This window comes from Stegostoma tigrinum, chromosome 32 (assembly GCF_030684315.1).
Source record: "Stegostoma tigrinum isolate sSteTig4 chromosome 32, sSteTig4.hap1, whole genome shotgun sequence".
NCBI lineage: Eukaryota > Metazoa > Chordata > Chondrichthyes > Orectolobiformes > Stegostomatidae > Stegostoma > Stegostoma tigrinum.
Window position 1 is genome coordinate 24085993 of NC_081385.1, and position 72089 is coordinate 24158081.

General features: G+C 39.6%; 2 protein-coding genes across 2 annotated transcripts; both read right to left on the bottom strand.

The window, feature by feature from the left end:
- Positions 1–352: 352 nt before the first annotated feature.
- bsx (brain-specific homeobox) lies at positions 353–5790 on the bottom strand. The gene is made up of 3 exons (XM_048562404.2): positions 5388–5790; positions 2331–2524; positions 353–765 (listed from the first exon to the last, which is right to left on the bottom strand). The coding sequence occupies exons 1-3, from the start codon at positions 5647–5649 to the stop codon at positions 508–510; spliced, it is 714 nt and encodes a 237-aa protein (XP_048418361.1). The 5' UTR covers positions 5650–5790; the 3' UTR covers positions 353–507.
- Positions 5791–20703: 14913 nt separating this feature from the next.
- lim2.1 (lens intrinsic membrane protein 2.1) lies at positions 20704–30730 on the bottom strand. Its single transcript, XM_048562403.2, has 4 exons — positions 30556–30730; positions 26131–26280; positions 25877–26011; positions 20704–20765 (listed from the first exon to the last, which is right to left on the bottom strand). The coding sequence occupies exons 1-4, from the start codon at positions 30728–30730 to the stop codon at positions 20704–20706; spliced, it is 522 nt and encodes a 173-aa protein (XP_048418360.1).
- Positions 30731–72089: the final 41359 nt, after the last annotated feature.

Genomic DNA, 72089 nt, shown 5'->3' on the forward strand with positions numbered 1-72089 from the left:
ACAAAAAATCTGATGGAGAACAGCAGGGTTTTAAACCTTGAAACTTAAACCCGAATATTCAGAATGTTGGCGAATTGTTTTTGAACGCCACGATTGAAGTTGACAGATTTTGACCTTTTTTTGCAAATTAATATTTTATTGACATGAATATAATTTTAAATCATCGACGAAAACGCAGACATTCTACAGTACAAGTGCTATAAAATGATCGAAAAAGCCTAACAGCTGTTAATATAGCATATACAACATCAGGCATCACTGCAACCGAATTTATTTGCAACAATAAACTGGAAATAAATATTAGATTTGCGTAAATTATCTATATACAGAGAAAAACATCAGATTTGTAGACTATTAGAAGTGCATGTTTCAGGGCTTCTCATTTTAGTTCAGTGTTGTAACCGCGTCCCCTTTCCACCCCAGCAGTGATGAACACATTTCCTAGGGGGCAATAGTTCTTTGCTGTGCGGTATTTATTTCGGTGATCTTGTATGTTTTAATGTTACTTTACATTATATGATCAGCAGAACAAATGTCATCATCTTCTATTATGTCCACATCATCTTCACGGTCCTCCAACAGGAAGGCGTTCTGGCTGCTTAAAGGCTTTATGTCTGAGGAACTTTTTTGGCTTAACACCGCCTCACTGACGCTGGACTCGAGACACCGTTCCCCAGCGGGGGAGCTTTTCGAACCGTGATCATCCCGAGTCTTTCTTAGCTGTTTTTTATGTTTCATCCGTCGGTTCTGAAACCACGTTTTGACCTGGAAAATGCACCGAGAAGAAGCTCAGGGAATTTCACAAGAAGAGACAAACCCGTTAGCGACCCATTGAGTTTACTTTATCTTAAGATGTGTATGCGGGGGCGACAAGTCTAAACAGATTGGACTGATTGATGGCCAGAAATGAGTAACGAACGAACCCGAGGAAAATTTCGAATGCAGGGACATTGGACGGATGATTCGTACTGAAATGCCTCTGGTTCCAGAACATAACATTTGCACAATCAAATCCAGTACTTTTAGAATGAATTCCCATGATTTATTTCTGTTAGAAGCATATAAATATGAACGCCGGTTTTTTACTTCATTTTTCACCCCACATGCTTAGGAACGCATTGTGTGGTCAATGACTGAAAGACTTATCCTACCTATTTATGAATTCACGCGAAAGTTAAGGCAACGTTTAGCAGCGTTTGTTTTTGGTGTGGATTTGGGAAAATAAATAAACCACCACGTTGGTTCAAAGAGAAAGCTCACTACCACCTTCTCAAGGGCAGCTTGAGATGGGCAATCAATGCTGGCCCATCCCGCGACTCCCACATCCCATAAATAAAGCAAAAGGATGCACCCTTGTATTTCAAAACTCCACATTCCCAACGTCAGATATTATTGGAAAACAAAATGAGTGTAAATTTGTCTCGTGTTTAATTTCAGAAGTGGCAGCTCTAATTCCAAATGCAATTTTGTTCGAGCTATGTAGTGAACGAACCGATATGGTTGAACATTTGCAAAATATTCCGATTGAGACAATGTCAAATATGGGCAATTGTCAGTCCACGTTCATTGTAGCCTTTTTAAAAAATCCATGTCAAGTACTTGCATTCAGTTCTGTGTTGACTAGCTTGTATGTTTATTGATTCTAAGTTCACTGTTTCCTGAGCGGTCGTTTCAGAAACTACAGTTGACACTTAAAATGTTTAATTCTGAGCACTGGGCTGAGTTCCTCGTTCCGGCACATTATTGGTGTCTGTGAAAGCGTGTGTTCCTCTGCTATTTCTAATTAAATTTCTTTGCGGGCGACAGGGAGAATTTTTTTAACGCTGGCATCAGTCTGTACAGAGGGTGAAAGATGTGTAACTGAATTGAAGTGGAGAACTGTTTGTATTTGTGAAGGAAAAAAGTTAATTGCGAGTTGTCAGAACTAACCTCAATCCTAAATTACGTTTTTCCTGCGATCGAGACTGTGTGATCGATCGAGACCTATTATTGGGTTTGGTGAAAAATCCAACCCCAAACTTGACCTGAAAATCGTTTTAAACACATTGAAATATCCAAGTGCTGACTTGTGAATCATCTAATTGTATAAAGATCAAGACATCTTTGCGATGATTTGTTCCCACGTTATATATCTCTTAGTTGATTTTCGTTTGAGAATCTCGCTTCTCAATTTATCAATGGAGTGGCAGGGCATGATGTTTCAAAATGTTAAGCCTGCTTATGTCTGAGCAATTGTAATTTTCGATCAATGGAGGACCGTTCGATTTCCTTTCATTTTTGCCCCCACCCGAATTCCGCCTCCCTCCTACCGCTTGCTTCTCCCGTTATACCTGGGTCTCCGAGAGACTGAGTGCCGATGCCAGCTCCACCCTCTCTGGGGTTGAGAGGTAACGCTGAATCTCGAAACGTTTCTCCAGGCCTGAGAGCTGTGAGTCCGAAAAGACGGTCCTGGCTTTCCGCCGCCTGCAGTGTTTGCCTGGAAGCTCCGGTGGATGTTGGAAAAGAGCTGGCATATGCATACCTACTGTTTACGAACAGACAATACTCCCAAAATGAATACCTTTCCCAAATCAGTATTCAGCATATCTTCAAACAAAAAAACTTGCTCAAATCTTAAATTAATTCACGATTTCGAAGGGATTTGTTTGGAGGTTTTCGATTAGCCCTGTTCTTAAAATTAGGCAGAACAAGTTAAAACAGAAGATGCCTGGCCGTCTTTTTCGGTATTTGCGCGCAAGTCCTACGCGTATCTTTGAAAGGTGGGCAATAAAACAACGAACTAGGCTTTTAAATCAAAGCTAATAAACGAGTTACTTCACCTGCCACCGACAACGTGCATGAGGCAATTTTGATCGTCCTTTTAAAAATCGGCGTGAATAACTTTTTCTCACAATCGATTGTAAATGTGTCATGACCGATTCTATAATACCATTTTTATTATTGCAAGTTATTCTATTAGAAACTTTTTTTTGTTTAATGAATTGCCCAGCCCATTTCCATAAAATCCTCAAAACCCGTTTTCCAAATATGCCGATTCATCGAACAAATTGACCATGAAGTGTCTGGTTTGGATACATCAACGCAATCAAACGTCCACTTTATTTATAAGGCCTGTCGTATCAGAGCTACAGAATAGGATTTTAAGGATATTTTTGCATCTGGTTGAAATTATTGCGATGTATTTATTGAGTTTCATTCAGGCTGTGAAACCAAGTATGGCACAATGCAATGACTCAGGCAGCTATCCATCCCGCCATCTGTAACGTTTTAGAGTTGAGAATAGTTTTTATACTGTTTTACGCAAACTGGTTTTGCGTCCACATAATAGCAGATCAGTTTATTTGTGACCGGCCTTACAAAAGCGAGTGGCAACATTTCTACCACTTATAATTATCTACGTGTCTTCCTTAGAATCGGATTAATTTGTTTGTTCTTTAAAGCAGTTTTCATCTAAAAATAGAATGCGATTGGGAGTCGATTGCAAGTAAATCCCTTTGAAACACACCAGATTCCGGGGTATTTTAATCTCTGTTTCACTTTAAAAGACTGGGAGTCAAAGTTTGGTAGCCGATTGCGAGTGTTCTTCTCGTTCATATTCACTCTTGGATTGGTTCCCGTGAATTAGAGTGCAAATCTGCCTCCAGTATTTGATTTCCAACTTTCTGAAAACGCCGCAGAAGTCTGGACTTTATTGCACTTCTTTTGAAGGATGGTTCATTTAAAGATACATCTATCAGTGCTTGCCTTGCGCAGGCTCACTGTTACTGAGTTAGCGTTACGACACAGTTTTCTTGAAACCCCTTCTGAAGTGTTTATGGCATGATTTGACAGTTCAGGTTCAAAAATATTCAGCAACAATGAAAAAAAGCTAAACTCTTGCTGATTTTGAATGTGACGCTAAAGTATAACGTAATGCGAGTTCAATCTGTGGTAACTTTATCAATTTAATGTAGATTTTAAGCTGATTCCCCCCCCCCCCTATTTTTGAATGGTAATGTTTTAACTATGATATCCTTCAAGTTGTGTTTCCAAAAATATGTTCCAAAAATACTTTATACAAAAGCGAACAGATTTCATCCTGAGACAAAGAGTTTTGCTTCAGACCGAAGTTTTGGAAAACGTTTTAGCTTTGAACCCGACCACCAAAGAATATAAGTTATCCAATGCCCACTTTACCCGAATGCAACAGGTTGGAAAGTTTAGAGAGCTCAAGGCAGAACATAGCAGGACTGAGTTTCCTTAACCCTAAAGTGAGACATCCCTTTATTAAATCCTTGATGTTAACATTGTCAAGGGATAAAGGGATAGCGAGGAAACCAAAATGGCGTTAGGGTGAATGATCGTTCATGGCCGAGTTAAATAGAGGGAACTGGTTTGAGGGTCCGAATGGCCAATGCCTCTTCCCAATTCATATGCTTCTAAATGCATCAAACAAATGGGCGCGGTGTTGAAATCTCGGTTATCATTGGAGTTTGCATTTACAGAACCGTCTGACGGCAGCTATAGAAACATCAATGTGCAATCTTATTAAAATAACTGCAAATGTTTTCGTTTGGTTTGAAATACATAATTAAAATAATTGCCTTAAGTACTACAGAGAAAAAATGTGTTCAGGTTTCTTCAGAAAAGAAAAGGGACTTTTAAAAGATGATGAAAATCTTGAAAACTTGATTTTTTAAAAATATTCAAAGTGAAGGATTATTTCAACCATCAATTATAGTTGTGTATCACTTGGGTATTGTTTTTGTCAAGAATCTGATTACTTTCAAATTATAAAACACTAACAAACCATTGCGACAAATCCATTTCGAAACCGATGCCCTCTTCAAAAGTAAGATATTTTGTCACATAGCTTAAAAGAAAAGTTTATATTTAAAGGTATAAATTACATGCCCTATTTTCTTAATTTTTTTACACGCATTTGCACAGAAAGGAAGGCAACCACAAAATCAGTATAAGACTGGGTCCGCAAAAACTCACTACCCCTTGATTCTGAATCTCAAAATATTGGAATCAATGGAATTCTTTGTGTTTTGTTACACGTTATGGAGCGCTGCCTAAAATGTTGATGAAATTGCATTGTTACCCAGTTTCAGATGCTTCACTAAATTGCGCGGCCGTAATGTGGTTCCTTGTGAACATCTGCGCAAATGTTAACAGCGTCATGCATTCCATTAAACCTTGGAGAACATTTAGTTTCGAAGAAAAAAAATACTCTGGAAGTGAGTGCCCCCGCTTAACGGAGCTGTCTCCTTATGCGCTGTGTCCATACAGAGGAATGCTGTTCAGCGCACAGAGTATACGTAGAAGTTAAAACAGCTCCAGCGCCTCGAAATATGTTCTACCATTATTCAGTTAGCAATGAGTAGTGAACAAGCAAGACTTACCAGGCGACGTGAGAAAGTAAGGGTGATGGTGCTCCGGTTTGTGCAGTGGGTGATGTGGATGAGGTGCCAGTATGGTCGGGGTTGGCACTATAGGGTATCCATACTCTAGTAAAGGGACGCGGGATGCCAAGGAACTGGCGAAGGAGACGGGAGGGGCTTCCCTCAATGGCTTGGGTTTGTGCAGTAAAATGTCTTCGATGAAGAAAGACGTTGGCCGTTGGGCAGAAACTTGTTGAATCGGGGATGTGAAATTCAGATTCATTTCTCCACTAAGTTGGCTGCTCTCAGTCCAAGGGGATTTTCTTTCGAGGTTTTGTTTTTGTGTGTTGCTTCTGTTAGTTTAGTTGCGGGTAAACTCCTCTGACAAGCTCAGCTCCTCTTTTTATTAGCGAGACTCGGGCGAAATGCCTTGCTTTGCATGCAACAGGTTTGCAGGAGGTTGGGAGAAAATTGACTGAAGTACGACCTGCTCTTCACCGGGAGTTAGGACTGCCCTCAGCCAATGGCGAAGCGGCAGGGCGGAGGATGCCAATCAATCGTCAGACCTGCTGCGGCACCCGGCTCAGAGAACGCTCGTTCACAAGGAGCTCGCCAGGGTGCTGAAAGGGCCCGGCTCAGTCAATTCACAGTTTAAACACTTTACTCGATTTTATTCTGACGATTCTTTTCCCGAACGAAAATGTCATTATCTTGCCAAATGATTCCCACCCTCCACACAAAATAACTCCCTTCTCCTCTATTAAACGGTCTCTGTGCCTCTAATAGGCTTCACGTAAGAGTTAACAATGATTGAGGATTGTATGAATCTTCGCGGCTGCCCAGCTCACGGCGATGCTATTTTCGACCTCAACTCCACTTTGCCACCAGCTCCCTATGCCCTAACTGTTCCTGAAGAGATCCAACAAGAAGCTATTAAATTCAGCCTTTAACATATTCAAAGCAATGATCGCTTGAAGTGCTGAAGCGTACAAAGTTATCGGCCAAATGCTGGAAATGGGTCTTCGGAAGATGTGTGTTTGATGAACCTACGCCGACACGATGGGCCGAAGCGCTTTTTTCGCGCTATAAAACTCGATGACTCGACGCCCACAACCTTCCAAGGTAAAGAAGACAATTGAGTCACCGAGTGAAAGCATTAAGCCCCTTTTCAATCCAAGCTAATCGATCATTACCCCTCCTTCCAATGTTGTGACACCTATGAGCTATGTTCCACAGCCAAAATACTTTAGGCCAGGACTCAAAGTTATGAATTTACACGTAGATCATTCAGCATCCGTGGTGGGGTCGAACTGTTAGGGTGATAAATGTCTACTCAAAGTATTAACTGTCCGTTCTCTCCCAGCATTCGCTGTTATTTGCTTTGTATCTGATTTGGAGAGGTGTTTGTCTTTGTTAAATTATCTTCCAATTGTATGCTTCGACTTCAAAAATATTTTGCAATCATTGCTGATATTTGGATGCATTGTATTAAATGATGCAAGCTTATAACAGATCTTAATGCGCAACTGATGCTAATGCCAGATTGTAACAACATTTACAAAATAATTATTTTAAATTGCAATTTAGCTGCTACTATTTGTACGCCAATTGTCTTCTGTACTTTTCAGAGAAGGTTATTGCTACCATTTGTAGGAATGACAGTTTCAACGTTTCTAGAAGCTGGTTGACGTTTACGAAATGCGGCTCAATAAGTTATCCAACTATTTACCTGTTAACGATTGTGGCGTGGCAACTGTGTGGGATACAATGCCAAATAAAACCATTCCCTGTGCTGTGTAGTTGGGATCTGGAACGCACTTTCCGGGAGTATGGTGGAGGCAGGGTCTATCAAGGCACTGGAGGGCATTGGAGAATTATTTGAGAAGTAATAATGGGGTTGTGCAAGAAAATGACACTGGCTAAATTACGCTTTCGCAGAATCGGCACGATAATGGCGGGCCGAATAGACTTCTTCTTCCCTGTAAGAATGTTAAGATTCAGTAATAAACATTCCATGAATGAAAGTGTTTCAGCACGAATTATTGTCACTTTTCACATGGTGAATGTGTGAGTGTCAGGGTGGAATCATGGACAGATTCAAAACTATCTTCAGAGGGTGTTGTCCTATCCGTAGATCAAAGCTCAGAAGAACTCTGTTTGTTCAGCCGCCCCACCGGTTATGACGATGTTTGGATCCTCGTTTTTTTATTCTTTTGCCCAGATTTATTCCTGTTCGAACCAGGTGTTGGAACGAAAGGTCGGAAAAACTGTTCCAATCTCAGAGCTACTAGAATCTAATCGATTGGCTGAGGCCACGCATAGAAGCGCAGCCCTTATCTAAAGCCATGTTCTGCCGTTATAAAGTCGATACAGGCATCTCCGATCGGTGATTACACATCTCCCGTATTCCTTGTTTCAAAACACATTCTCATGGATCGGCTTCGCTTGCCTGGAGGAGGCCAAGGAGCCAATTTCCAGAGATTTATTTCTTTATTAACTCAGTTTTCCTACATTTTATTATTTTTGCCTCTCCAATTGCCACAGGTGATAGCAGTGGTGTAGAGAGCGGGGTCGGATGGGATCTGCAATATATGTACCAGATAATGGTGCTCCAGGCATCAGTGGTGAAAAAGGTAACGTCTCTACAGTGTTACCAGACCGTGGAGCTGCACTGTCATTAGAGAGACACAACTGATCGTGGCAGTTTGACCTGACGGCCAGTACGCCTCAGGCAGGAGACTGAGAAAGAAAGTCTTTCATGAACTGGTGTGGGGATTGATACTCTGTATTGCAAACCAGGCAGCCAGCGAAATGAGCTAACCGATCCACCTACACGGCATGCTTGACGAATCAGCTAATTTTATTTTTCTGCCCATAGCTTTTGGGGTTTATATAGACCGTTGTAGTTGGAGTCAACGATCTCACCACACCACTCCAGCCCTATTTACTTCGTCACCACAGAAAAGGCATCAATTCAAAGTACATCGTGTGTCCGCAATTCCGATTACAAGTGACGCTAAGACTTTTGAGTAGGGAGCCTCGCTGTACTTAGACTTCAGGTGAGGGACAGTCTAAAGACAGTCTTTAGTCACTCTAAGCTGCAGTCCATCAGGTCGGTGAGCCATTTACATTCGAGTAAATTTAATACCTGAAGAAATCTTGCATCAGTTTGTAATTTCTAGCAACACTTAGAGAGAACCAGCTGAAGGAATGGACGACAACATAACTCCTTTGACACCCAAGCTCAGTGCCTTGTGCATAATTAGCAGTGAGGTGGCACATGTAGGCGCACTGATGGGGACTGAGGAGTGGGTGAAGTGGTCGTGCTAGTGACTGCTTGAGCCCTGGTGGGTAGAAGCACATTAGCAATCTGACTTGTTCACAAGTCTTCGCTCGCAATGTGCCTCTGAAACTGTGCCATCACAACTCAGCAACGACAGTAAAGGGATGGTCTAAGACATAATACGTCTTAAAACACGTACATCTTAATAGGCGTCATCATATTTCAAGTCAAAATTATTGTATTTGAGTAAATTATCCAAGTCCGTTTTCAACAATACTCGCAATGTGTCATCCTAGAACGAGGCAAAAGAATTCTGAAATTTAGCAGATTTTGAAAAAAAAACCAAATCTTTCCTCCAATGTTCTGAGTGGTGTTACATTGTTAAGTCTGTACATTTAACCTGAAGTGCTTGACTCTTTCCCAATATACTCACCCCGTCCTATTCATCTGATCTTGCTCCTTTTTTAAATTTCTCCGAATATGTGTTTCTACTGGTTATCCTGCATCTATTTAAATAGTCTGTATCTCCACGTAATTATACATAGTTTCCCTCGAAGCGATGAGAAAATTATGAATTGATATTTTCATCAAAAACTTAACCTTTAACCTCCCTGATTTATTTCCCTCGTCTCTCCCTCATCTTCCTTTCTTTTCCTGTTCCCTATCTCGCTCCTGCGCTCTCTTCCTGCACCGCAGGGCTCAGTCGAATGACAGTTAATTTCAGCTCATTTCCCATCAAATTGGTGTAATTATTGACATTAAACTCGGGAAAATTACAAGAAGGTACTTCTGGTCCATCTCCCAGTGCCCGCACTAATTTGTTGAAATCGAGTTGCCATCACAGTTCCAATCATTTTTTTATTAATGCGGAAAGTGGTTGAACGGAGGCAGAATTCTCGCAGCCCCATGCTATTAGGTAATTAAGGAAGATGTTAGACTGGGAAGTGCTAATCCTTGGGCACGGGGACAGCCTTTCCATCCGATCAGGCAGGTAGAGGAAATTAATTTCTGGATTCAATTAGCCTTAAAAGAACATTACTTCACCAAGTGGGAGTCACGTCTTCCATATGTATGAGGGGGAATGAATGTTTTAAGAGACCGCATTGCTGGTAAACAAGAATATTTGAATAAATACATGTTGAATTGTCAGCCAGTACTGCAAAAGCAACTTTTGGATGTTGACTTGGGTGAGGGGAATTTGGATTAGACCCATGCTCTGAAAATCACGAATAAATGCGGCGGAATAAATACATTATTGTTCCTGCCACATCTCATTTATATTAATTTCAAACTCTCACATGCACAGGCACATGCACATATAGGTGTTTAATGCTTCTGTCCGGTATGCACACAGGCAGATTTCAGCATGCACTCCATATGGTGAGGCTAATTAAAAACACACAACGCACTAACCAGTTGCTGTAAAGGCCAATTGGGGATGTGAATGAATTAATGGTGATGAAATTGTTCTAATGTACAGCTTGTCGATGCCGTCAGAGTAGAGAATAAGAGGTAAGCTGCTTTATTGTCTATCTCATCAAGAGGAACGCCTGTTGTTGAGCTTTCAGAGCACAGCATCCTCCCCCTAATCTAACTCCCTTTCTGTAAAGCGACACATCGCTTTGAAAGGAGTTTCTGCGATTAATCACAACTGCTTATCTGGGCCTATTCTAAACTCCAGTGCAACGGTAGCTGATTCCTTTATTGTTGTCATTGTGCTGTCACTTCATACTGGTTTAAATATAATGGTTACAGGAGGAGCTCTTGTGGCAAAGGGTGTAGTGTCCCTACCTCTGAGCCAGCAGATCCAGGTTCACATTCCAGTTGCTTACAGAAGTACGCAATTACAACTCCGAGCGGGTTGATTACATAATACCTAGAATCGTTGCATTTTTAAAAAATAGTTACAATTCAATGTCATTTACCTAAATGCCTAGAATTCAATTCGGATAGCAGTACCGCTATCAACGCTCTGATTAAGTTGCATTAACTTGAGTACTGCAGATGAAATAATCAGGCATACACAACCCTTTTAATTGCTGAATTAATCTGTTAATTTCTTATCACCGTCATTGCCCTAAAATATCCGATTCAGTGAACTTCTCTCCGAGGCGTTTTCGAAATGATGTCTGAACGCTTTAAGTTCACATTTTCTTTTGGTAGTCAACGTATCTCGACGCGTCCACAAAATGCCTTTAAACAATCCAGTTTACCGTTTGACAAAGTTTACGGGGCTCGCGAGAACTCAGCTCTTGTGTCCTTACTTTGCACGTCGATACTAATTGCAATGGATTTTGTAAAATCAAATCTCCAGCTCAATCGGACACCGCCCGGCCCAAAGCTATACGGGAGAGATCGTCACTCCACCTGGAGCTCAGAAAAGATGATTAGAAATAGAAGAGGAGGCGGCAACCGAACGGCGTTTACGCGTTGAATTTGAAGTTCCACAGAGCTCCATTTAACCTCTAAAGGGTGTGAAAGGTGAATTCTTCACTTGGGGTAAGCTGGGTGCTGTCAAGTATCGAAAGGTCAAGATTAAATTCTTTGCCAGAATGTGAACTAATAACTAATTGCTGATTGATACAGCTGCTATCTATATACTTGAAAGGAGAATGCAACATGCCAGTGACAAATCAAGAGCGAACCACTGGAGCACCTCCAGGGTTTGCTGAGTGCTGTATGCAGCGAGAGCAGCTGGGGCCTTTCTCATCGTTCATTCTTAGCCGGAGTAGTACGTTTGGAACATTGTTGCCGAGTGGGACATTTATATAACTAACATGTGTTTCGAATATGTTAGTAAACACCTTCTGAAATATGACTTTTTTTTATTGGAAGAAGTCACCATCGCAATAAGACCTTAACAAAAGAGCGAATCGTATTTCTGTCCTGCTCCAGTATAGATAATGTTTTTAAATCTTGTTAGTTAAAACCCAATCGGTTCTAAAGCTGAATACATTCACTACTAGAGAGTAATCTTCCCCAAGTTCTTGGAGTCTGAAAACTCGCAAATCTTCAGGAACATTTTCTGAAATAGTTGAGAAACATGAGTGGATCAGCTACGCAAATTAACAAGGGGGAATACCAAGCCTGGCTTCATGTTCCCTGTCATCACTTCTCAAGTTTTGGTGCAACTCAGGCGTCCCTGTCCACCATTCCAGCAGTACATCCAACATGAAACTGAGTTCGTTAAAAAGGCACCTAAACTACATATCGATTCTGCTTAGAATGGGGTTTTGTTACAAACGCACTTTAACTGGGAGAACGAGGCAGTGCCAGGAGCGTTGCAAATAGATGGCCAGGCACATGTCGGGGGAACACCAGGCGAAGGCGTCGAAATGATGATGAAAACAAAATTAAAGAATGATTCTTCTTTGAGATATATGAATTCAGATTATCGGGCAACGCTGCATTATTGCGGATCTGCAGAAACTCACCCAGTGCTCAGGCGGGTTTCTCACGCGGTCGGAAATATAAATTTGTTCCTGAATCGGAAAACTATATATCAGAATGTCACCATAGCAAGGCTGCAAAAAAATAAAATAAATTCAAGGCGACACAAACTGTACTTGGTCATTTTGCCCCGGTCAGTAAGCGCAAGTGCATTTTGAAGTTGCATTTGAAGCATAGCAACATTGCATGAAAATGATTCAAGATTGCAGATTAAATAAGAAGCAATGTGAAATTTTGCTTTTAAAATTGTTATTCTGCAAACATGGATTTTTAAAATTTAATCTACCACGAAAACAGCTCATTTTGTCATAGATTTTGTTAAAAAAAGTCACTAGTGTTGATCGAATTACCTTGATGTTATTGCTCTGCACTATTGAATTCACATAATTGTAGATTCTGTCGAGAATCGAGAAAACGAACTTGTTATGTCGACATGAATGTTCGTTTCCTTAACTTTCAATAATGGATACTTCGGATTAATCATCAGCTTCAATAATTTATCCACCAGCAATCTCTCGTGCATCATTTTAAAAGTTTATTTAGGTGTGACATCTGATCATAGTTTCTTATCAAAGTAAATAAAAATACGAGTAATTCACTTTACCTTGTTGGAATTTTACCTGAAACCGCCGGATTTCAGTTCATGTGAAATAGTTGTACATTTTTAGCAGACTTATTAAATACTAACCATCGTCTGACCTCGTTGTTACTGTCAACTAACCGCTTAAAACTAAGAATTTTAGCAAATATACGACTTTACTCAACCTCACTTCTTAGAATATGAATTTCAGCAAGGGCTTTACGACAAGGAGTATTCCCAGTCAGTCACCCTCACTGAGTCTTGTGTGTCACGCCGTGATAACAAACACATTTGTATTCTCCGTATATTCGGCCCTTATTTCAGCACCCCCTCCCTAATGTGGATGCTCAGTACCACCGGCCGGCCATAGGCAGGCCAAAAGAGATACTGATACTTCTCAGATTCAAAAGTCTGCCAAAAAATATCGTAGTGAAGGAAAACCAGACAGCACATTTTAAAGATGCTGCTTGGCCTGCTGTGTTCATCCAGCTCCACACTTCGTTAGCACATTTTACAACTTTTAACATTGTATGCTTTGTTGGTTGGGTGATATTGTTAAAAATACCATTAATAAGGCAGAAAATGAATGAAAATGTGAATTTAAATCGTTACAATAACCTCTGCAGTGAGCCAGAGTAGGGTACAAGCCAATATGAAGTATCTGAAGGTTGGGATGACTTTCGCTTTTACTGAAGCTATCACTGCCGACAATGGTAAATGAAAAACGCGGAGTGTGACAGACGTGTGCAGTAAGTGTGAGAAGGTCCAATTTAGTAAATTCCATATCAACAGCTCACATTAAGTTATTTTGTTTGATAAAATATAGAATATATTTAAAATAAAATATATTTAAAATAAAATATTTTAATTATCAAAATATTGAAAGCACAAATTTTAATATCAACAAATTAATTAGTAGAACGCCCCCTTGTCACAAATTTAATAGCCACATTTATCACAAACAGAATCTCTCTCCTGTTCCTCTCTACTGTTTCTTTGGTACAAAGAAGAGTTAATTTGAAGGTTCATCTTTCCCAAAATTATTCTATAAATGATTTATATTTGATTTATCACAATTAGTTGGAGAAAACTGATGAACTATAATTGTTTCAAATGTAGCTTCATTAATGAAGGAGGTGTCAGACAGAGGACAAAATGCAGAAGCACATAATGTGAGGTTTAAATCAAGAAATACAAACTTTACAGTGAAATACTGTAAAATGTTTACGTCTTACACTCGTCCGGGACAAATGCAATAATTCAAACTTCAGATGGTCCCAACATTGATTCTCAAGGAGAAGAAGGTGCTGATTAGATTGGCCATATGGTTTTTATTGGTCAAGCTGTTGCAGTGGAGAATGCAATTCAATACAAATATATCAGAGAGGTATTTCAAACTATAAACTACGAGGAGAAAGAAGTTACATATCTATTATCAGGATAACCATGAGCTAAACATATACGCATGGTTTTGAGTTCCTGAAAATTGGTGAAAACTGCAGTCCTCCTGTAATTCAATCACAAAGCTTTTGGGTTGTTAGAATAGTTCCACTTCTAAATAAAAAGGGGGTAATTTTTGGCCAGGCTGGTGGTGCATTGATAATGCAGCAACTTTGCACATATTAATGATGAAATTTGCTTGCACTGCGATAGCTGCACTTCTGAAGTACCTAATCATTGTGAAAATGATAAAATAAATAACAATGGCACTCCAGCATTATGTCCACATTCAATCCTTGATGTCATATTTACCAATAGATTAAAATTAATACAGTACTGAGGGTCAAGTATGACAGCACCAATGATCCATCACCAGAATCCAATATACTGAGCAGAGTTACCCTTCTGAGTTTAAAGATAACTCAGGCATTATTCTATCTCATTAACAGTGCAGGATTCAAATGCAGGCATCTGAAGTGAAAAAGGAATATACTAACATATTTTATCATGACATCCCTTGTTTTTTTGAAGTTCAACAGGTTTTATTATTGTGATAACGTAAATGCTGTGGCAAGTCTAGTTCAGTTTCTGGTCAATGGTAACTCCTTGGATGTTGATATCATGGAGTAAAACCATTAAATGTCTAGGGCTATTGGTTAGATGCTGCCTTGCTTGAGATCATCATTGAGTTGCACCTGTGTAATGTGAATGGCACTTGCCAAAATCCTGATATTGGCTGCATTTGGACATAGTTGCGAGTGGTACTGAATATTATGCAGTCATCAGCAAACATCCCCACTTCTGTCCTTTTGCTAGATGAAAGGTTATCGATGAAGCAACTGAAAATGGTTGGGCCTAGGCCACTCCCTCTGAAGCACTCCAGAACTGTCCTGGAGCTGAGATGACAGATCTCCAACAACTGCAGCCATCTCATTTTGTGCCAGGTATGACATCTATCATGGAGAATATTATCCTGATTCCTATTGTTTCTGATTTTGGTAGGGGTCCTTGATGCCACACTTGGTGAGAAATGGCTTTGATGTCAAAGTCAGTCACTATCACCTCACATTTGGAGTTCAGCTTTTTTTTCATTTCTGATAGAAGCTGTTAATGAAATGTGGAGTTGAGTGGCCCTCGTGGAATTCAATCTGAATGTAAGTGAAAAGATTATTGCCGAGCAGGTGCTGCTCGTAGCACTGTTGATGTCTCCTTCAATCATTTTACAGATGATAAGGAGTAAACTGATGGGATAGTAATTGGCTGGGTTAAATTTGTCTTGCCTTTTGTATCTAGGACATATCTGGGCAATTTGACATTGTCAGGAAGATGCCATCGATATCGCTGTACTGGAATGGCTTGGCTAGTGACCCAAATGGTTTTGGAGCAGAGACCTTCAGTACTATTGCCAGAATGTGTAGAACTTTACAGATTTTTGGGTGTTACTTGTTATTGCATCAAGAAAATTGAATTGGCTAAAGGTTGGCATCTGTGTTGTTGGACACCTGCAGAGGAAAGAGAGATTGAATGTTAACTTGAATCTTCTGGCTAAGATTTTTTGCAAATGCTTGGATTGAGGATTGGGATATTTGTGAAGTCTCCTCCTCCAGCGAGTTGTTTAATTGTCCACCAATATTCACACCTGGAAATGGTAGGTCTACATAACTTAGACCTAATCCTTTGGTGGTCGAGTCTATCAGTTGCTGCAAATGCTGTTTGGCACCCAAGTAATCCTGTGCTCTGCCTTCACCAAGTTTACATCTCATTTTTAGGTATGCCTGGTACTGCTCTTCACATGTCCTCCTGCACTTTTCACTGAGCTAGGATTGATCTCCAGCTCAATAATAATGGTAGAGTGGGGGATATACTGGGCCACAAAGTGCCTATATGTGTGAGAGTGCTGCTGCTGATGGCTCACAGGCATATAACACAGTGATACTGGAACAAATACAATGGTGAGTATATTCAATGTGACAGTGGGGATTTGTCTAAACAAGAACTCTGTAGTAGTCAGTTTGATAGCTAGAGTCATAGGTTAATGCATTTACAGTTTTCAGATTGGTCAAAATCAGGTCAAGTTTTTTTTTCCCTCTTTTTGGTTCCCTTACCACCAATCACAGAATCTGTCGAGCAGCTATGTCCTTTAGAATTCAACCAACTTTTTCAGTCATGTTTCTGTCAAGTCACCCTTGCCAATGGACATTGAGGCCCCCCACCCAGAATCCATTCTGTATAATGCTATCCTCCAGGCTTCCACCATATGATGTTCAACATGGAGGCAAATTGATTCATTAGTTACCCGTGTTTGACATGATGCCATGAGATTTTATGGGGTCCACAGTCAATGTTGAGGGCTCCGAGGGCAACCTTTAAATTTAGAGATAGTAAGAATTGTCGATGCTGGAGTCAGAGATAACACAGTGTGGAGGTGGAGGAACACAGCAGGCCAGGCAGTATCAGAGGAGCAGGAAAGCTGATGTTTCGGCTCGTGATCCTTTCCTGAAGAAGGGTTCTGACCCGAAATGTAGGCTTTCCTGTTCCTCTGATGTTGCCTGGCCTGTTGTGTTCCTCCAGCTCCACACTGTGTTATATTTAAATTTCGAGATACTGACACTTCTCAGGTTCGAAAGACCATGAAAATGTTGCAATGATTTTAAAACTTGAATATGTGCAATCTTATACATTTTGTTGGTGGGATGACGCAGTAAAAATGCCAGAAGTATTACATAAAATGAGGAAAAAGTGAATTCAAATCATGGCAATGATCCCAACAGTGAACATGAGTGAAGTACATGCCTATATTTTGAAGCAGCTGAAAGCTGTGTGGACTCTCACTTTTACAGAAGCTGTTACTGCATACACACTGTCAGTCTGACTATAAGAGAAACAGATAATGTTCTCGGGAACTCGGTCTGAATCCCATCATGGCAGATGGAGAAATTTGATTTCAATGAATATCTGTAATTAAGAGTCAAATGATGAGCATGAATCTATTGCTGATTGTTGGAAAAACCCATCTGGTTCACTAATGCCCTTTAGAGAAGGAAACTGCCATCCTTACCTGGTCTGGCCTACATGTGACTCCAGATCCACAGCAATGTGGTTGATTCTTAACTGCTCTCTGGGCAATTAGGGATGAGCAATTAATGCTGTCTAGCCAGTGATGGTTTCATCTCATAAATGATTAAAGAAAAAAACAAAAGCAAAACCCTCTATGCTGCCACCTTTTCAGGGCTTTTCCTGCCAGTATTTTCCATCATACGGTCTCTTGTGGCCAATAGTGCGAAATAGTATTCCGTTTTATGCTCTGATCCTTTGAAAATACAGGTGAGATAGCAGACTGATTGAGGACTACATCCCATAGTATTTGAAACATGGCTACTTAAGTGATGGACATAGAGTGTGTTTGCCATGTGGGCTGCTTGGACATGGTGCTGCTAGTGTTGAGTTGTCTTCTTGAACTACTGTAGGTGTGTGTGTGTGTGTGTGTGTGTGTGTGTGTGTGTGTGTGTGTGTGTGTGTGTGTGTGTGTGTGTGTGTGTGTGTGTGTGTGTGTGTGTTCCTCAAATGAGGATGATTCTTGTTCATGGCATGAACTTGTGCGTGGAGTCTTTTAACATGGGGAAGCAGTTATGCTGCCATGACCACATGATTATGAGTGACAAGGAATCTCTCTTGGACTTACTACCTGACATAAGCGCTCTATCAATATTTACAGTTTGATAATCAAAGGTTTGGCCCCATTATGACACAGTTGCTTTTCTAGTAACAGTTTCTCCTAGGATTTCTTTACATTCTGAAAATACCAGAGTCAGATTTTGAGGCAATAGACCTTCTGCCGTTTCTCACCAATAAGATGGTCTATGAGGAGAACCTATATGATTTACACAGAACAGTATTCTACTTTTTTGTTCCTTATAGCTGTAAATCCACTTCAAGCACTCTCTTTTTGAGCTGAATTCCAAACACAGCCCATGCTGTGTTGTATTGTATTGTAATAGCACAATGATTGTGTTAGAGCGTGCTACGTTCCAGTTGGTGCAATCAGTTTGGAATGTTGGCCTTTATGAGCATGCTAAATAAGCATGAAATAACCATAAAATCTAATGTTACAGCAAGAATTAACTGTACTCATCCTTACACATTTATTTCATGCTAGTCTATGTATATTTGTTAGCAGTGAACTGAGAATGAATAGTTTTTCATTACGTTCTATGTTATTAGCTGTTATTGGTATTATCATCATTGATTTCTGATTTCCCTGACATTAAAATGAATGAAAAAGTTATACAACAAGTCATGTTCAAAACCCATAGATGCTGGTTACTCAATATGAAGGAAAAGCAGGCAGATAATTCCAAAAATTGACTTGTGTTATCTTCAGAATCTCTGAACTTTACCTTTCATCAATTTATTGGAAAAATTGCTTGGGATTCATACTTGTGTATAGGACTTCAGAAAAGATGCATTCTTAGCTTCCTTTCAAATATGTCAACTTGGCTAATTCTATCCATTTGTTAAAGCCCTATTATGTCTGTAGCATAACAGCCATAGAATTAACTATGGATGAAATTCAGACTAATTCGAAACTACCAGCAGTTTTAAAAATTGAGCTGAACACAGAGATGATTTAAGAATTATTTTCTGTAACTACATTAATCCCACCAAAATTTAGACTATCACAAGATCAGTGATTACATTGTATGTGTTAAAAAATCAATAAAATGGAAATCATTGTAAGCAAAGTAGTACATTTAATTGAAAGCAGCACAATATGTTATCATGAGAAGACCATCACTTCATGACAGGAGACCACTTTGTGTTTATGATGGCAGGTATGCTTTAAAAAAATTACTTAACAGTCTATTCTGAAGGACAAATATGCATCTGAAGTTAAGTCAGCAAAGAATTATACAATAGTTCTGCTCAGGTAGTAGGTTAGATTTGTTTTCCTCTGCAGTGCACTGGAACATATCTGTGATGAGTTTCTTTGGTTCCCTTGATGAACACTCTTGTTGGGATATTGACCTCAGCTTTTTTGCAGTTTTATGTCTCAGTTGTGTTGCACCAAAGTTAGATACAGTTCTGACATCACTGTCAATGGGTAACCAGTACAGTTAAAGCAATTTAGGAAATGATTTGAATGAGTATCTGCAATTTTTTTTGTTTTAAAATCAAAGCTCAATCAACTCTTTGGACATTCAACCAAAACAATGGTAGAAAAAATGAGTAACACAAATAGATTCACAATAGAAAACTGAAAGGCAATTTATTTTATGCTCTTAACATTGACATTTTGATCACAATGGATCATCTTAAGCTTGCATCAGGATTTTGTATTCAAATGAATCAGAAACTCTATTTAGGGAGACTAAATGAGTGTGGTTTAATCCACTGTATTTTATACTGTAGGAGCGAATATTGGTAACTAATGTTCATCCAGGATATCAATGTAATGACAATGGAATTGCGGGCAGTTGAACCCTTTGAAATTCTATCAAATACAGATTACAGAAACAAAATAATTTTGTGCACTGGCCACTTTTCCTGAATTAACGTGACATGAACTAAATTCATATATAATTTGTACTAAAAATCTTGTAATTTAGGACATAATCTGTTCTCATTGTCATTGTTATATCACTTTGAAAGGAAAAGTAGCTTGGGTGAACATTGAAGCACATTGAGCAGTCGTCTGATTGGTATGTTGTCTTTAATATGTCTAGAATAATCAATTATAGGATGTGAGCACACTTCCCAAGAAAGGAGCTTAATAATTTGAATTCCATTTTGAAAAAAATTGGAATTAAGACTAAAAAGGGTGGTATTGGTAAAAGTGGCCCTGCAGCTGTTGGATTGCTACTAAGACCAATTGGTTCTTTTATTTTTTTGGGAATTAAATCAGTCATTCACCTCGATTTTGGCTGATACGCAACTCCACTCCTGCAACACTGTGGTTCATGCTTAATCCCTCTTCTGAAGTGGCCTAGCATGCCAATCATTGTGTAAAATTTCTACACCACCTCCATAGGGCAGCTAGGAATGGGCAATAAATGTCAACTTTAGCAATCTGCTTGCATCCTTAGAATGATTATACAAATGTATACAAACTTCACAAAAAATGATTTAACAAGACTACAGTAGAAGGTTACATTTTCACAATAATAGTAGATGTTCAAGGAACTTTTATTAGGTAAAACAAAATGAAAGCAATTAAATTGAATTAATTTCAATATTTGCTTACTTGCATTATATTAAAATGAGTTAGTAAATAGATATACTTTGCGTTCAAGACATTGAAAACTGGATAATTTTTTTTTCCTGCAGGGAAATTCACACAACATCCTTGAAACTGTGGCAGAGTACATTTTTGTCTTGCTAAACTTTGAATTCTCAAAAGCTCTAATGGTAAATTCTACAGCCAAGTCTTGAAAGCATATCGAGAACTTATTTTAATTTCTGTCTACATTTTACTAGATAACATTCTAAGGGGAATGAAACGAATACCACTTCATAGTATTGGGTCGCCTTACATCATGATGGCCCATTATACAATTCAGTTTCATGAGATGATTAGATCTTGGACATTAGCGAGAATTTGAGCTTTGTGGGCTCTCATGCATACGATAGGCACACATGTAGAAGATACCTAGGAAAGGAATGAAACAATATACTTATGTCTTACTATCAATTCAGTACAAGACTGAGTGCAAATGTGAAATGATTTAATGATAATCCAAATACTCATACATTTCTTACAGGGTGATGGTGGCTTATTGATAATGCCACTAATAATCCAGAGATCAGGTTATGAGGGCATTGGTTCAGATCTCCACTTTGGAGCTAATGGTATCAAAGTCTGGATTTAAAGCTAGTCTCAGTAACGGTGTTCAGAAAATAATCACTGACTGTTACAAATACCCTTTAAGGAAGGATTCTATGATCCTTATGTGGTCTGTCCAACCTCAATAATGTGGTTGATTCTTAACTGCCCACTGAAAAGGAGAATCTGACATCTCTTACTTGATCCCCCTCCCCTGCCATAGAAAGCAGAAGGAAATGAAGTGCTTGGCAGCCAACGGATCCCTTTAAGTGTCCAATTTATTGACAGTTCCCACATCCTCAATATTTTGATTGTGTAATGGTTAGGGGTGAGAGGTGTCATTATGTGGGAGCACTATCAAGTAAACCTGGAGGCCTTTCAGTAGGATCCGGAAGCCGTCTTTGATATTCAATGAAGGAACAGCCATTAAAATAGTTATCCGTCTCCCAATAATACACTGATTCTCCAGTAAATGCATAGCAATAATCACGGAAGATTTTACTTGTTTATGGATTGGAAAAATCAGGTGAGCAAAGGCAGTCTGCAAGAAGAGTTTGAAGAACATTTTCAGGATAGTTTCTTCAAACAGTGTGTTCTGAAGCTGCCCAGACAGCAGGCTATATTAGACCTGTTACTGAACAATTAGATAGGATTAATTAAAAATGTCATTGTGAAAGTGTCTCTAGGTAGCTGCAACCACAGTATGATAGAACTTTGCATTCAGTTTGAAGAATACAGGAGTGGGTGCCAGATTCCTTTAAAAAAACTAAATATGGGCAATCGCAAGAGCATGAAAGTGGAGTGAGCTAAATTGCCACATTAATTTAAAGGGTGGGTCAATAGTGATGCGGTGGCAAATGTTTATGGGGATATTCCAGAATATGCAGAATAGATACTTTCCAATCTATTAAAGTTAAATATAGTTCTAAAGGGAAAAGCATTTAATATGCAAAACAGGTAGCAGGTTAGAAGGTTGGATGGAATAAAGAAAAGATCAAAGAATAACAAAAATGAATAAGAAGGGGGAAATTAGAGTATGAGAGAAAGCTAGCCAGAAATACTAAAACAATCAGGTAATAAGAGTTTCTAAAAACATTTAATAAAGAAAAGAGTTAATAAAGTGAATATTGTCCTGATAGAAATTGAGACTGAAGAATTGATAATGACAACTAGGGAGATGGCAGATGAAGTGAACAGGTATTTGTCCAAGTCTTCACTGTAGAGGATGCAAGTAATATCTCAAAAGTAGAGATATATCAAGAAGTGGAAGGGAGGGACAAAGTCAGGAAAATTAGAATTTCAGTTGACCTAGATTGACTAACATCTAGTAGTATTGACTGGAGTTTAGAAGAGGAAAAGGTAATTTGATTGAAACATTTGAAATTCAGTCAGAAGTACTACTGAGTAAACTGTTGGACCTGTGGGCTGACAAAGTGACGAGGACATTATCCTGATGGTCATTATCCAGGGTTTTAAAAGAAGTGGTTTGTGAGATATTTGAGGCATTGATTTTAAATTTCCAAAACCTCTTGATTTGGGGAGGGTCCCATTAGATCGGAAGGCAATGAATGCAACTCCTTTAGTGAAGAAGCGAGGGAGATAGGAAACAGGAAACCACAAGCTAGTCAGCTTAATATTTGCCACAGGTAAGATGTTTTAAGCTACTGAAGCTTTTCTTAAGATCTTAAAGCAGGACACTTCAATAAGTTTAATGTAACCAAGCAGAGTCAACATGACTTTGTGTCGAGGAAATCAGATCTGACCAACTTATTGGGTTCTTTGAGGAGGAAACACATGTCTGGGCAAACGGGAACTGATAGATGCACTGCACCTAGATTGGCTAACATCTACTAACATTGACTGGAGTCCTGAAGAAGAAAAGATAACCTGATTGAAACGTTTGAAATTCTGAAGGATATTGACAGGAAAGATGGGGAGAGTTAAGGTTAAATAGAACATAGAACATAGAACATAGAACAGTACAGCACAGAACAGGCCCTTCAGCCCACAATGTTGTGCCGACCATTGATCCTCATGTATGCACCCTCAAATTTCTGTGACCATATACATGTCCAGCAGTCTCTTAAATGACCCCAATGACCTTGCTTCCACAACTGCTGCTGGCAACGCATTCCATGCTCTCACAACTCTCTGCGTAAAGAACCTGCCTCTGACATCCCCTCTAAACTTTCCACCAACCAGCTTAAAACTATGACCCCTCGTGCTAGCCATTTCTGCCCTGGGAAATAGTCTCTGGCTATCAACTCTATCTATGCCTCTCATTATCTTATATACCTCAATTAGGTCCCCTCTCCTCCTCCTTTTCTCCAATGAAAAGAGACCGAGCTCAGTCAACCTCTCTTCATAAGATAAGCCCTCCAGTCCAGGCAGCATCCTGGTAAACCTCCTCTGAACCCTCTCCAAAGCATCCACATCTTTCCTATAATAGGGCGCCCAGAACTGGACGCAGTATTCCAAGTGCGGTCTAACCAAAGTTTTATAGAGCTGCAACAAGATCTCACGACTCTTAAACTCAATCCCCCTGTTAATGAAAGCCAAAACACCATATGCTTTCTTAACAACCCTGTCCACTTGGGTGGCCATTTTAAGGGATCTATGTATCTGCACACCAAGATCCCTCTGTTCCTCCACGCTGCCAAGAATCCTATCCTTAATCCTGTACTCAGCTTTCAAATTCAACCTTCCAAAATGCATCACCTCGCATTTATCCAGGTTGAACTCCATCTGCCACCTCTCAGCCCATCTCTGCATCCTGTCAATGTCCCGCTGCAGCCTACAACAGCCCTCTACACTGTCAACGACACCTCCGACCTTTGTGTCGTCTGCAAACTTGCTGACCCATCCTTCAATTCCCTCGTCCAAGTCATTAATAAAAATTACAAACAGTAGAGGCCCAAGGACAGAGCCCTGTGGAACTCCACTCACCACTGACTTCCAGGCAGAATATTTTCCTTCTACTACCACTCGCTGTCTTCTGTTGGCCAGCCAATTCTGTATCCAAGCAGCTAAGTTCCCCTGTATCCCATTCCTCCTGACCTTCTGAATGAGCCTACCATGGGGAACCTTATCAAATGCCTTACTGAAGTCCATATACACCACATCCACAGCTCGACCCTCATCAACTTTTCTAGTCACATCCTCAAAAAACTCGATAAGGTTTGTAAGGCATGACCTACCCCTCACAAAGCAAATGTTTCCTTTTATGTGAGAAAATAGAAGTCGTGGTCCATGTTTAAAAAATTAGGGATTGCCATTTAAAATAGAGACAAGCTGAATTGTTTTCTCTTGTAAGGTATTTGAGAACCTGTTTCTCAAAAGAAAAGGACAAAGCAGAGGCTTTGATTGTATTTTTAAGGCAGAAGTAGACAGTTTCTTGTGACACAAGGGGCTGAATGGTAATCAGGTAATTAGGAAAGATAATCAGGGCCTGGAAGGAATGTGGATTTGAGATCACAATCAAATCAGCCATGGTCTTATGATTAGTGTTGCAAGCTTGAAAGGCTGAATTGTCTACTGCTGTTCCTAATTTCATATGTTTATGTGCATATTATTATGTCTATAAGACCCACTGCCTCTTTAACCTTTTTGCCTAGTAACTGATCCCAGCTTCCCTACAGAAATCTATTGTTTCTCCCCAAGGGTGCATTTCCATTAAGTGTCATCTTCCTAGAGCTGCAGATGCAGCAATGACTACCACTAGTGGCGATGCTGCTGAGACACCAGGCCTGTAACTGGGGTGGTGAATTCTGGTGCTGGCAGTGCCCATATGGTTCTGGTATTTCACTGCCCAGCAAAGTGGGGTTTCTCCTGTTTGCAGCCCTGACGACATGACTTCCAGATAAATGACAAAATTCAGTCCAATGAATCTGAAAGTGATCAGGACATGATGAAACCAGCTGCAGTTGTAATAGAAAATGCCACTGGGTTTGTTAATGCCCTTCAGAGTAACGTGGGGCTTATAAAGTGCATCAACAATTGATTTAGCCAAGCTTTGGAATAATGGAGAGAGTGTAGAGACTGCAAGATATGCTTGCAAAAGGACCTCTGTTAACAGAAAGGAAGGAAGCCAGAGATCCGAACTCAACTGTGATTGTTCCATTCTTTTTCTGGCTTTTCCTGGTTCTCCTGGTCAATCACAGCCTTCATACCATATTTTCCTGTTCACTGTCTGTCAGATTGAGGATGGAAATCTCTAACTTCATTTCTGTTTGACTAAGGAAATAAAGTGAGTCTGGATGTTCATAGATTTAACACTTCTGTTAAATCCATACTGATGGATCCAGATCCATGCAGACCTGTCAAATTTACCAGCTTAGAAAGCAGTAGATTACCCGACCATGCCCTGTTATCCATTTTGATGTCATTGTTGCTGTCTTACCGTACTCATCAGTGCCTTACTATTTAACAAAGGAGATTTTTAAGAAAGTAACAGAGAGGAGAGGAAACTTAGGTGAGAAGGATTTATCGGTTCTTATTTAGACATCTGATGCTGACAATCCTTTTTTGAAAAAGTTTATACACATCAGTAAGTCTCCAAGTTTCATTCTTTGTCAAGTTAAATGATCTCAGCTGGTTGATATACTTAACCTCAGTGCTTTTGGGAAGGAATATCTAGCCAATGCTGCTTCTCCTTGTTTCTGTACGGTGATACCTTTATCTACATAGACTGTTTGGTCAGAGGAAGGGTAGACTTAGCTGTAGTATTTTCTTGCTGGAAAAATAATCCACCACACTCGCAGCTCAGCTCCCATGTGAGAATGAAATAGCAATAGAATGCAATTGTACTGTGAAACAATTTCTTTCAATCAAGGGTAGTTTGGCTTTTGGTGATCCATTGTTACGCAGGTCATAAAGAGAAAGAGGGAAGTCGAACAGATGGTTAAGAAATTCCTCTCTTACAGAAAATAACATCTTACCTGCAAAGAAGTTGAGCACCACAGCCACCCACCCAATGATATAAGACCAGGAGAAGCGCCAATGGCCATATCGTTTGCCATAATAGTTCACGGTGACAGCTGTGTAAACGGCCATGGCTAGCAACACAAACAAACCTGCCAAAATAAAAACCAGAAGAGGCACAACGATGCTGTAAGTTAAGACATACTGAAGAAAGAAGACCTGAATGGCTTCATGGGTCGATGATGCTTGAAATCATTCTTACATGACTTACATGAAATAAAATACAAGACACCTGCAGCGAATGTCTTATCAAATTTGTTGAAAGAAGAGTACTGCATAAATGCCATGATGCCAATAATGATGCCAATGATACCTGCCAGGAGGGACAAGATCATAAATGCTCGTGTGGCATCCCAGTAAGCTGGAATAAATCAAGGAAAACAAAACAAAGTATTAGTTGTTCATCCTAATTCATTAGAAAAAAGTCAATTTAAATATTATAATCATTAGTTGCAAAAACATAAATAAAACAAAGAATTTCATTGTCAGTTCACAGACCAGTTGTATGAAAGTCTATTGAATATGAATGACTTTTGACCCCAATTTGAGTGTCAAGTGAATTAATGATAGTTGCTGACAGTATTAGAAATCTTACAACGTTGATACAATTTTAAGTGTCTACAGTTACACAGTGCAAGCAAAATAGCTCTGATAACACCAGTACCTTAATGTGCTTCATGTAGTATCATAAAATATTGAAAGATGTTGCTTGTATCATTTAACATTCCCCAGAAAGTTATTGTTTCAACTCGGTTGTAAGCTCTGGAAGGGTCGTCAGCTTGAAATTTAACCTGTTTCTCTCTACAGAGGCTGCCTGACCTGCTGAGTATTTCCAGCCTTTCCTGTATTATCAGTATGGGTAAATAGAAATGTACTGTGATCCATTTGTAGAATTAGTCAATTAGTAATATTAAAAAAAGGCAAGTAAACTGTTATCCACTGGAAGTATATTCATAAGTTAAGCAGTGAATTTAATGTGCTTTTAATTCCTCTATTCTTAAATTAAAGCTATTTCAATCCACGATAGAATTATTTTGTTCTGTTGAATTACAGGCGCATGCTCACACAACACTGAATGACCCAGATCTTATGAGAGATGACATTCATTGCTAGAGTGCTGCTCTGTTTGAAAATTCTGCAGACAGAAGGCAGTTCGATATTTCTTCCAGGACCTCCAGATTTTGTTTTTTTCAAAAATGTAGAGCATCTTCTCCACCTGGAAACAATGTTTCAGTAGAATTGAGTCTGAAGGCTTCAGGACATTCCTATTGTTACAGGAACTAGTGCCTTATTGCACATCCAAATGCCCAGTCATTGAATATCAGTGAATAGATGAATTGCCACCATCCCTGGTGGTACAGTGGTTAGGATTCAGTGCTTTCACTGCTGTGGCCTGGGTTCAATTCCCGGTTAATGAATCAGGATTTATTTGAGGCATTACAGTGTCTCAGTGGTTAGCACTCCTGCCTCACAGTGCCAGGGACCTGGGTTCGATTCCACCTTCAGGCAACTGTCTGTGTGGAGTTTGCACATTCTCCCTGTGTCTGTGTGGATTTTCTCCAGGAGCTCTGGTTTTCTCCCACAGTCCAAAGATATGCAGGCTAGGTAGATTGGCCATGCTAAATGGCCCATAGTGCTCAGTGATGTGTTGATGAGGTGGGTTACAGAGCGATGGGCCAGGGTGGGATGCTCTGAGGGTCGGTGTGGACTTGTTGGGCCGAAGATCATGTTTCCACATTGTAGGGATTCTATGATTCTATGATCTATGAATGGGTAGATGGGTGGAGTAATCGGGTAAATTGGTAGGAGCTGAGGTGGGCATGTGGTTGAGGTAAGTGGATGGATGGATGAGACTGGTAGGTGTTGAAGTGGGTGTGTGAGGTGAGTGAAGTTGGTAATTGGGTTGAGATAGTTGTAAGATGAATGGTGTGTAGAATGATGGATGGGCTGGGGAAGGTAGCTCTGCAGTCAGGGGGAGGAGTCAGTATGGGTTGGCTGTGATGGAGGGTGGTGGTTGAGATTTGGGTGGTGGGTGGTCAAATAATGGAGGAGTAATTGTTTCAGGGAATTAGTTAGGTCGGCAGTGTTGTATCTGGGCGGAGGTAGTTGGGTAAATGGGGGGACAAATTGGATCATACAGGGGTTTCTCAGTTTGCGTCGACTGGGTAGCTGGCTATTGGGATGGAGGGTGTAATTGTAGAGTCACCTGAGTCATTTGGATGTCAATTCTGGAGCTATTAAGGAGTTATACTTGATTATTTTCTGTCAAACATTTCATGGTAAATTTCAGATAAATACATTGGAACTGCCTGAAGCATCTGACAGAGGCATTTGAGAGGGATCCTTGACAGCAAAGCCTCAGTGACAATTGAAACTGAACAGGCAACACAGGTTTGCAGGGTTGTAATACCCAACTTCAGGGACATGTCCAGTCTAGGAGATCTGAATATTTGACCCAATAGTTGGATAGTTCAACTTTCATTCAAAGAAGTGGACTTCAGCAAGGCATTCATCAAGGCTCTGCATGATAGATTGGTTAGCAAGTTTAGATCATATGGAATCTGGGCGGTGGGGGGGGGGGGGGGGTGGAATCTTGCCAATTGAATACAAAATTAGCTTAAAAGTTGGAGGCAGAAGGTGGTAGCGGTTGGTTGATTTTCAGACCGGAAGTCTGTGACCAAAGGTATGCTGCAAGGATTGGTGCTGGGTCCACTGCTTTTCATCATTTATATAAATGATTCCAATGTGAATATAGAAGGTACAGTTAGTAAGTTTACAGATGACACCAAAATTGGTGGCATAGTGAACATTGAAGATGGGATGATTGGCTGATGAGTGGCAGATGGAGTTTAATTTAGATAAATGTGAGGTGTTGCATTTTGGTAAGGCAAATCTGGGCAGGACTTATACACTTAATAGTAGGGCCCTGGAGAGTGTCATCAAACGAAAAGAAGTAGGGGTACAGGTGCACAGTTTCTTGAAAGAGGAGTTGCAGGGTGGTGAAGAAGGCATTTGGCATACTTGCCTTCATTGGTCAATGTAATTAGTATAGGAACAAAAACAGAAGTTGCTGGAAAAGGTCAGCAGGTCTGGCAGCATCTGTAAGGAAAAAGACGGAGTTAATGTTTCGGGTCTGGTGGTCCATCATCAGAACTGTAATTAGTACAGGAGTTGGTGGTCATTGGGCGGGGGGGTTGGGAGGTGGATGTGGGGGTGGGGGCATCATGTTGCAGCTATACAGGACATTGGTGAGGTCACTTTTAGAATACTGTGTTCATTTCTGGTCTTCGTGCTATAGGAAGGATGCTGTTAAACATGAACAAGTTTTGAAACAATCTTGAAGAGTGGTGCTAGGACTTAGAGGGTTTGATTTATGGGAATAGCCTGAACAGGCTGGGGCTTTTTCCTTTGAGCTTTGGAGGTTGAGGGGTGACCTTGTAGAAGTTTATAAAATCAGGAGGGCCATGGATGGGGTGAGTAGCCAAGGTCTTTTTCCCAGGGTAGGGGAGTCTAAAACTAGTGGGCATAAGTGTAAGGTGAGAGGAGAAAGATTTAAAAGGGACCTGAGGTGCACCTTATTCAAGCAGAGGGTGGTGTGTGTATGGAATGAGCTCTATAGATAAATTGAGAGGGACAAGAAAGAATGAAGTTCAAGAAATCTGAAGTTTATAAGTCAGTATCTGAACAAGAAATATGCCATTTTGGGTGCAATTCATTTCTGAAGAAGGGCCACATCCAAGCTATTACCTGAGACCTACCCACTGTGCTGTGACTTTGTTTCCAGGTAGATAATTTGCTGGTTGAACAAAGGGGGACTAATTGTATTTTTCTGCTAATATCTATGTCTGCAACATGGGAGTTTAGACATTGGGATATTTGAGAAATGGATAACTATGCATGTATAGATATAAACGTTGACTTCACAAATTAATGTGTTGTAGCTTTATTTATAAGATATGAATAAATTACAATGTTTGTTGTCCCTCTTCATGTCTTGCCTTCATCTTTTGAAATTGTTCTGTCTCTCCTAATTATCTGCTTTGCATTGCACCCATTAGACTCCCTTTCTCTCTTTGTACTTTCTCCCCTTTCCCTGTGTCTATTTGCTCGTGTTCACCATCTTTTTCTAATGTGTTTGACATCTCTAAACACCTGCAGTGACTACGCCATGATTGATGCAGTGAGCTTGATAGACAAGGCATGTTTCCAATCCTCTGTGTGTTTTCTATTTCTTTTAAAAAATGCCTTCTAATCAGTGGCTGCCTTTGAAACAATTTTAAATAACTCAATTGGAATATCTTCTGTGATCAGTACACCTGAGAGTTGAAGCTGCTTTGGATTGTAGCCTTTATCAACCAGACCAACAGACAGGCTGTAATTGTGTTATATTGACTCCTAAGTATAACCACTGTCTAAAAATGTCAAGTCTTGTTTAAGAAACATGAAGTAAGCTGCACCCAAACTGGCATTTTTATGTACAAACAAAACCGCAAGAATCTGCGAGTAGTATTCAACGACCTTTCTACTTATTCATAAACCCTTGTTAGATTTAAGTGATGCATTTATGGCATTCCTAAGTTCTTGTGTTCATTCACTTTACTATGAACTCATTCTTGCCTCCTTTTGATCTCCTTACCAACGCTGTCAGTGTGTAGATAACATTTTCCTGGCACACAATATCTCCATAATCCCTGGTGCATAAAATTGCCAGAATGGCGATATTGCATCCAGTAATCTGTTGCTGTGGAAACCACAAGCAGTATATTGCCCACACCAGCACAGAACAAGCCTCCTCCCATGAAACTGTACATTTTGTTGTTGGAAATACAGCCTGTAAGAGGAAATAGAAAACAAAGGTACAGATTATTATTGATTTTATATACTTTGAGTGATTCCAATTTCCACAAATATCAACAAGTTAAATGTGCACGTAGCAAATTTCTTTAGTACACTCAATGCTTTACTGTAATGAAAAATAATGATTCTCATGGTTTTATAGAATATTATCCACTTTCACCAACTGTTAGAGCTTTGAATATATCAAGGATAACCCTTTCTGACCTGACTGCTTTCCACAGCTTTCGAAGAATATGCTGGCTCTGAAATTTTGATGTTTTCCTTCAAATGTGTCACAAAGTAGAATATTGTCGCTGGTATGGTCACTTTGCCTGGTCTTGAAACTGGGCCTGGCTACAGATGAAAGCTGAGAGCTGCATCCGTTTTGAAAAGCCTGCTATACTAAGTATTCAACAGGTACATAAGGGGCCAGCAGCTGACCTTGTCAGTGACTGGGGATACCACGTCTGAAAATCCCATTCACTTAGGCCTTCCAGCAAATTTGGCAGCTGTACACTGCAGGAAATGCCACCGGGAAATCAATAGTAGCTGAAGATTAAGCATTTAGCTAAGGACAAGAAGTTGGATTTCAAAGGAGTGCATCCCATTCTGATGCCAGGTCCCTCATGCAGGCACTCTGTGCCTGAGAATGAGGGAACTCCTCCTCTGTACAGCCCCACCACTTGGGCTTCTGCAAAACAAAACCAATAAGGTTTGCTTTTTAAGCTTCCTGCAAGGTGATTGCCCCTGCTCCTTCTAGTTAAATACAAGGAGAGATTGGAAGTGATTCTTAAATTGCCCACTTCAGGGACTCAATTGGCAGTGGGGCCACAAGGCCATTTACAAGGTCACCTTCTCCAGACTTCATTGAGGCAGAGGTGAGAAGGCAGTCAGGTGCCCACCCCGTCAACCTTCTCACTGATTAAATACACACCCACTTCCAAAGTCTATGCACCTCTGGGCACAGGACTAATTCTGCTCGTTAACTCCTGTTATGAACCATCAACCGGGGTGATTGGGGCAGCTATGTGTTCCACCAGGAAAGGGAAGCCATGGAATGAATTACATAAATCATCTTTCTATCAGTTTCATCCAGTGTTCTTATGCAAGCATAAAATATATGTAATTTTCTGAAACAAATAATTGTGTTTGCCTTTTTTGCTTTTTCTTGGTTGAAATCATTGAGAATCAGGCCAAGGTATTTTAAAGGAATAGAAGGTGTTATGATGGGGATTGTTTTGGCTGTTGGTAAGTCCACACATTGTCTCCCTCTCTCCCAGTAAAAGTTGAAGAACAAAGGAGACAGCTGATACCATATTTTGGGAAGGCTTTGCCCAAAATTCCTGCTCCCTCACATGATCAACTACTCTGCATTCTAAGAAATATTTTATAACTTCTCTTGGAAATGTTGTTTTACACTCAAAATAGTCTTTTGAGTGCTAAGGGCTTCTGTAACATATTTGATAGTTTGTACATGGGCACATAGAAACCGAGCATTGGCAAACTATATTGAAGCATCAAAGGCACCACCTTAGCAGACATTCAGAAACAGATTCCGAACCAGGAAGTGCAGGTGTGTGATGTAACTACATGGTGATACTAAAATAAATATATGTCCCGAAATAGAGAACAAATCCATTCAATATCCATTACTTTGTCTTTATCAGCAATATTGGATGTTGTTTTTCCTTTGGGGAGAGCAGGCAGCCAGAGCACATGGATGTGTTTGCAGAAAATCACACTCATGGAGATATTAGAGTGGTGGTCCTAGTGAGCCGGTGTTTGAGTTTTGGAATAGTGATGGTAAAGAGTACATTTATATTATGAATGTATAGGTGGCAATGGTAGTAAATATGGATTATGAGAGTGGAGGTGTGTATTGATGCTGATGGTGAAATTGATGTGCATATTTTCAATCATCATGTTCATGGAGATGACAACAGTTTCAGTGTGATATACTGATCCATTATTCTTTAGGACATGAATATAAATATTGGCCTTTTTCTAATCTAATAACACCATCTTTCACAGAGATCATGAAAAGCCTATTCTTTAGATTTAAAAGCAACAAATGTCCTGGAAATACAACATATTTTCATTAATATTTTGTGAAATATGCAAATCAGATTCAAAGCTCAATTTCAAATAATTGTTTCTAATAATGGAAATATTCTGATACTCCCTGTGTATAAACTGTCTCATCAATATAATTTCTACATTATCATCTTGTGCTTTAAATAACCTTTTTTTTAGATTCCCTACAGTGTGGAAACAGGCCCTTCAGCCCAACAATCCCACACTGCCCCTTGAAGCATCCCACCCAGACCCATACCCCTCTAACCCACTCACCCCTGAACAATGGGACATTATCACATAAAGTTTTGCTAAAGATTTATACTGCAGCAACTGGCAATTGTAAATCTGGTTACGTGTTTTATGATTTTGCTGCATGCTTAGAAATAATCTCTTTCTTTCCCACAAGGTTTTAAAAATGACTTCAGAACCGTAGAACTGTACAAATGTTATGGCACAGAAGAAAGGCCATTCAATCCAGTGTGTCTGTGGTGGCTGCATAAACTAGCTGCCCATTCTGATCCCACTTCCCAACACCTGGTCCATAGCCTTGCAATTTACAGCATTTCAGATACCAATCCAAGTTCCTGTTCAATGATTTGAGTGTTTCCTCCTCAACCTCCTAACCATTCAAACAACTCTGAATACACTCAAATAAGATGGATTGTTCTGTAGTATTTTAACAAAATTGTGTTGCTTTATTAAGTAATATGTTGTTGGATATAAAGTTTACAATATAATGGGGAAAAGCACACCTTGCCAAAAGAAGTCGAGGGTAGACTTAAAAATTTAAGGAATCCAGATGAAATGACTTTACCAATGTGAAAAAAGTGGCATGGGATGTATGAAGGTAATAATATCTATGTTATGCCATTCTATTACTTAAACATCATAAAGTAACCATGGAATTTAGAAAAATGACTGAAGTACTACAATCCAAGTAACTTTCTTTAAAATTATATTGTTACCTTTCACTGTTTTTTCAATCATAGTGCAGAATACCTTTGTTAGTTATATGAAAGCACATAGATATTCATGTAACAGGGATAGAATGTGAAAACCAGGAGCTAGAGAATATGCTGAGTTATCTAAAAAACAATTGTGCAGGTGTTTCAACAATAGTGCAACTGAAACATAATAAATAAATAGCTCTCTCAGACTAAATACTAGAGTTGGGCTGAACAATTAATGGATCAGTCTTCATAAAATATGGTGTTGATACAAACTTAGGAGTTCATTTCTTTCTACAGTACACTGAATGAAGCAAACTCAAAATAATCTGGATTGAATGATGGAAACCTGTTTTCTGTTTAAAATTACTGCTGCAGTTAGTAATGTGATAAATACAATTGTTCATCTTATTCTCCAAATTTCAATTCAAGCTATTCTTGTAGAACACTTCCTAAGTCTTCTCCAGTACAGCATTGTGTTGAATGTACCAAATAGAAGAAATATTCTTTTGTATTCTTATCAATTGTACAATGTTCCCAGTTTAAAACAACTTGATTTAGCTCTAAATGATTGACTTGTTAACATGATTGGAAAATTAAAGAAAACACTTCTTTGATTAAAAAGAGTCAAAATATTCTTATTCACTAATTTGATGAGAAAATGCATGAAGTAATTCCTACCTTGAAAACTGCAGTTTGTGTTGATCCAGTCTGAAACAATTCTACAGCAGGCGAGCCATATCCCACAAAATCAGAGCGAACAGATTTGCAGTGTTTGGTCAGCAGAGCTAACTACAAAACGTCAGAAATGTATCACATGAAACCATTGTGTTTCTTACAATGAGTGGCCATAAAAACCAGGCGATTAACAACAGCTGGATTTGTGAAGGGAGGAATTTGCTGAATATACATAGACATTGAGAATTTGGATCAACGTTTTAAATAAGTTGATGATGAGGTTGGTTTTCATTCAAATTGAATCATTGTGTATTTGCAGATAAATTCGGGTATACATTATGCAAATAATGCACCTAGTGTCATTTTATAAAACCTCATGAAAACTTTTTAATCAGCTTGTTTTGTTTAATTACTGACTTAATGATAGATTATATTTTCCAGCATGAAAGCGATGAGATGTGAATATGGTGAACAGAATACTTGTTGACTTCTCAAAGGGCTGAATTCATGGGATGCTCCAGCACTATCCTCAATGAATGGTGGACATCTGGTCTATACTGGAAATTTTCCTAAAGAGAAAGATGTCCTCAATGTCCTGTTAATGATATTTAAAGCACGATAGCCAACAAGCAGGGGGAATTAAATTGCTGATGTTTATGCATATGCAAAACGCAAATTGGCAGCTAGGAGTAATACGGTACAAAATCTACAAATAAGCTGGATAAGAAGGTTGCCAACGTGACACTACCCAGCAGTACTGATTACTGGTAGACATTTCAAGTTTGCAGGCCATAATATGTTGTATCAATCTTTTTTACATTTACTGGTGGCTTACACAAAACTCCTCACACAGCTCCTTCACTGCTTATAATAAGTAGAAGGAAGGAAGGAACTTGCCATATAACACCTTTTATAATCCAGGAAGCCCCAGATCTATTCATGGCCAACGAAGAATTTTTGAGGTGCTTGTATTGAAACGTTGGAAAATGCTGCAGTCAACTTTTTACAAACTTCCACATGTGGTAATGTGATAAGGACCAGATAAACAATTTTAGAGAGTTTGTTGAGAGATAAGTATTGGCCATAATTCTGGAGAAGACCCTGCTACCACTATTTGAAAGACCACCATAAGATCTTCTATGGTCATCTGGAAGAGACTTTAGAATTAATATCTTATGTAAATTAGTACCCATAGTCCTGTAAGGTAACTATTTAAGCAACATTTAAATGATTCTTGGATAGGCACATGGATGATAGTAAAATGAAGGAAATGCAGGTTAGTTTGATCTTAGAGTAGGATAATAGATTGGCACAACACCGTGGGCTGAAGGGCCTGTACTGTTCTATGTTCTATGTGCTATATTCTATCCACATTACAATGGACGTTCTTGGCATAACTAGTCTTGAAAGAATTTTGCACATAAATAATTCTATGATAGCTTGTGTGATTTGTGACATATAAGCAGTAAGGACCTATCTCCCTAGAATGTAATCACATCTCCTCATTCTACTTCAACAATTAAGTACTGTTCTTATGATAATCTCAGTTTGTCATCAGCTTATTATAATGCCCTGCCTCTTCGTGACAGGTTGCATGCTTTAAAAAAAACCCTGTTTACTCACAATATGTTTTTTTTCCCTCAGCTGTGCTGTGTTGACCTCTCAGAGTGTTTCAATTATAGTTAGCTTTCGAGGGAATCAGTGAACAATGCTCAGTCATTTTGGCTTCTACATGGACATTATGTGCTGCCTGAGCAAAAATATTCTCTGAAGGTTTTAAACAAAACAAACAAATCATAGAGCACAGTTCCCATTATATAATAGAGCACAAAATAATGGCTGAAAAGACTCAGAAAAGAGTTTTGTAATTCCAGGAGCTTCATTTGGTTAAATTGTACAAGGTTGACCAGGTTGTCCAATCCAAGCCCATCCCAGGTATGTGAAAAATCAAACCTGACTTCATTTGTGCAGTGGTAATTTCCCAGTATCTGAGCCAGAGACTTCAGGTTTGAATCCTACTGTTGGCCATGAAAGTTGCATTTGCTAAATGTGTCATTGCCCTGGATCACCTATGAACATATAAAGTCATAGGGTCATTCAGAATGGAAACAGATCCTTTGATCCAACCAGTCCATGCAGAACATAAACCCAAACTACACTAGTCCCACCTGCCTGCTCCGGCCCACATGCCTCCAAACTGTTCCTATTCATGTGCTCATCCAAATGCTTTCAAAACATTGTAAATATACCCACATTCACCACTTCCTCAGGAAGTTCATTCCACACGTGAACCACCCTTTGTGCAAAACATCTGGTGCTCATATCTTTTTTAAACGTCTCTCCTCTGCCCTTAAAAGTCTGCCCCCTATTCTTGAAATCCACCATCCTGGGGAAAAGACAACTATCATTAACTGTATCCATGCCCCTCATTATTTTATAAACTTGTATAGGGTCACCTCTCAACCTTATATGCTCCAGTGAAAAAAGTCCTAGTCAATCTGAAGAAGGGCCCTGAACCAAAACGCCAGCTTTCCTACTCCTTTGATGCTGCCTGGCCTGCTGCATTCCTCCAGCTCCACACTGTGTTATCTCTGACCATAGCATTGGCAGTTCTTACTATCTCCCAGCCAATCCAGCCTTTCTTTATCATTCCAACCTTCCATACCCAGCAACATTCTGGAAAATCTCTTTTGAATTGTCTCCAGCTTGATAATATCCTTGCTATAACAGTATGTAACATATCGAACTTTTTTTCAATAAAAGGCTTGCAGGCAAAAGTTAACTGCAGATGTAAACTCAGAGGCATTATTTGATATCTCATATAAAAGATGGTAATAGGGACAGTTCAAAAGAAAAGTTTAGAGACATTCTGTTCTGGTGAAAGAATGAGAAAATGAGGGAAAGGAAAAATGGGAAGAAGGAGATTGATCCTGATTAATGGAATTACTTAGCAGAAGCTGGGAAATACTTCCATTTGGATAGTAGAAAGCAAGACCCTGCTCTGTTTTATGGTGGGCTCCATACAAAAAAATGTTAATATGGACCATATATTGTTTGGTTATTTATATCTGTAAAGAGATATCGTTCAGGCAGGTCATATTGGCAGGTCAAAGTCGTCATCATAGTAATATTTCTCATGAATACTTGCACCACTCTCTAGTCTCCATGCTGTAACCATAGTCACAAGGATTCTAGAAAGGGTTCCTGGACTTTAAACATTAACTCTGTTTCTCTCCACAGATGCTACCAGACCTGTTGAGTTTCACTTGCAGTTTCTGCTTTTGTATGCAGGCTTTTGCTTGTCTGGGGAGTATTTACAGACAATCTCAAAAGAAAATTTCTGAAATCTCTGTGGGTATCATGAAGAACAGCAGAATAATAGCCAGGCACTGTTGAGCAATCTGTACTAAGAGGCTTGAATTCATAAAGCACCTTTCACAACCTCAAGACATCAAAAAAAAACTTTTACTGCAATTGCAAAGCAAGCTAAAATGTTGTAAATGTTGCCATGCAGCAATGTGTGCACGGTACAAGCTCCCATACACAGCAATGAGATCACAACCCACGATTAACTGCTATGGTGATATAGGTTGAAGACTAATAATTGGGACAGTGATGGACGGGCAATACAATGATTTTCTAAAATAATGCCCTAAAAAAATTATGTCCACTTGAAAGGGTCAAGAGAGTTTCAGTTTAATGTCCCAGATGGGACTTCTATTACATTTCTACAGTTCCCATTCTGCATTGCATTGGCTGCCTAGATATACTGCTGAAATTTCAGAGATAGACTTAGCTCCACAGCATCAGTGTTGAGAGTGCTTAAAAAGAGCCACATTTGATGCCGCAGAGCCAATACATCAAAGAAATGTTAGGAGGGTGATTGACAATAAAAGAGGATTGAGACATTGGACTTGTCTTTAATTTTAAAGCGAGAATTGTAGAAATATATTCAGATATTTAGTACTCAATTATTTGTTTCAATTGTGAACTGATAGCTCTGTTTGTCATGAAATAATACATTCTAGACATCAAAATTGACTGGGATTATTGAATGACGACATTTTGTGATTTATATGCTGTCCTTTGAGTGGAATTTTTACTTTTGTTTCTTTGTATATTGTTTGAATAAAGTTGTCTGGTAAACACTGAATAATAATTTTAAATCAAAGTATTGCAGGTGCTGAGATAAAAACAGAAAGTGCTGGAGAAACTCAATAGGTCTGGCAAAAAATGGACAGAGAGATATAGAGTTCACATTTTTAGTCCAGTATGACTTTTCGTTGGCAGTCTGAAGCATAACTGTTCTCCTTGAATTGCCTAATATAAATTTCATGTATTCATTTAATGAAGTACAGTTGGCAAAATATTGAAAATGAATTTTAGTTGCATAAAGATTATGGCATAGGTACTTACTTTGAGAATGTTTTGGTAAAAATTTTGTTGTGGTGTCTGCACAATGTAGTTTCATGGATGAATTTTGATTTGTTCATATGAGGGTCACAAATATCCCCATTAATACATAAACAAGCAGCAAATTGAGCAAATTATGTTGCACTTTGGCATGTTTTGATAACACCATCAGTAATTGGGCACAGATGTCCTTGTTTCTTATTTCAGTAAAGAGACAAATGGTTAGTAATTGTTAGTTGAATAGGTATGCAGATGAAGCAGGAACAAGAGCGGCTGCATACATCAGAATCTGCACAAAAAGCCAAACACAGTTGATTCCAAGGTTGCATTTCCCTAGAAAAGAGCCAGTATTTGATACCACAAAATATCAATTACCATTAGACAAAGAGAAAAAGATTTTATAAACACCTTTTTTGTTCAGAAAGAAGCATATAATCTTTGCAACTTTGCATTATTTAACTCAATTTGACTTGTCCATTAGGAATACATACAGAGTTGAAGGAAATGAATATTTTTCCTATTTTGGAAGATTTAGATTCCACACTTAATTCAGTTCCACATGCAGGGAATGGACAACAGTGACTGGAATAACTTGACCAACAATAGCAACATCTTGTATCTATATAGCACCTTTAATGTCATGCAACTTCCTAGGCCCTGCTTCCACATATGTGTGATCAAACAATATTTGATGCTAAGAGTATAAGTCAATAGCGTACAAAATGAACTCTGATTCCTTTCTGAAACTATCTTAACCTGAAACCTACCGTTTTTAGTAACTAAATAAGAGTTAATGACACTTAGGGTTCAATCTTGAGGGGAGATTATGCATAGAGTTGAAGGTATCATCCTAATGCTTTTCTCTCGGTACATCGTAACACTTGGAACAAAAGGGTAGGCAAACATTTAAAATGCTGCAGTTATAATGCCGTGGGGTTTAGATTAAGGTCAGGAATTGTAACATGAATTCTAGTTGAAATATTTACACAATATTTATGGTGAATGATAGGTACAACTTACCTGCCAGTAAATAGCAGAGCAAATATCAACGTGTTCACTCAATATATGTTGCACTGTAAAATCAAATGATTGTGGATTGATGTTACAGTATTGTAAGGACTGACATCAATGGAGAACCAATTTTACCATTAGGGTTGTACTGTTTTTAAAACTATGACACGTTAATTCTTATTCTTTGTGTAATTCAAGAAGCAGCATACATGGGGAGGCGTGCCTTCAGTGATTTGTTTCATTATGTGACTATTCTTCACAGTTTTTGAAGTTATTATTAATGCTGTCAATCACAGCAACCTTAACACTGGCACAGTCAACCAATTAACAAAATGAAAAGTAAAGCATTAGGTGGTGTCGTGCTAAGTGCATTGGTCTGTTGTTGATTTGTAATGGCAACCCCACAGTCTGAACTAAGGAAGTCAAAAAGAAAATTGGCTATTTCCACAATCAATATTATGCCCAGTCTCCCACTCATTAAAACTGGCCATGCTGTATTGCAATTCCAATGTAGCAACAACGTGGAGAAAGCTTTAATTGAACTCATGCTGTCTTTGTAGCATAGTTGGTTTGCATTGATAAGACAGAAGCATGTGATGTATATATACTGGTGAAACGCTTTCAGCTGTTGAAGGCAGAAAACTGGTTTTGAATATTACTGGCACTAAATCTGGCAAGCTCGCTATGGATTTGTGAATGGGATCTTATTATTTGGTTTGAGAGCTGCCCAAATTAACTCTGTTTCAGTTGATTGAGATAAAATATTTGAGAACTTCTGTGTAGAAATTGTTTTATTTTAAAGTATATCACTAAGATTTCAGCTGAATTTTTGTGCCTTTATACTGAAAGAACAATTTTCACCTAATGGCATTTTCACTGCACTGTTGATCTTCTATTTTATTTCCTCTATGTCCAGCTGTCCTTCTATCTCCCATATCCAACTTTTAGCATTAGAATAAGATATTGTTAATAATTTATTTCTACAGTTAAAAAATCATGATGAAAGAACAATCTTTAGCTTATATATCACAGCAAAGTCAACCACCCGAATCCCCAACAAATGGTGGCTTTACCTGTTTTCATGCTGTCTGTAATCAGGCTTCTATCCAGGGCTCTCAGTGTATGATACTAGCTTTGATTTTGGTTTCGTAAATGTTGGAATGTATGGTACTCATTCATTAAAACATTGAAGCACATTTCTCTTGTAATGATTCATATGGTAAGTGAGACACTTTATTGTTATACCAAGTGACATACAGTGTACCGTTCTGCTGATGTGCCTCAAGGACACGAGTTTACAAGTAAAAAGCTACACCCTACAGGTCAATTGCTTTGGACGAGAGAAGTTAGTGGGTTATTAGATGCTTATAAATGTCCTCCAGCCTATTAGAAGAAACCAACAGGAAATGATGCACTTGATATTTTAAAATATGCTAACTTTATTATATTTAATTGCAAATAAATAAATCTCCTTTGGCATTGTTCATGATGTGTTTTGTGCCTAGCGAACTTTTGTAGTGTTCTCCTCCAACTAAGTCCTAGATCTTTACAATGGCTTCACAATTATTCATGTGTTCATTTCATTTAACTATTGTTCAAATAATTCATTTTCTGTCTCGTTGTATTACCATGCAATATCACTTATTTTCCTACTCTGACCTGTGTAGATTTCTGTTCATCTCATAGTCTATTGGCCTTTCAAAACTGTCCTTCTTGCTAATGCTCCAATTTGGTTGACACGGTTCAACTGTTCTTTGTGGATATTTTCTTTTAATTTTGACTTTGACACCACATCTCTTTCCTTTTGTCCATACCCTTTGGTAGGCTGTGTTGCTTGGCCGCATGTCAGACCTTTATCTTACCCTTATATTGATGTCTATGGCGTAGCTGATCTAAAATCACGCACACTGTTTTTGGCCATAAAAGGTTGAATATTGGCATCAATTACATCAACTTAGCTTGGTTAGTTTGAGTTTCTAAAACTAAGTAATGATTTAATTTCGGTGTATAAAATGATAAAGGAATTGTTAGTGTACATGCAAAACAGAGATTTTGTCTGGTTGGATAGCCTAAAAAAAATAACACTAGCATTAGATCTAGAACATTTTAGTTGAACGAAAGGCTGAAACTTGCTATTTTTTGGCCAATTCTGAATAGTAGCAAGTTTTCAAGATGTTCAGCAAGTTTTCTTGCTGTATTTTATCAAACTCGCCAGGACCTACCTTGTCCCTATGGCATCCCTCACACCCAACTCCAGCCCAGTCTTAACCCAAAGTGGATGGCCCTGAATTCTCTAGCATCCCCTATGCCACATCTTCTGTAAAAGCCTATTGTGCACCCAGGCAAGCACTGTCAATTCAGATATATCCTGGACATGGCAGAAGGGAAAATTCAGCACTACATTAAGTGGGCAGGCGCCTGGAGTTCTAGTTGGATGGGTTGGTGCACAGCTTATCTTTCTCTTCTCCCAGGGTCAGCAATAGAGGCTGAGGTCCAACCTACTGTGAGGCTACCACCCAGGTCAGATGTCTCGAGGAATTCATAGCACTGTAGGCAGAAGGCCAATGATCTCCTGCAATTCACTGGCATAAATATCACCATCATCTCTCTAATAGCTCACACTCAATCTATTTTTAATACCATACCCAGCTGCCATCAAGTGTTATCCGTTCCCACTCTCACTATTACTTGCAACTTCTTCCCTCACTCATTTTCACCCACTCCGAATGAAAACGCCACTAACCTTGCGTGCTGTCTGCTCTCCTTACTCACTCACTCAGGACACTTCTTCACCTGCATCAACAAAACAACTGTGCCACCATTTCATCTTCCTTAATATCTGCCCTCTCAGTCTATGTGGACACAGCTCCCAATAAAATAGAAAGAGCCAAGGTGGTGGGCTGCCTGGAATTCAGTTTCTCAGCTCTATTGTGAAGAACATCCTGACCCAGACCACCTTGAGGGGCTGGTTGATCATTTCCAAACGCCTGGACTGGTATCAGAACCTACCCTTGACCTACAGTGCTGGAACCAGCCCCCCACTGAAAGCCTATTGCTCGATTTGACAGAGGCCTGCTGACAACCATATAAGTTTCCTGCCTTTGTGTCTGTGCTGAATGACAAGACAAAACAGAGAAATATGAATGTGGTTTCTTTGGCAGAGGGGGGAAAGCACAAAATGGCAAGGCAAGTAATGCAAGGCAAAGGTTTGATGTGCATCTAGGTAAGCTCAGAATGACTGTGTGCTCGGGACAGTGACCAAAAAACCCTGAGATGCAGCCTCATCATTCAATCCATGATCTGCTTGTGTAGTGTCCTTGCTGCAATATTAGTGACATTGAATACCGGCATTTAAGTATTGAACTGAAGAAGTGGAGAAATGCCACAAGGATTCATAGAGGCCGATGCATAATAGATGCCAATGTTTGTAGCTGCAAGTGGCTGATTCCCATAGAATGTTGCCTGAGAGGTCCAATATGGAGGTTGATCACAGCAATCAATGAATTGAATTTGCCAGGTGTCCGCTTTGGTTTCCATGTCAAGTTTTTCGAGTTTATCATGCTTGGCAACTTTGGTAAGGCAGAAAGCTCAATGTTAATAAGGTGAGTTGGCCTGTCAATGAGGCATTTCACAGACTTTAATCACTGTCATTTGGCAACTGACTACTGCCTCACAAGAATCTCACCAAGCTACTCATGAAAAACATAAAATATGGAGCAAGGGATCTTGTGTTGCATTGATAGTGTCCTTAACTCTGAGCCAGAATGTCGGTGTTCAAGACCCACCTGCTCCATAGGTGCATTATAACATGTCTGAACACGTTGATTAAAGATGGAGTGAGGTGCTCTTGATGTTGAGATAGGGTTCATCAGAATTCTCATCAGGATATCAAGGGATTTGTAGCATAGGTAGAACTAAAGGGCATCCATTATCAAACTGAAAAGCAGAACAAGTTCAGGTTACTAGTTGTTGACTCCTGTTCCCGTGACACTTAAGTGCCAATGGTGGAGGGGGTGGGTGGTGGGTGTGGTCAGGAGATATTTTCCATTGTTAGGGAGGATATTTTCCATGGTTAGGGAGTCTAGAACAAGGGATCAAGGTCTCAGGATGTAGCATAGTCCATTTAGGATTGAGATGAGGAAAGATTTCTTTCACTCAAAGTGTAGTGAGCTTATGGAATTCTTTACCATAGAAGGCTGTGGAGGCTAAGTCACGAATATATTCAAGAAAAAAAATAGATAATTTTTCAATATTAACGAGGCATGAGAAGAAAGCAGAACTTTGACATTGAGATAGAGGATCAGCCATGATTATATTGAACAGCAGGGCATGCTCAAAGGAACAAATGGCCTACTGCTGCTTTCACATTCTGTGCTGCTTTGTGCTTGTTTCACCTCTGGAAAACAGATGTTGCAAAATTCAACTTCTGAGGCATGATGTTTACTGAAATTTAAACTTGTATAAAACACTGGGTTGATCTCAACTGGAATATTGCCTCCATTCCTGAGTACTGTGCTTCAAGGCGGATGTGAAGGCATTTGAAAGGATTCACAAGAATGGTTCCAGAGATGAGGAGCTTTGGTTACAGAGATAGATTGGGGAGGTTGGGACATTTCTCTTTGGAGAAATGAAGAGTTAGAAGAGATTTTATAGAGGTATTTAAAAGCATGAGGTTCTGGGCAGAGTGGATAGAGAGAAGCTATTCCACTTGACAGAACTATTCAAAGTTAGACGGCAACTAGCCTCAAATGCAATGGCGACATGAGCAAAGAATTTTCTCACACAGTGAGTGGTTAGGATGGGAATACACCATCTGAGATTGTGGCAGCGGTAAGTCCAATTTGGTTATTCATGGGGGAAACAGATTATTACCTAAATATGAAGAATTCTTAAACTTTAGGAGAAAAGGCATGGAGTGCTACAAAGTGAATTGCACCCTTTGAGAGCCAGCGCATACATAATGGACTGAATGATCTTCTGTGCTATGACTATTCCATGATTTGGCCATATAAGGCATCAAAATTAAGTTTTATCCTGTCCTCAAAAATATATCAAGCATTCTGGAAAGCGTGGACTGTATTCATGACGTTAGTAAGGCTTCTTTTGCATTACTGTGTCCAGTTCTGGTCTTCCTGTTATCGGAAGGATATTGTTAAGTTGGAGAGATTTACCAGGTTGTTGCTGGAAATAGAGGGTTTGAGTTATAAGGAGAAGATGGATAGGCTGGGATTCTTTTCCACTGGAGTGCAGGAAATTGAGAGGCGACCTTATTGGGGTTTATACAATAATGAGGAGTATAGATAAGGTGAATAGCTGGTATCTTTTCTCTAGGATGGGGAATTACAAGACCAGGAGGCATATTTTTAAGGTGAGAGGAGAAGGATTTAAAGAAGACATGATGAACATTTTTTTATACGGAGTGTTTTGTGCATGGAATGAACTTCCGGAGGAAGTGGTGTACGTGGTTATTCTTATGACATTTAAAAGATATTTAGATAAGTACATGAATAAGAAATGTTTGGAGGGATATGGGCCAAGCGCAGGCATTTGGGATCGGTTTAGGTTGGGATTATGGTTGGCATGGACTAGCTGGGGTGAACGGTCTGTTTCCAAGCTATGTGGCTCCATTACTCTATGACATTCCAGTCAAAGTTACTGCAATATCAGCTACATGATAGGAACAACAGTGCTAGGTTCAGAATACAGAAGCCAATCATTGTCTTCAAGTTACTGCATCAACTAAGGTGCCTAACATGGGGATTTGAATCTGGGACCTTTCAATGGAAATTGTGGTATTGACCAAATCAAACTTGCCCTTTATTGTTTTACACAATTGATCTGGGCCAGTTTTGACACTTATATTTGATAGTTTGTTACTTTAGGCCGGGCAAGGTATTCTAGATTTGAAAGAATTTTAATAATAATGTTGTATTATGAAACTGAGTATTGCTAAACATCGTTTCATAAGTAGACAATGACTGTATTTGCACAATGTCGAAGTATCCAACCTATAGCCTTGTAGGAGATGTTGTATAATGTAAAGCAGTTATTGCAGAAAAGATAACTGTTGAATAGAACAGTTGGGCAAGTCTTTGGTGTTTGATGATCACCATTTATATGCTGTCTATGATACCAGAATGCAGATGCAGTCCATTAATAATCTCCAGTCAGAAGCATTTTCAGATGAGTGTTGCAAATTTTGAGTCCTTACTCATGACCAAGTAGCCTGGGTAAATGCTAAATTTAAGCCAATGTTTATACGTTATGGTAAAAATATGAGAACTGCAGCAAAATGCTCTTAGTAGTGATTAATTTGATATTCCTTTTTACCGAATAATCTGTTTCCATCTGGCTTCAACTCTATAACAAAATCTACAATCTTTTCAAAATGATGAACGCAGGGCTTTGTCCAGAAATCTAGCTTATTTCTGCATCAAAGGCTGACGAGAGCTCTTGTTATTGCTCTCTCTCTCTGTAGTATCTTAGTCTCCACGACAGTACAATGGGCTGCATCTCTTATTAACCATCACATGTTGCACTATTTTGTTGAACTAATTAGTGCCAACTTCTTTAGCCTTCAAAGGTGTATTGATGGAAGATGACTGAAAATAAAAGTAAATATAAAGGCTGTAATGCATTAATTATCTCCCTAAACTGAGTTGTATGATCTAACATGCTTTTCAAGCATTGTTTCAGAGAGCAGAACAGAATGTACAACTTAAGCGACAAATTAGCCTCAAATGTTTTGTATTTTTTTCATGCAAACAAAATATTAAAATATAATTATTCATTATTCCTGTTTATTTGCTTTCATGAACCAATTAAGATGCCACATTCAACAACCATGGAGCGCAATCGTCAGAGTGTGGCATCATTAAAACCTCTGTTGGGATATAAAACACCACCAAAAAATATCCAGAGGGAAATAAAGTAGTCGATTGATTAAACAGATGATAATCAACACCTGCAATGGGGTTTCACGATAATAATTCCATTAATGGGAATGAGGTTGAGATGATTAGTCCAGATTTTAGTGTTCCCTACAATCATGTAAATAGGAACAACTCCCGTTCTCACCAAACTGTGTTCGAACAGAGGAATATTGTGGATACTGGAAATTGGAACTAAAAACAAAAAATACTGGAGATGTTGCAGCATCTGTGGAGAACAAACAGAGTTAGCTTGTCACCAGCTGAAATGTGCTTAATGATACGTCAACAATTTTTTGGCTCTCCACAGACACTGCCTGATTTGCAGAATATTTCCAGCATTTTCTGTCTTTATTTCCAATTTTACTGACACTGGTTTTTGCAGCAGATGGGAAATCAGATTCTCAAGAAGTGACCTTGACTTTACATGCAGACTTGTGCAAGGTTCCCACCACAGCTGACTTGTTAACCCTGTTGAGAAGTTTGGCTCAATAGGGTATGGTTTATACAAGACATTTCTTACTGCATTTAAGATTAGAAGGTGCCCAGAATGTGGGCTCAGAGTGCCATCCAGAAGATTGCTCTCTTGAGTTCCACAAGGCAAGCTTGGATCATTGTTTTCCTCAAGCTCCCTTGCACCTCCAGGATAAGAGTCCCTGGCTATAATGCCTCTCTCAGTCCTATCTTCATTCCAGAAGATTTCTCTCAACATCAGAAGGTCTCTGGGTTGCCCAATTTTCATTTTGTTCTGCTGACAAGTTGTACATAATTCTTCAAAGGTTTTGTGTTTGTGTGTTTATTTTGACTGCTAAACATGCTGGATGCTGTAGGTCAAGTTGATGGGTGTGGCTACAGAGAAACAACAAGCTTGAGCAAGAGCATTTTAAAGGCATTGTAATAAAGTTTCTGTTTTCACACAAAATCGAGTGTGTGTCACCTCTGCATTCACTGAGGGACAAAACAGTATATCTGGCGGTGATGATGGGGAATAGTTTTAAATTATTTGAGCTTTCCTTTCTGCACGAGATCTACCATTGCTGCAGGGTCAACGAATTTCGGGATTCAAGATGCACAATTTCACACTAGGCACAGACAATCCCCCACAAGCAGCAACTTATTTTATATTCATTCATGGGATGTGAGCATCACTGACAGATCCAACATTCATTGGTGGAGGGTGGCACGGTGGCTCAGTGGTTAGCAATGCTGCCTCACAGCACCACGGACCTGGGTTGAATTCCACCCTCAGGTGACTATCTGTGTGGAGTTTGCACATTCTCCCAGCATCTGTGTGAGTTTCCTCTGGTTGCTCCAGTTTCCTCCCACGGTCCAAAGATGTGCAGGCTCAGTGGATTGGCCATGCTAAATTGCCTGTAGTGTTCCAGAATGTGTAGATTAGGTGTGTTATGGGGGAATGGGTCTGGGGGGATGCTTTCAGGGTCAGTGTGGACTTGTTGGGCCAAAGGGGCTGTTTCCACACTGTGTGGATTCTATGATTCTGATCCTATGATTCATTGCCCAGAGATGGAGCCTGAAATAAATTGAAACCTCAGATCTGAGGCCCAACACAAAACAAAGTGACAACACTGGAAAACTTTAGGTTTATTGGTTAGTAATACCTACTAACTTGACTATCTGTTATAGGCTACTTTAAGATTGAAGACAAAAAGGGGAAATGCTTACAGGTTACAAACGAAAAATGTTTAAAAATCAAATCAGGAGCTAGAAAATAAAATACAATTGCAGGTCCAAGAAATGTGTTGTAACTACATGATGTGGGAACTGGTTGACCCCACAGTGTTTTATTGTAACTACATCTGTAGCACGTGTTGGTTGCTTAAGGAACTTCATCTCAAAGATGATGGGCTTCAAACACTTCGACTCATCAGGGAAGGGGGAGAGTTACCTGGATGCTGTGTTTTGGGAGGCAGTCACACTCCTCAGATTAACTGCCTCAAATTTGATCAGCGGTCAGGAATAGGAAGGAATGACTATGTGAGGCAGCTAGAGGGATCCAGGAACTAGAGCTGAAGTTTGCCTAATAGGTTTGAGATTCTTGTTCCCTGTGTGGATGAGAGCAAGGGCTGTCAGAAGGATGATCAAACTGACAATAGCACTATGGTGCTGGGAGCCATTTAATAAGGGAGGAGAAAAGAGAAATGTATTTGTAGTCAGGGTTAGTATAGCCAGGGGGATAGACACTGTTTCTCTACAGCCAGGGGAATAGACACTGTTTCTCTGTGGCCAGGATGAGAGCTCCAAAGCTGTGCTGCTTGCCTGGTATCTGGCTTTCTCATCCAGGCTGCAGAGGAACTTGGAGCCATTCTGTGATAGGTCCAGTTGCCATGTTCCACCTAGGTATCAACAATGTAGGTAGGAAAAGGAAAGATGTTCTGTGGAGAATATGAGAAGCTAGGGGCTAAACTGAAAAAGCAGACCTAAAAAGATATTAATCTCTGGATTGCTATTTGAGCTGCAAGCTAATTGGCAGAGGGTCAACAAGATTAAAGAGATTGATGCATGTGTCAAAGATTGGTTTTGGAGAAATGATTTCAAATTCATGGGACATTGGTACCAGTACTAGGAAGGAGGGAACTGTTCTGATGGGACAGGCTCTACCTGAATCATGCTGGGATCAAAGTGCTGGTGAATTGCATAACTAGGGCTGTGGATATGGGCTTTAAAGTAAATGGGGAGTGGGGGTTGGTTCAGTTGCAAGGAAAATTATAGAAAATGTTAAAGTGGTCAAGAACTCAGCAGAGGTCATTAAAGTTTCCAGATCAAATAATAGGACGGAGAGTATGGAAAGGATTAGGAATCTAACTTCAGGCACAGCAGATAAGGGGACAACTATGAGAAAGGCAGGACTGAGGGTGTTGTACTTAAATGCACACAGTATACGAAACAAGGTAAATGAGCTTGTAGAGCTGATTCACCTTGGTGGGTACAATGCTCTGGGTATCACATAGATATGGCTGCAAGGCTATTTGAGGGCTGGTAAATAAATATCGAAGGATACATGTCCTATAGAAAGGACAGGCAGATGGGCAGAATGGCAGGGTAGCCTTGTTAGTAAGAAATGAAATTTAATAGATAGCAAGAAGTGATACAGAGCTAGAAGGTGTAGAATTTGAGTGGATAGAGTTGAGGAACTGCAAACAATCAAGACTCTGATGGGAGATGAGTATGGGCCTCCTCCTTGCATATTTAGATATGATACAAAAAATACCCTACAAAGATTGCAAAACCATTCAGTTCTGAGAGCTTTGAGGAAACTATGAGGACTTTTGTAAATGTTAAAAACACCAGCAAGTCATTCATAATCAATGAAAGTTAAAGTTAGATAGCCTTGTTTGGCAAAAGGGAAGACATGGGACTTCGGGTCTGCTAGCCTGACATCAACAGCAGGGGAATATTAAAATCTACTATTAACAATACTGTATAAGTGAAAATAATAAATCACAATTGTTTTGGCAGAATTAAAATGGTTTTATACAAAGGAAATCACATTCTTTTGTGCAGTGTAATCAGATTATTCATAATGGATCCAATAGTATGTGTATATTTAGATTTATAGATGAGAGGTCATTACTTGAGATATGGGTTCATGGGATTGGGCAACTATAGGAACGGTGGCAGTGTAGTTAAACCATTGAATTAGTAATCCAAAGAACATGATAAATGACATAGACACCTGAGTTTGAATTCTCATAGGTAGCTGTAGAATTTAAATCAGTTGATTTAATAAAACTGGATTAAAATGCTAATAATACTGGCAGATTCCTACCCAAAAGGATGTTTGTGAAACAGACCAGTTTTTAACAACAATTTTGGTGGATTACATCATCTTTATGTCTTCCTTGTTCTCCAAATCTGCTTGACTCTCACCTGATTCTATTCTTACTTTTCTGATTATAGATAGACTTGAGACGTTCTTAATTTCAGTGTTTCCAATCTCGTGTCCTCTTCAACACTAAAACCACCTACTTTCACCTCTGCAACATTTTCTATCTGGAATTTGGTTCAGCCTAGATCCTTATCTGTGCCTTTGTTACTTCCAATCTTGACCATCCCATGCCGACTTCTCATCTTCTACCTTGCATAAACTTCAACTCATCCAAAGTTGACTGCCTGTATTTGTGCTTGCATTATTCCATTCATTTACCATGCCTCTCCTTGCTAACTTCCTTGAAGCCCTTCATTGTCTTACCACCTCTATTATGTATGCTCCTTAAGCACATAATCCCCTGAAATATTCTATTTCTCTTATGCTGGAATCTTGAACACCAACACCTCCCCCCCCCCCACCCCTACCCCCAACCCTGGCTTCACTCAATGATGGTTGATGATACTTTTAACATCCTAAGTTTTTAAAATTCTTGGCCTAAATCCCTTTGCTTTTCTAACTACTTCTGTTCATTTAATGTCTATTTCACCAAAATTCTGGTCACCCAACTGAATATTATTTGGTTGCTTAATGTCAACTGTTTTTTCAAAATTATGTCTCCATGAATTTTTTGTGCAATTAAACCAACTATATAATTGTAAGTTGTGAATGTACATTGTTGTCCTCCTCCTTGATAGATTTAACATCAAATTGAGCACAGTTTTACAATGAAAAGATTATTGATCTAACTGAAACCAGTGTGTCTAACACTGGATAGCTGTTCAACCCCTACGTGATGGCGATTTGGAGCAACCTCCAATCTCAGGCAAACTCTTATTCAGTGATGAACAGATCCCAACATTCTTTCTAAATTTTGGTCACCGAACTCAAGATTGGTAATTAATTGGAATAGCTGATGACAATGTTCAATTATTATGTGGAGTAGTCTATACTTCTTGTGAAACAGGATTCCAATGCATCTCAATATTTAAATAGATTCATAAATGGTCCATTCATGATATGTTTTCAGAAAGGAGTTGTGTTCATCCACTCTTTGCAGCAGTGAACCTTCTATTTATAAGTACAGGCATGTAAAGTTAGGGGGATTAAAACTTTCCCTATGCTTATTTTACTATGAAACTGATTTCCCTCTCCAAGCACTCAGACTGACTGCATGCTCTCCAATATTCATTCATAATAATCCTGCCTTCTTGTTGCACACTTCACAACAACAAAACTCCATACCAGGACAATAGACCCCCTCCAGATCAAATCCACTCCCTCCGCCCCCATGCTCTAGCCCAGACCTGATCCAACCCAGAACTAACAATGCTTCAGCTCCTGCCTCTGCGCCTGACACTATCCCACCAACCTCTAAGACCATCTTCCACAACCAGATAATCCAGGCAGGCGTCAAATTCCCACCCTCAGCTCAAACTACCCTCTGTCTTACCCTAATCACTCACCTCCCTACCTGCCAACTTAAATGCCCACACACCTGACGCTCTGCCTTTTCACCCACCTAGCATCTCCTCCCCAACAACACCCCACCTGCCTGTCTCTCACCTTCCACCCTACCACTACTCAGCTGGCATTCTAGTTCCCTCAGTGATCTGGCCTCCAGTCCCCAGCCACCTGGCACTATAAAGCCTCCTTTAGTGTATACAATTGCCTTCTTGCAACATCTGCCAAAGTAGACTTTCAGAAGCTATAAATCTTGAAATATGGAAGCAAGTGTTGCAAAAAAGGGACATGGTTTTTCAGTGCTGGTGCACTCCACTGCTGGCTACATGATTTCCTGGTCTGGTCTTCACTGTTTTAGCTAGGAATGTTCTTGGCCCTAAGAAAATAGGAACAGGATTGGTCCCTCAGCCTGTTGAGCCTGTTCTGCTATTCAGTATTATCATGGTTGATCATTCAACACTGTAGGCGTTTCAGATCCCAGGAGGTTCAATGCGGAACCATTGAAAGCATTGTGCATTTTTTCATTCAATCAGAGTTGAAAATGACTTCCAACCCTGATTGAACAGGATCTGGCAAGTTACGATATATTATTTCCTAAAATAGTCAGGGCAAGGGAGACTGAATGTAAAGCAGATTAGCATCTTTCATCATTTATGGCCTAATTGAAATGATGTATGTGGTGATAGAATGAAAACCTCCATCCTCCTCTGACTGTGAATGCTCTGGATGAAGAGAGAGCTAGAAAATGCTACCACTGATCATAGTAAGTGGATACTGAGCCTGTTTCAATTGCATTCCCTATTCTAAAAGTTGCCACCCAGGTTGACAGGGCTGTTAAGAAGGCAGACAGTGTTTTAGCTTTTGCAGAGGAGATTTACTAGGATGTTGCCTGGTATGGAGGGAAGGTCTTACGAGGAAAGGCTGAGGGACTTGAGGCTATTTTCATTAGAGAGAAGAAGGTTGAGAGGTGACTTAATTGAAACATATAAAATAATCAGAGGGTTAGATAGGGTGGATAGGGAGAGCCTTTTTCCTAGGATGGTGACGGCGAGCACGAGGGGGCATAGCTTTAAATTGAGGGGTGAAAGATATAGGACAGATGTCAGGGTAGTTTCTTTACTCAGAGAGTAGTAAGGGAATAGAGTGCTTTGCCTGCAACGGTAGTAGATTCGCCAACTTCAGGTACATTTAAGTCATCATTGGATAAGCATATGGACGTACATGGAATAGTGTAGGTTAGATGGGCCTCAGATTGGCATGACAGGTCGGCACAACATCGAGGCCTGAAGGGCCTGTACTGTGCTGTAATGTTCTATGTTCTATGTTCTAAATGGTGGAATTAATCTGTTGAAAAGGTGCTGAGTATTCCTGTATTATTCTCTTTTGGAAATTCTAGCCTTCTGAAGATTTGATGAATCTTGCATAATTCATCTTGTATATGGAGACATGCAAATATAGTTTTTTAGAATGATAAGCAACCTAGTAAATATCCAACAATCCAATCTGATAATTGCAAGGTCACTAAAATTTAGGATCATGAGGAAATTCTGTCAGTTGGTGAGCTTTATCGAAAGTTTGATTATTATCTAGAGATTTAGAATGTTGTTGACATTCAATATTTTCTCTATAAGAAAAATTCTCATTTTCTTTTCGGAAAATAAGGAGATTTAAAAACAATGTTCATCATTTTGTGCTGTTAGAGGTTCAAATGTATTGACCATTTCTGTAGTCTTTTTTTCAATTACACAAACACTTCTGTTTAATTACAGATTGCATTAAAACTAAACATTAGTCTCTGGTATAGTACACTTTTGCAGTGGACATCAGTGGGGTCAGATAGCTCTCAGTCATATTTTTATTAGAGAATTTACCTTAGTTGTACATAATTCCTGTGAGGGATATTTTAACAGCTTTGTTAATCCATCTAAATTACATGGTTCATAACTTTATTAAACCGAGCCCAGAGGTATTTCACGTCAATTTTACAAATGCTATGATGGCATTCTCATCCCACAAAGACACACATAAAGTCAGTTCTATTTAGCTGCACATTGCTGGCTTCATTGCCTGTTCACTGTGTGATTACCAAATCATAGATCAAGTGGTGGCAGCAGACACTTGTATATAGTTGCCTCTTAGTTTGAACTAGAAAAATAAGTGAGCAATGAGGTTTCTTATCCACACACCAAGTATAAGAGATGCACAAATCGAATGTAAGCAGGCAATGGGTGCAACTAGCCAATCCAAGAATATTTTCACAAGTATTACTATCTATATCTACACATGGTCGTTGTGAAACACTGAGCATATAGCCTTGTATTTTCTACTTTGCCTTACGTGTTTAAACTACCTGAGACATTATGCTGACTGACTGCTGCACTGTTGAACTTTGAAAACAATATTTTCTCACGTGTAATATTTCTACAATGGTGGCCAAAACTGGGAGAAATGTAAAATGGGCTGCTGACATACTATCACCCATTTTACACAATCTCAAACCTAAGGTCTATCCCGAGCTTACCTATAATCAAGAGGTCTTCAGCATACTTAACAAGATGATTGTGGTGTAATGAGATTCATGTAAATTATAATGGCAACCGATCACTTACATCTAACATCACAAAGAGGGAAGACACCTATCTGAAGTGAAAAAAAGAGGCCTTAGATTCTACATTTGAGAGCTAGGCTTGATTACCTAATATGTACAGATATAAAGAGAAGAGTATTACAGTATATAACAAGTTGAAGAGACTTATCGAGTGACAAGGAGCAAGCAGCCTGATAAAGAATGTACAGTAAATACTCATAGCTTAAGATACTGCAGACTGGTATCTCAGTATGTGGATAGCACTATTGGCTTAAAGTACAAGATAAAAGCAATGACACTGCATGATTACTTTATAGAGTAATTATAAAATAAAACAATTTCAGGAAGAAGCTTGCATATTGTAAGATTTAACAAGATGTGAACAGAATTTCCAGAAGTCAAAAGCGCATCTCCAATGCACTGAACTATCCTATCCATAAAAGGAATTGTTCCTTTTATTACTTAAGCTGTAAAAAACATAAAAAATAAAAATTGCCGATGAAACTCAACAAGTCTGGCAGCATCTGCAAGAAGAAAGCAGAGTTCATGTTAAACAGAGATCATCTGATGAAGGTCATTGGATTTTAAATGTTGACTCTGCTTTCTTCCTGCAGATGCTGCAAGACCTGCTGAATTTTGCCAGCAATTTCTGTTTTTACTTGGTAATGGTAAAGGTAGTGCTGGTAAGTTGAGGATACAAGTCTAATCAAGGAGGAATTAATATCCAAACAGCTTATTAGAGTATTTCCCAATTAAAAGCTGGAGTGAACCAGATAGTATAATCTGAGACTCACGATGACATGAGGTGACTGTCAAGTGGACAGAAATCTATATGTTTAAATCAGAAAGAAAAATGAAAAATTTGCTCTGTCAAATAATTAAGAAGCTCTTCCCTCTTTCATACTTGTGATGTTGGGCCATTATTTTTGGAAATAGTAATGATTCTGAAGCCTATTATATGCATTAGACAACCTTTAGGGAAACAAATCAAAGCCTGAAAAAAGTGAACAAAAAGTAAACATGAGGTGCCAATGAACACACTTGACTCCAATTATTTTATTGTGTATTATCTTTTTGAATACGCTGTATAGGTGATTTTTTTCTGCTCTTCGTAGTTCCTCAGTGTTGCAGTGTCTGGTGTATTCAAAAAGAACGGGTACCCAATGAACACAGTCTGCCGATTTCTCAGCAACAAACCCAAACAAACAGACAAAATGTGCCTAGAATCCATAACCACTCTCTCCTACATCAAAGACATTTCGGAAATGACTGCAGACGACTCAGACCACTTGGCATCATGGTAGCCCACAAACCCACCAACACACTAAAACGGCAGCTAATGAACTTAACAGACCCTATACAGACAACAAGCAAAACAAATGTCATTTACAAAATACCTTGCAAGAACTTTGACAACCACTACATTGGACAAACAGGCAGAAAGCTAGCCACCAGGATACATGAACATCAACTAGCCACAAAACGACATGACCCACTATCACTCGTATCCTTACATACAGATGAGGAAGGACACCACTTTGATTGGGACAGCACATCCATCCTAGGACAAGCCAAACATAGATACACATGAGAATTCCTGGAAGCATGACATTCCAACTGGAACTCCATCAACGAACACATTGATTTAGAGCCCATCTACCATCCTCTGAGAAAAAGAACAAGAAATGACATCACCAACACAGGAAATGACATCACCAACCCAAGGAAACCTAAACAGATAATAGAAAGTGGGACATAACACCAGCGCTTCACCGGAGGCTTACTGATGATGTTACCTAGAATGGTGACGAAACGTCTGAAAACTAACCTTCCAGTTCAGCGAGCAAACTCACATCCAGAAACTCAACCTGAGCTACGAATCTTCTCAAAACTCACTGCAAAGAAATCTTAAGTTTTTTCTGTAAATCAAAGGAAAGACAATGGGTGCTCAGCAAGTCAAGGAACAGCTACAAATTACCATAGAGGCCAAGAAGCACCCAGCTCAGGCAGAGGGTACAGCTGTAGAGCCCCTCAGAATGTGTCAGGATCGTGGAAGGACCAGAGGTCTTTTTCCTGGGGACAAGTGAGGTACAGTGTAAACACAGATTCCAAATGTCCTGAAACATTGCAACAGAACTGAGGGCTGCAGGACTGAGACACCATCCTCTCCCAGTGGCTGTGAAGAGGAGAACGGTGTTGAATTTCTCAATGACTCGCTCCTTCCAGGAAGTGATGGCTGACAAATGCGGGATCTCTCAGCTGTGCATTGACAAATGCTTCAGGACAGTGACTGATGCTGCCTGTGCAAGATCACACTGGACCATTTTGTTTCCTCAAGGTGAGGTCAGTGCTGCAGGCTGAAAAGTAGCATTTGAAAGAAAGGCTAACTTCTCCCAGCTGCAGTGTGCTTTTCAACTACACTGAGAGGGCCATATCACAACACTGTGGAATTCATTAATAGAAGGGGGTTCCATTCCATTAATGCCTTGGTGATCTCTGATCACTGTAACCACCTTCTGGAGGTATGTACCCAATACTCTGGCATCTGCTGTGACTCCTACATCCTGGAGACCTGTCAGCAGTTTGCTGAGTTTAAGGACTCAGGAACTTTATGAAGTTAGTTATTGGGGTCAAGGATGACTCAATGCAACCATGGCTAATGACACCATTGCCCAAACCTGTAAATGATGTGGAACACAAATAAAATGCCACTCGTGCTTTGACCAAGGCTGTGGTTCTGCTGATTGGGCTAATCCAAGGTGGGAGGGTTCCAAGTCTATTTGAGACAGAGTATGCTGCATCACCCAAGCATGTTGTGATCTGCACAACTTAAGCAGGCAACAAAGTGATAAGCTGGATGCTGAGGAACTGGGGTAACAGGTACAACTTTCTAAGAAGGATACAGGGGGGTCGAAGTTCTCCTTGTGCTTGATAGATCTGCGTTGTACTGGGCACTACAATCCAGACATAGCTTGATTTAAAGTTGATAAACAAGAGGCTGGAAGAACACAACAGGCCAGGCAACATTTAGAAGAAAGGAAGGATAATACCCAAAACGTTCACTGCTCCTTTCCTGTAGATGCTGCCTGGCTTGCAATGTTCTGCCAGCCTCCTGTTTGTCCGCATTGGGTTCCAGCGTCTGCAGTTTTTTTTGTCTCTAACTAAGGTCCTGATTGAAATCCAGTTCCAGATGATGAGAGATGTGTTTGGCAATTGTGGACTGTGAAACAGTCGTTGGTTGTCATTTAGCATTTCTTTTGCATTGTTGGGGTGAACTGCAGTGTCTATTTGTTTTCCTTAATGTTCACTTTTGCTGGCAGTAAATAAAGCTAATGTTTGGAACTGTCTGATATCTTCCTTGTATGAGACGTTCCCTATTGGTGAATGACAAGACATGGGTCTACAGTGGCCATAGAGGACATGTGCAGATAGATGTGACAAAGGACAGAAAGACTATCGCCTGGTGCTTAAACAGCAACTAGGATGAGAGAAGGGAATTCTATGTGTGAGGGACTACCAGCCATGGCAATTATGTGCCATGAGCAGTGTGGTGTTTTGACTGCAGTGCCATTAAATTACAAATGAAGGCCAGAGCCAGATTGCCATTTCTTGTACAAGTACACAGCAGCTGTTTTCCAAGATGGCACAGATGGCTTTTGGAGGTATCTGCTGAATGATGAGATTTTCCAGGAACAATGCATGGCAGAATGGGACTACAATTGAGTGAGAGAGGTGCAATACAAATGACATAGGTAGTCAACCATAGATAGTAGGAACTGCAGGTGCTGGAGAATCTGAGATAACAAGGTGTAGAGCTGGATGAACGCAGCAGGCCAAGCAGCATCGTAAGAGCAGGAAAGCTGGCGTTTTGGGCCTAGACCCTTCTTCGGAAATGAAAAATTTCTGAAGAAGAGTCCAGGCCCGAAACATCAGCCTTCCTGCTCCTCTGTTTCTGCTTGGCCTGCTGCGTTCATCCAGCTCTACAACTTGTTATCTCAGGTAGTCAACCAGGTGAGTTTGGTAAGATGTTGCAAGAAGCCTGTTAGGCCTTGTGGAGAGGGAATCACCATGAAACTCAATGAAAATGACATTGAGTGATACAGTCTTAAAGCACGGGAATGGATCCTTTGGTCCAACTCATCTGCTGACTAGCTTTCCTACACTGAACTAATTCCATTTGCTGCATTTGGCCCATATGCCCCCAACTTTTCCTATTCATGTACATGTCCAAAAATCTTTTAAATGTTCCTGACAAAGGAACAGTGCTCCTAAAAGTTGTGATTTCAGCTAAAATTGTTGGACTGTAACCTGGTGTCATATGACTTCTGACTTTGTCCATCCCAATCCAAGGCCGGCACCTCCGCATCATTTTAAATGTTGTAATTTTACTTGCCTCTACCACTTCTTGTGAAGGTTCATTCTATGTACACCTCCTCTCAATCAAAACTGTGCCCTCCAGTTTTGGACTCTCCTATCCTGGGAAAAAAAGATCTTGGCTATTCATGTTGTCCATGCCTCTCATGATTCTATTATCCTCCCTAAGTTCACCCCTTATCCTCCTATGCTCCAGGGAAAAACGTCTCAGCCTATCCAGCCTCTCCTTATATTTCAAAACCTTCAGTCTCAGTCACATCCTTGTGAATCTTTTTGGCACCTTTTCCAGTTTAATACCTTTCTTCATATAGCAGGGTAACCAGAATTGTACTTAATAATCCAAACGTGGCCTCACCAATGTCTAGTACAGCTGCAACATGACGTTGCAACACTTATACTCGATGTCATGTCTCCTGGCACCAAGAGACATGACCAATTCTTATTTGTTTCGCTACACACGGGCAACGAAGACACAAATTTGACTGGAACAACACATCGATAATCGCACAAGCCAAATAGAAACACTCCAGGCAATTCCTGGAAGCCTGGTATATCAACCAGAACTCCATCAACCAATGCATTGAAATAGACCCTATGTATAAACCATTGAGAAACAGAACCAGAAGTAATGCTAACCACCCCAGCAAACTTAGGCATATAATAACAAGCGGGACAGAACACCATGCTTCACCAGATGCACACTGATGATGTTACCTAGCAAGGTGATGAAACATCTGCAACCAAACCCACCGACTCGATGAGCATGTCTACAACCACATCCATGACCCGAGCTACAAATCTTCTCAAAAACTTTAAGCAGGGAAATAATTGAGACGTTGAGCTCTGAGATTGCTGAAACCAGTCAGTGTTCAAATCAGAGGGTTGCAAATGCCAAGGAAAACATTAAGACATTGCCCGAGAAATATGCAGTAAATGTGGTTCAGTATGAAGCAAGCCATGGATAGAAATCAGAGTCAGACTAGAAAGCTTCTGTTGATATGATGAGCCGAAGCGAGTTTGGAAGAGGATAGAACTGTTTGACAAGTCTCCCCAATCTACATTTGGTGTCCCTCATGCTGGGGTCATTACACCATGAGTCACAAATGAATTATATTCAATTGGAAGAATTATGTTTAAATCACTGCCTGATCACAGGAAACACACAGCATGTTGTTGCTCAGGTTTTTTTTAATGGGTTGTGGGTGTCGCTGTCTGGCCTAGTATTTCTTGCCTGGCCCTATTTGCTCTTGAGAAGGTGGTGGTGAGCTGCCTTCTTGAACTGCTGCAGTCCACCTTCTGTGGGTGACCCACAATGCTATTGAGGAGGGAATTCCATGATTTTGACCCAGTGACAGTGAAGGAACAATGATATATTTCCAGGTCAGGATGGTGAGAGGATTGAAGGGCTACTTGAAGGGGGTCGTGTTCCCATGTATCTGCTGCCCTTGTCCTTCTAGGTGGAAGTGGTCGTGTGCTTGGAAGATGCTATCTGAGGATCTTTGGTGAATTTCTGCAGTGTATCTTGTAAATAGTACACACTACTGTTACAGAGCTTTGGCGGTGGGCAGAGTGGATGCTTCTCAACGTAGTGCCAAACAAGCAGGTCACTTTGTCCTGTATAGTGTTAAGCTTCTTGAGTATTGTTTGAGACACACTCATCCAGGCAAGTGGGGAGTATTCCATCACACTTTTGACATGTTCCTCGTAGGTGGTGGGCAGGCTTTGGGGAGTCAGGAGGTGAGTTACTTGCCATAGTATTTCTAGCCTCTGATCTGCTCTTGTAGCCACTGTGTTTATGTGGTGAGTCTAGTTTCTGGTCAATGATAATGCCCTGGATATTGATAATGGGCGATTCAGTGATGGTAATACCATTGAATGTCAAGGGTGGTGGTTAGATTGTCTCTTATTGGTGATGGTCATAGCCTGACATTTGTGTGGTGTGAATGTTACTTGCCACTTGTCAACTCAAGTCTAGATATTGTACATATCTTGTTGCATTTGAACATGGGCTGCTTCAGTGTCTGAGGAGTAGCAAATGTGCCGAACATTGTATAGTCATCGGCAAACATCACCACACCTGACCTGAGGGTAGGTCATGATGAAGTAATTGAAAATGGTTGGGCCTACGACGCTACCCCAAGGAACTCCTGCAGAGATGTTCTTGAACCTTATCTGAGTAAGACAGCAATTTATCATTAACAAGACCTTAATTGGCCCTATATAAATGCATTTTTAGCAATTAGTTATTTTATAATGACGATATGACTCAAAGTCATGGTATTGACAGCAAAAATTCTGCAAGATTATTTCTGGTCTTGCTCACCAGTTCAGTCATGTCTGCTTTTTGATTAAATTAACAAAGGGAAATATATTTTCAATCATGCTTCCTTTGCAGTACAGTCCAATTCATGTATTTTCAGAAAATTCATTTTAAAAAGACAACAATTTCAATATCTACCCTGCAGAACTAATGGAAATGGCACACTGGCAAGAATTTCTGTCATGTCGTTCTACTACATTAGCAATAAAACCTTCCACTTAAACACTTAAATGAATATATCAAGAAACTAATTCACCATTTGTGATCCCACAATTTAAGTAGAAGCCTCTTTAATTTTCTCCATATTTTGCTTCATTTCCAATTTGAGCACACATTAGTTTTCTCTGTGAAACAGCAGGCTGAAATTGCAACACTTAAGTCCTTTCATTTCCCCTGTAATTAAATAATTGAAATTCTTGTCAGTGCCCACACTTTAAAGCTGTAGGAATATTGTGGCTGGTGATAACAAAAATTGCCTTTTTATTTTTTTGAGAGAAGACGAGATTCTTGTTTTCTTTCAATGGATGTCAAAAATGGATCAACACTTTACTCATCTGGTTCTCAAAGATTTCCTGCGGTCATTAACTGGAGAAATGATGGAAAACATCTTTCTGCTGTTCCTCTGATGTGATTGCTTTGCCTAATGTTTTGCAGGAATAGAACAAATACTTGTGTTCCATTTTCTTCCATCCCAGCACTGTCCATTAACACTGTAGCTTTCACATTTTCCATTATCTGCCTCTAAAAGATTCACCTTATACCATTTTTTTCTCTTTTCCTTAGCACCACTATAACTTAACTTGATTGAATTTAGCCTGCTTTTATATATATAAATACATATGTGTATATATAGGATGCTTGTTACCATAACAATGTGAAAACCATTACTGGAAGCTGATTTCCATTTTCTCGAAGTTGAGTAAATCATTTATTGGTAATCTGTGCAGGCCTCTGAGAAACACTCCAGCTCTGTAGAAAACATGTAGAGGAAGGCAAGTGGTTTGTTGTGACCTGTTCAAAGTTCAAGCTGTTCTGATGATGTTGTAAGACAAAATCTTGAGAAGTGTTTAACATAGGGATAAATGCTGCATGAGAGACTATTATTGTTCTGTAACGTTCATTAACGTAAACACAACTTAACAAGACATGAACAGTTTTAAATGAGAAAACAATTTGTACTGAGAGATAGTAAGAACTGCTGATGCTGGAATCAGAGATAACAGCTGATGCTGCCTGGCCTGCTGTGTTCTTCCAGCTCAACACTTTATACTATTACGTTTAGTTGGTCTTGGGTTTTGTGGTAACTATTGTTCAGGACTAATAAATTAACTTTTTGGGAGTACAGAACTTTAATATTGCTGAAAAAGGATGCAATTTTTGTCTTCCATTCATCGAGCCATTCATAAGAATATATCATTGTGTCTTAAAATATGAAGTTTCCAGTATGCAAAAGTGTGAGGTTGAATGACACCCCTAACGTGGCAGTCAGCGTAATTCTCAGCACACTCACGATTATTTAGCAAATGTTATCTAATTGTGGTAACTAATGTTAGAAACTGAATTTTGAGTTTTATAAGCGCAGACTGATTGATAATGGTCACTTTCCTGCCTATTGCAAGCAGCTGAAGCAATGTACTTTTTGATATGATCCACCACTATTTGGAATATACAGCCTACATTCTATGTAGACTGAAGAAATGTACACTCAATGCGTCTAGTTTGACTTAACAAAAATAGATGACTACTAATCTCTGTTCCATTGCTCAGGGTAATGCCTTGAAAAATCAGAGGCAATCCACTCTGTTTAAATTTAAACGAAATTGTCAATTATCAGTCAGCATTTAACTGGTACATTTTCTATGGTGATGTCTGTATCAACCAGACTTCGTTTGCCAACTGGTTGGCAGTCTTTTCTTATACAATATGAACTGCTATTCCTCTTTATTCTGACATTCTGGAAAATATTGTGATGAGTTCAAGATAAAGAAGCTTCAATAATATGTGTCTTTTCTTCTAAACTGTGCCATAGGGTCTTTTACATCTAGCTGAGAGAGTAGCCAGGGTATTGGTGTAATTTCTCATATGAAAGTGACAGCTTCAAAACTTCAGCATTGCTTCAGTGCAGCACAGGAACATTAGTATGCGTTTCTATGCTCAATTTCTGGTGAGGGACATGAACCAAGAAAGTTCTGACTGAGAAGTGAAGGCACAACCAACTGAAACAATGCTGGTACCCAAGGATATAAAACAAAGAACTGTGGATGATGGAGATCTGGAACAAAAACAGAAACTCAGCAGGCCTGGCACCATCTATTAGAAAGAAAGCATTTCAAACATTTCAAGCATTTCGACATTTCAAAGATAATAGGAACTGCAGATGCTGGAGAATCTGAGATAACAAGGTGTGGAGCTAGATGAACACTGCAGGCCAAGCAGCATCTTAGGAGCAGGAAAGCTAATGTTTTGGGCTGATGAAGGGTCTCGGCCCAAAACGTCATCTTTCCTTCTCCTCAGATGCTGCTTGGCCTGAGTGTCCATCCAGCTCCACACCTTGTTATCTCAGTTAACATGTCAGATCTGGTGACTCTTCTTCAGAACTGTTGGCAGCTACGAAAGACTGACATTTACGCTGAAGCTGAAGTTGTGTGTTGTGGGGAGAGGTGAGTATATAGGTGGAGATGGAGCTCGGAGAGAGCGCGATTTGAAAACGGTGAATTGACAACGAGAATAATGATAGGAGGCCAGGAGAGAAGAAAAGCTGAATAAGTGATCATAAGAGCTAAGGATAGGAGAAAATGGGTGAACTGTACTGAATGCAACCCACGTAATGTGATAATGACTGTAAGACTTTATGAGAAAGAGGGACTGTGCTAAAAGCAACCTATATCATGATAGGGAGCACAAAAGCTGATGTTTTGGGCCTAGACCTGAAACGTCAGCTTTTGTGCTCCTAAGGTGCAACTTGGCCTCCTGTGTTCATCCAGCCCCACACTTTGTTATCTTGGATTCTCCAGCATTTGCATTTCTCATTATCTCTATATCATGATAGGGGCTGAGTAAAAGAAAACAAGCAGTGATAGAATCACAGACAATAGGAACTGCAGATGCTGGAGAATCTGAGATAACAAGGTGTAGAGCTGGATGGACACAATAGGCCAAGCTGCATCAGAGGAGCAGGAAGGCTGACATTTCAGACCTAGACCCTCCTTCTGAAGAAGGGGCTTGGCTCAAACATCAGCCTTCCTGCTCCTCTGACGCTGCTTGGCCTGCTGTGTTCATCCAGCTCTACCTTGTTATATCAGTGATGGAATCAAGCTCTCTATTGAACTCAGTATTGAATCCTAGAGGTTGCAAGCTCTCTAAGCAGAAAATGAGATGTTGTTCTTTCAGGTTGCACTGCGGCTTACCTGAACATTACAGCGAGCCTGTGACAGAAGTGTTGGCATGGGAACATGGTGGTGTGTTGAAGTGGCAGGCAACTGGAACTGGGAGTTATCTTTCCAGACAGATGCACAAGAAATTGTTTGTTTATTAAATGTAGAAAATTGGGACGATTAGAAAGCATTGATTATCATTCACATTTCATTCTGTGAAATTTAATTCTTCAAAGTTTTTATTTAATGCATATACAACCATCTTACCCTTAAAAGTGGCTTGATTTAAATGTTCCTTCTAAGTTTCATGCCTGCACTGCCATATATCAATTACTGCACAGTGCAATAAACAGGCCGTGAACAGCAAAGAAACATTGGGAGGAAAATAATTTATCAGTGCCTTCCACCATTTTGTGCCAATAGTTAAAAGTTAAAGTAGATTTTCTGCTTGTTTTCAGCCTTTTTTGTCTCTGCCATAGAAAAAACAATCTTTGAGCTGATTCTAAGTATGTACGCAAAAGCAATCCAAAGAATGCTTAGGTATATTATGAAACAGAATGTTTAATTTATGACATAAATCAGCTAAGAGACTCCGTTGCATTTAATATGTTAATATGTGGTATTTTGTGTAGACGGATGCTGCCACCATTCCACACAGTTCACTGTTTTAAATGAGTCAAAGGGTTTTGATATTTTTGATGAACTTGTTCAAGCTGTAATTGAGCCCTGTTATGACTCATATCTGGAGAATTTGAGACTTGAGCCTGGGATATAAGGATTTATTTGATTTACAGTGGTACACAAACAACCACCTGTGAACCTTAACAACAAGAGTTGGTAGCCTTAACAAGATATAGTTTATTGCACAATGGCAATTAAGTACTAGTATATTAGCTAGTTACACCTTGTTTCTAAGACTGTTGGATCACATGGATTACACATTTATCCACTTTGAATAGTCTTAGTAACAATGTCGATTAATTTTAAAAGTTAGAAAATCCATGTCATTGACAGTAGCATTTCCAATGTTTGCTCATACTGCACAAAGGACTGTGCTGACAATGTGAATACATCATCCATCGCTCAATCTGCTTATCAGTTTAATTACAGAAAATTTGCACCTCTATTTGTGTGTCCTGCACTTGATCTCTGCACTTCAGAATGATGGCAGTTAATAATGCCTGGGCTTACAAATAATTGCAAATGATAGTATTTCTATACCATTCAAATCAGAATTATGTAGTGATATTTATGAGTCAGTATTGATGCTTGTAGAAAACAGCAATTTTTATAGTGATAGATCAGAATTGTAATTTGCTGTTTGTTGATCCAAGCAGCATCAATAGAAGTGCAGCCAAATTAAAATGGCTGTGATTTGCTCTGCTTTTAATTTGGTGGTTTATTTCATAAATCTTTTAAAGAGCTGTATGACAGTAACTTGTATTTATATAGCACCTTCAAAAAAATCCCAAGGCACTTCTCTAGAGTGTGAGCAAACAAAATTTGGCACTAAGCCACATAAGAGAACACAAATGACTGAAACCTCATTCAAGAGGTAGGTTTTAAAGAACATCTTGAAGGAGAGAGGTAAATGTTAGTCCAGATAATCACAGGAGTAACGCATTTCAGGAAGTCTGAAATAGCTGAAGAACATTTGCTTGTAAACTTCATATTTATTGTTCACAATGTATTTCTGACAATAGTTATATTTGAGGAGCTGGTATCATAGTGATAATGTTGCTAGAGAAGGGCCTAGGCCCGAAACGTCAGCTTTTGTGCTTCTGAGATGCTGCTTGGCCTGCTGTGTTCGTCCAGCTCCACACTTTGTTAACTACAATCTAGTGCCTCAGGTTAATGAGATTGTAGGAACTGCAGATGGTGGAGAATTTGAGATAACGAGGTGTACAACTGGATGAACACAACAGGCCAAACAGCATCAGAGCAGGAAGGCTGACATTTCAGGCCTAGACCCTTCTTCAGAAATGAGGGAGGCGGACAGAAGATAGATAGAGGAGAAGATAGGTGGAAAAGAGACCGACAGGTCAAGGAGATGAGGTTGGAGCCAGTAAAGATGAGTGTAGCTGGGGAGTTAGGGAGGGATTAGGTCAGTCCAGGGAGGACAGACAGGTCAAGAGCCGGGATAAGGCTAGTAGGTAGGAGATGGGGGTAGTGCTTTAGGTGGGAGGAGGAGATAGGTGGTAGGAAGGGCAGGTTAGGGAGGTGGGGACAAGCTGGGTTGGTTTTGGGATACAGTGGGGGGAGGGGAGATTTTGAAGCTTGTGAAGTCCACATTGATACCATTGGGCTGCAGGGTTCCCAAGCAAATTATGAGATGTTGTTCCTGCAACCTTCGGATGGCACCGTGGCATTGCAGGAAGCCCAGGATGGACATGTCGTCTGAGGGGGAATTGAAATGGTTCATGACTGGGAGGTGCAGTAGACTAGATCAAAGCAGATGTCATATGTCACTTTGTATAAGTAGAAACAAATCTTGATGTTCTCACACCAGGCCACACTCAGTCTATGTGCTGATTAATTAGGTTTTTGTTTGTAATTTTCTACTTGTAAGTGGGGTGAGAGAAATGACAGCTTGGCATCTCATTTGCTACCTTGGCTGGCAAGGGGGAACATGTTCCCAGTGTAGAAAGTGAGCAGTATAATCCATGGGGCTGTGTTTGCTGTGGGCTTCTGTTGAACATGATAATGCCTTGTAAGTCTCAGAAGTACATGCCCTCTGTTGGCTCAATACATTTAATCAGACCATTACTTGTTTTGAGAATTAGACTGTACATGAGATTAAGCTTTTGCTTGATGATTGCAAACTATCTCATTCTCAGTTTTACTGAGACATCGCTTCATTGAATTTTTGCTCTATTTGGTTTTATTTAGATATCTTCACATGTTGAAATGAAGAAAGTAATTTTAATCTAACCCATCGTTGGAATATCGATCACATTGTGTCCAGTATTGGTTTTACATTGGTGAAGTCAATGAACTGGGTGGAATGTAAAACCAGCATCCCGTATAATCCCATTGGAGTCCCATCAAGCAAATTACATTTAAGTTATCCCCAACACTCTATAAACTGACTTTCTGAACCCTTATCTGTCACTGTGTGTCGCTGTGATTTTTCTGTGTTTGAAGAGTATTTGTCCTCTTTGTGCAACAAAAAACTTGTTATCATATGGCTGGGTAGTAATTTTAATTCATAACATTATAATCTTGAATATCTGTGTATGATTTTTGTTATTTAATGTGATGCTGGCAGCTGCAGTTACGAACACAAACACTCAAGCTTATAGTCCTTTCTTCCTTAGTTTATTAGTAACTTTTTTTATCATTCATACAATAGAAATGTTGCTGTCAAAACAAGTATATATTGACTATCCTTAATTGTGCTTGAGTAGGTGGTGGTGAGTTGCTTTCTTGAATACTTTTTGATCCAGGAAGAGTTACAAGATTGAGTGTTGAATAACATTCACAACTCCTCAGATACTGAAGTCACCTCTGTACATATGTATCAAGACCTGGACAATATTTAGGCTTGGTATGATTACAAGAAACAAGTAACAAGTTCACAGCACAAATGTTAGCTAGTGACCTTTTTCAACAAGAGAGAGTCTAACGATCTACGCTTGGCATTCGGTATGTTACCGACGTGAAAATACCTACCATCAACGCCTTGGGGAATATTATTGACCAGAAGCTCACCTGGACCAGTCTTATAAATACAGCAGGTAGAATAGTAGTTCTGAAGTTAGGAATTCAGTAATTCATCTTCTGACTTCCCAAGAATCTGTCCATCATCTATATATAATACTCAAGTAGAGGAGTAGCTCCAAGACAAAAGAAGATTGATCATTATCCAGGGTGAAGCAGCATGCTTGATTTACACCCAACAACCACCTTAAACATTCACTTCCCCCACACCCCATATGCAGTGGCAGCTATGTGATTATCTACAAATGCACTACAGCAGATCACCAAGGCTCATTCAACAGCATCTTCCAAATTTGCAATCTCTACCATCTAGAAGGACAAGGCTAACAGAAATTTGGGAACACCTACACCTGAAAGTTCCCCTTCAAGCCACACGCACCATCCTGGCTTGGAAGAAGATCACCATTCCTTCACTGTCACTGAATCAAAATTCTGAAATTCACTCTGTCACGGCAGTACCTAGGAGGACTCATGGACTGCAGCAGTTCAAGAAGATGGCCACCAGCTTCTCAAGGACAGTTAGGGATGATGATAAATATTGCCCTAGCCAGTGATGCTCACATTCCAGAAACCAATAGAACAAAGACTTTCATTTTTTCTCAAGATTTGCTGTCAGAATTCCCCTTTTCTAAAGGCATACAGGTTATTTTTGAAAAAAATGTTCAAAGCACATTCTTTGGCAAAAACTAAATTGGAAGATTTCATCCCAGTAGCACAGACTACAATGGTATAGAGCTAAAAGAACTATTTCCACAGACTGAGTAGAAAAAAAAAGTGAGAGTTCAAAAGTCAAGAAGCTAAGAGGCATGAGTTATTTTGGTATTGACTTCTGAGGCAGAATTTTAAAAGGATACTGATGAGTGACATTTGACTGGAATATGTATGCAGTATTGTAAAATAGGCATGGTTATGTCAGATATATGAGTTAATTGAGATAATTATTCCTGTATTTATTATGAACTTCTGTGTGAGTGTCTTGCTCGTATTGACTTTATACACTCAATATATGGCATCCTGGTGCCAGGGGACCGAACTGTGTGATGTCAACAACACCCAAATAAAGATGACATGTGAATATGATAGCAAATATTGCAATGATTTTTCCGTCAAATATCTGGATGTTATCAGTACACTTTAGTTTAGCTTTTATATTTCAAAGTAAGAGCTAGGTAAGGCCTCTGAGACCTGAATATTGCAGATTTAAATGTATATTACAGTTCATACTACTTAAACTGAAACCAGTGAAAGAAATCAATTGAAACACTGACATGGGCATTGTTGAGTCTCTTTGTACAAATGAATTAAAGCAGTATTATCTTTTCCAATCCACTGCATCATTTCCTTCATCAGTATATAGGTACAAAAAGACAGTTGGTAGGGTTCCTATTGATTCAATCACACTATCACTGTAGTTGAGCAGAAGGGGTGTTTCTGGGTCAATAATGATGCAGTGAACGGCATGATGATCTTACAGAACTAATACAGACTCAGCTTAGAGGAAACACTACCAGCCAGCAATGGCTAAATATTTTACTGACTTGTATATTCAAGTAGAGGGTCTCTGATGCACAAAGCTTCCTGCTGTGGGGATCAAACCCTAGTGATGGGAAAGCCTTGTGGAAGTCAAATGCCCAGCATTCTCCCTTGGTCTCCCGCTACCCCTTTATTTGTAGCTAATTCCACAGATAAAACATGACAGGATTTGAACAAGAAGAGTGTGAAGTAGCTATCTGAAATTAAAATATCAAGTATGAGACAAAATCCCATGAACTGAGACTATGGTTTTTAAACTTTATTGAAAAGTGTACTGTGGATTACAAGAAGAGATCATACTTTGAAGGTATAAAATGAAAATAAGCCTCTCTTATCCAACTTGAAAATAATGAGTCATTTTATGAGCAAAACAAACTCATATGGTCATAAATGACATCTTTGAAAAAAATTAGCAACTGATTTTCACTATAAGCTAAAAGAAAATGTGAAGTTAATATTTGTCCTCAGTTTGGTCTAAATTTTAGTTCTATGAGAAAACAAAGATTGACAGCAAGTTGATCCAAGAAAACTAGAATTCGGGCTATCATGTTAAATTATTGCTGTGACAAAAGCCAAGAAACATCCTAGAAAAGGTATTGCAATACCTCCAGTAATAGTCTTCTGATCATCAGTACCAAATGGGAAAAGACATAACTGATAAACTCAGACACTGCCAGAATTTCACAATAGTCTTCTGATTTCATATTGCCAGTTTGACTGCATGAAGAAAATGATTAAACAATGAAGGAAGGAAGAGTTGGCTTTGTGCTTTTGGTAACTTGTCAGCTTCAGGTTCATTTTTTTCAGCTTTCTCCAGTGTGATAATTATTTGTGAGATCCTTTCGAAAATGTACACCTTGAGTCATGGGAGAAAGTTCCCTGTCCACCCTCAAGTTGAAAAGAAATGCTTGGCGTACTGTATATTGGCATAATTCTATTTGGCACAATCAAAAAACTGTAATGAAGTCTCAATAAATTCCTTACTTTTGATATCCTTCCCTTCACTAGTTAATATAAGACCTGGATGTGAGTTTGCTTGCTGAGCTGGAAGGTTAGTTTTCAGACGTTTCGTCACCATTCTAGGTAACATCATCAGTGAGCCTCCGACGAAGCGTGAAAACTAACCTTCCAGCTCAGCGAGCAAACTCGTATCCAGAACCTCAACCTGAGCTACAAATCTTCTCAAAACTCGCTAATATAAGATCTCTTTAATTTAGTTCAACACTCTCCACAGGGTAGATTAGATTCTCTACAGTGTGGAAATAGGTCCTTCAGCCCAACAAGTCCACGTCGTCCCTTGCAGCATTCCACCCAGACCCATCCCCCTGTAACCCCCACACTGCTGAACACTACTGGCAATTTAGTACGGCCAATCCACCTAGCCTGCACATCCTTGGACTGTGGGAGGAAACCAGAGCACCGAGAGGAAACCCACGCAAACGCAGGGAGAATGTGCAAACTCTGTACAGACAGTCGCCCGAGGCTGGGTCCTTGGCACTGTGAGGCAGCAGTGCTAACCACTGAGTCACTGCACCACCCATATGTGACCAAATGCAAATATCTTTGATTCACCTTTCCATGCTGATGGAGCAAATTGCTCCAAATAAATGCTTATGAAATAATATTAATTTGTGGAGTAGTAGGAATCTAAACCTTTAATGGAGTTTTTGGGTCTTTTCCTTATTACTACTTTATTATCCATTATTATTCCATCAGGCTCATTCTCGAAGGGGACCTATATTCACCTTGGCCCCTCTCTTCCTTGATATTTACTTAAGTAAGATTTTTTTATACTTCTTGCTAATTTATCTTTTAAGTTTCTTTTCTCCCTCTATATTCTAAGCACAGAAATGGGTGGAAATAATAAAATAATAGGAATCACGTTTAATTAATTAAGTGTTCATATCTGTCTTCATCACCTGGGTGTTACGCATTGCCGTAGCAATTCACAGAAAATGCACTCTCAGCTTTATAGAACGTGCTGAATTTTTCTCCAACACTTTCAATGAAAGGAAAAATCTG

Excerpts from the sequence above, each read along its gene's own strand:
- bsx (XM_048562404.2), bottom strand. The coding sequence starts at position 5,649 with ATGAATCTGAATTTCACATCCCCGATTCAACAAGTTTCTGCCCAACGG. Across the intron at positions 2,525-5,387 it reads TTACTTTCTCACGTCGCCTG|TAGGTATGCATATGCCAGCT; the intron begins GTAAGTCTTGCT and ends GTTCGTAAACAG. Across the intron at positions 766-2,330 it reads TCAGTCTCTCGGAGACCCAG|GTCAAAACGTGGTTTCAGAA; the intron begins GTATAACGGGAG and ends TGCATTTTCCAG.
- lim2.1 (XM_048562403.2), bottom strand. The coding sequence starts at position 30,730 with ATGTACAGTTTCATGGGAGGAGGCTTGTTCTGTGCTGGTGTGGGCAAT. Across the intron at positions 26,281-30,555 it reads TCTACACACTGACAGCGTTG|CTTACTGGGATGCCACACGA; the intron begins GTAAGGAGATCA and ends GATTTATTCCAG. Across the intron at positions 20,766-25,876 it reads GGTGCTCAACTTCTTTGCAG|GTATCTTCTACATGTGTGCC; the intron begins GTAAGATGTTAT and ends TTCCTTTCCTAG.